At 42.6% G+C, this 71035-nt stretch overlaps 6 protein-coding genes and 1 long non-coding RNA gene across 9 annotated transcripts; all 7 read right to left on the reverse strand.

The window, feature by feature from the left end:
- Positions 1-2242: 2242 nt before the first annotated feature.
- On the reverse strand, positions 2243-4062 carry kctd12b (potassium channel tetramerisation domain containing 12b). The gene has a single exon (XM_080035239.1). The coding sequence runs from the start codon at positions 3364-3366 to the stop codon at positions 2509-2511; it is 858 nt and encodes a 285-aa protein (XP_079891365.1). The 5' UTR covers positions 3367-4062; the 3' UTR covers positions 2243-2508.
- A 5421-nt stretch (positions 4063-9483) lies between these two features.
- On the reverse strand, positions 9484-17665 carry znf711 (zinc finger protein 711). 2 transcript variants are annotated; one of them, XM_080034952.1, is made up of 8 exons: positions 17531-17665; positions 16375-16456; positions 16153-16233; positions 14812-15702; positions 13108-13254; positions 12795-12977; positions 12407-12553; positions 9484-12264 (listed from the first exon to the last, which is right to left on the reverse strand). In XM_080034952.1, the coding sequence occupies exons 3-8, from the start codon at positions 16229-16231 to the stop codon at positions 11084-11086; spliced, it is 2628 nt and encodes an 875-aa protein (XP_079891078.1). In that variant the 5' UTR covers positions 16232-16233; positions 16375-16456; positions 17531-17665; the 3' UTR covers positions 9484-11083. The 2 variants fall into 2 exon arrangements, with proteins under 2 accessions (XP_079891078.1, XP_079891077.1); XM_080034951.1 differs by having other exon boundaries at positions 16153-16253.
- A 492-nt stretch (positions 17666-18157) lies between these two features.
- LOC307256142 (SLAIN motif-containing protein-like) lies at positions 18158-33989 on the reverse strand. Its single transcript, XM_080035027.1, has 9 exons — positions 33726-33989; positions 32532-33187; positions 27395-27531; positions 25477-25599; positions 23064-23204; positions 22195-22524; positions 21387-21530; positions 19928-20222; positions 18158-19133 (listed from the first exon to the last, which is right to left on the reverse strand). Exons 2-9 carry the CDS (start codon positions 33176-33178, stop codon positions 19079-19081), a joined length of 1872 nt encoding a protein of 623 aa, XP_079891153.1. The 5' UTR covers positions 33179-33187; positions 33726-33989; the 3' UTR covers positions 18158-19078.
- Positions 33990-37169: 3180 nt separating this feature from the next.
- LOC307256385 lies at positions 37170-39666 on the reverse strand. The gene is made up of 3 exons (XR_013845063.1): positions 39544-39666; positions 38562-38677; positions 37170-37671 (listed from the first exon to the last, which is right to left on the reverse strand). It is a non-coding gene; the product is annotated as an uncharacterized lncRNA (long non-coding RNA).
- Positions 39667-41997: 2331 nt separating this feature from the next.
- On the reverse strand, positions 41998-42888 carry LOC307256684 (solute carrier family 25 member 53-like; the record flags this gene model as incomplete). The annotated part of the gene is made up of 1 exon (XM_080035740.1): positions 41998-42888. One exon carries the CDS (start codon positions 42886-42888, stop codon positions 41998-42000), a length of 891 nt encoding a protein of 296 aa, XP_079891866.1.
- A 1084-nt stretch (positions 42889-43972) lies between these two features.
- LOC307256281 (ribose-phosphate pyrophosphokinase 1) lies at positions 43973-48355 on the reverse strand. 2 transcript variants are annotated; one of them, XM_080035194.1, is made up of 7 exons: positions 48074-48355; positions 47441-47624; positions 46672-46770; positions 46314-46438; positions 45945-46118; positions 45594-45753; positions 43973-45094 (listed from the first exon to the last, which is right to left on the reverse strand). In XM_080035194.1, exons 1-7 carry the CDS (start codon positions 48193-48195, stop codon positions 45002-45004), a joined length of 957 nt encoding a protein of 318 aa, XP_079891320.1. In that variant the 5' UTR covers positions 48196-48355; the 3' UTR covers positions 43973-45001. The 2 variants fall into 2 exon arrangements, with proteins under 2 accessions (XP_079891320.1, XP_079891319.1); XM_080035193.1 differs by having other exon boundaries at positions 47435-47624.
- A 4023-nt stretch (positions 48356-52378) lies between these two features.
- Positions 52379-69348, reverse strand: frmpd3 (FERM and PDZ domain containing 3; the record flags this gene model as incomplete). Its single annotated transcript, XM_080035879.1, has 15 exons — positions 69293-69348; positions 68543-68697; positions 67962-68064; positions 67276-67321; positions 66371-66475; positions 63106-63213; positions 60886-61017; positions 59845-59964; positions 59347-59483; positions 58710-58836; positions 58275-58364; positions 57873-58052; positions 57483-57618; positions 55921-56808; positions 52379-55200 (listed from the first exon to the last, which is right to left on the reverse strand). Exons 1-15 carry the CDS (start codon positions 69331-69333, stop codon positions 52379-52381), a joined length of 5190 nt encoding a protein of 1729 aa, XP_079892005.1. The 5' UTR covers positions 69334-69348.
- Positions 69349-71035: the final 1687 nt, after the last annotated feature.

The following is a 71035-nucleotide window of genomic DNA, read 5'->3' on the forward strand; positions in this document are numbered from 1 at the left end:
AGGGGGCCATGAAGCACTTTCTTCATGGTTTGTTCTGAATGCCATCAGATGCCGAGCAGTCATAAACAGTTGGTTATGAATGGAAAATACCAGCGGAATAGAAAGAAAACATCTTTTATTTGACAAAATCAATATGCTTTTTTTTTTTTTCTTCTTTTTTAACACCTTTCATTTCAGTGTGCAGGTCTAACATATTGACTCAGATGTCAACAGCACTTCATCACACCTAAAACACAACAATACGTTTTTTTTCTTCTAGACATGTTCAGAATACATGGTGTCTGTCACCTGTCAAAAAGTACACCTTGACACGGCCTAGCTATACTGCTTCGGTGACTGCTTCCCAGCCCAAAATTGGCTTTATATATTCCACCCTCTTCTTTTCATCCGATTGAAATGCCTTCAGTATGTGTTGTAGTCTGAGGTATGTGATGTGCAGACCTGTCCTGAGGCTGGGAAAACGACCCTCTTTCTTAAAAGGTAGAGTCTGGAGAACGCTTGTTATTCAAAATCCCTTTTTGTCGAAATCAGTGTCCGTTCAATTCTCCTCACTATCTGCTACCTGTCTGTACTGTGTGTGTTCGCGCTGAGAAAAATCTGGCCTAGGCTCTGTAAACTGGTATGTAAACAAAGGGGGCCCCATCGCAGCTAAAAAAGCACACACAAGTATAAGGAGATATTCACTGATATTGACAGCAAGCGTTCTCCAGAATTACTGACTACACCTTTAACTCGCTCCTGTATAACTGAAGTTATACCCGCTCACTTTAAATTGCTGTTACAATGCCCTTTGCTGCTGTAGTGAAAAAGCAATGGGCTTTGGCTCTGCTGCCATACAACTTATGAGTACTCACTTGTAGTAATAGGAGTGGGGGCTATCATCAAATATGCAAGAGCTCCAACTAATACTGAACCGAGTATTAAGAATAACATTATGGTTGACAGAACACTCAAAACGTGATCCGCTAAGGTGACTAATACATAATGTTTTTTTTATATATATTTTATTTTAATAGAAACTTGATGTCAGCCATGTACCAAGGAGCGCTCTCTCTCCACTGTCAAAATGCTCTTGAGTGTGTAATTGAGCAAATAAATGTTAAAGAAGCACAATGAGCCAATGGACAGAGCGGTGGGTTGTGAGTGAGTGACGTAACACCTTCCATCTCGCCTGCGTGGGTGATTAAAAATACTGAATAAGCTCCATTGCACGATCAATACACACACACACACACACTTCATCTGGCAACATTATTTTCCTTTATGTCAACCAGATCTCTTGTAATTTGAGCTTTTTCTGAGCATTTTGTGCTGGGTGTGCTTGTTCATTGGAAAAGAAAGCTCCACACTCCTACAACCTACTTTTCAATTTCTATAATGCAATTGTTTTCTTCTTGTCCATGTGCCAGTATTATTATCATAATCCAATCATTCAAACATTCAACATTTCTGAACAGATAAACTATTCTATGGCACGTTCCCCATCACATCATAAAAACTGAAAATGAAAATTTGATTTTTTTTTGTTAAACAGACACACACATCTCTCTTGTGCTTGGGCTGATCGGGTCCCTCAAGGCTGATAAGATGTCCAATTATTTGGTAAATTAAGTTCAGAGGAGCCGGGGAGAGAGAGAGAGAGAGAGGGAGAGAGAGAGAGAGAGTCCGATTCTGCAGGCAAAGTATAGCACTGTATATCATGGGCCACTCTTTGAAGCCCTTTCCCTTGTAAGGTGTTGTCAGTGATTCTAGAGAACGCTTGTTGTCAAAATACATTTTTGTGAAAATCAGTGACTATCACCTCACGATTCCGCTACCTGTCTGTACTGTAAGTGTTCTACAGTGTTACTACACAGCCTGGGCTCTGTTAACTGGTGTGTAAACAAAGGCTATGTAAACAAAAGGGGCCAAACCTAGCTAGCAACATGCCCGTTCACAGAGGCTAGGCGGTGTTAACACTGGATTTTCTTTCAGCTCACAGGTAGCTGACCGAGAGGAGATATTCACTGATTTTGACAAATAGTCATTTTGGCAAGAATCATTATCCAGAATCGCTGACTCAACCGTTCACGAAAATGAGCTCTTGGATAGAGTTTTGTGCTTGATCAAGGCAGATGCAATATATACTGTAGAATACAAAAGGGAAAGAGTACATAGACGGTGTAGGTCTCTGCAGGAGAGGCTGTAGGGGTTTGCCGTGGTCGAGGACTGGGGGGCACTATGATGAAGCAAAGGAGCAAAAGCTGGCCCTGAGGATGATGGGTAATGAAGTTCTGGGGATGAAGAATGGGAAGGGGCTGCAGAAAAGTCAGAGCAGCCGCTTGGGTTCAGTTCTCGGGACAAAAAGCTGGAGGCTGTAGAAAGATATGGAAGGGGCAGAAGAACATCTACGGTACATCTACTGGAGCAGGAGCCTTCAGAGAAGCTGGAGGAGAGGGGTTGGTGGGGGGGCACTTGGAGAGGTTTTTTAGGGGGGGTACCGGGGTGGGGAACAAAGCCGACATAGTCTCACTCACGGTAGAACACATATTCAGTGTAGCTGGTCCAGATCTTGTCGTCGGTCTGCTCGTGGCCAAAGGCGCAGGTCCCCGTGGAGTTGCAGGCCACCATGTGGAAGCCTGAGTCTGCCAGCTTGTCGAAGGCCTGCTCCAGGAAGGTGAACTTCAGATAGTAGCGCGAGGTGTAGCGCTCGGGGGGCCGGTCGGGGTCGCGGCTCTCGTTCAGCGTCTCCCCGAACACCTCCTTGGCCAGCGAGGTCTTCCCACACACCATGATCCGCGCCACACGCCGGAACTTGCTGTCGGTGTGGCTGTCGCGGCCCAGGGTGTAGGACCCCCGGTAGCCTATGGTGATGAACCCGGAGCGTTTACTACCATCCATGGTGGAGCTGGGCACCAGGCTGGCACAGGCAGCGGCCGCCGCCCCCAGGGAGCTGAGGTTACGGCCAGTGTCTATCCCCGGCGAGGAGTCCTCTGGGTCACTAGGACATCCTTCTTCTCCCAGAGAGTTCTGCTTACTGATCCTGGGCGTCAGCATCTTGACCAGCTCCGGCAGGTTGAAGAACTCGGCCTCCCTCTGCAGACGGCCGCGCTCGGGGAAGTGGTCTGGGAGAACCAGCTGCTGGTCCCTCATGTAGTCCAGGATGTAGCGGAACAGGAAGCCGTCGCGGTCCACGAAGAAGCGACCCTTGGTGTCCCGGGCCAGACCTTTGGCAGACTTCCGAGTGAACATCTCCCCCAGCAGGGAGTCTGGCACACTGGTGAGCGTATTGTAGCGTGTGATGTACACCTGGCCCCCAACGTTGAGCTCTACAATCTCTGGAAAGGGGACCTCCTCCGCTAATATGCCACCGTCTGGTAAAGCCATGGTGAACTCCTCACAGATGCACTTATGGGTTTTTAAAACTCTCTTGGGTTTATGGTGAAAGTTAATATAACAGGGGTTTTTTTGTCAGTGAATCTGTTCACAGTGTTTGGTTAGTGAGGCCTGTTGCCTGTCAATGGCTGCAGGTCCAGTGCTGCGTCGGATCAACTGCGGCGCACAATTGGTATGCGCGCAAGAAAGGCTGGCAGCCGCTCTCAAAGAAAGACCGTCAGAAACAAAACCAAAAATATCACAGAAAAGCACTCTAGATCTAACTACAGCATTCCACCATTATTCCTAAAACATAGAGTGGAGTATTTCAGGCAGCGTTGAATGTTATGGCACCGTTTATGTCCACGTCCTTTACGCGCAAATAGATGTAATATCCTGAGATTGAAGAAACGCTGCTTTTGACAGCAGCAGGAAATGGGCGATTTGCACAACAGTCCATAACATAACGGCTTTTTCTCTCTCTCTTACTCTAGTGTCGGTCGCTTGTCCTGGCGCAAACAGGATCAGGTGGCCCAACTTCAATTAGACAATCCATAGTTGGTGAGTTCCGTGGGGACCCCGCGGACGTAAAGCCAGGAGATGAAGAGGCAGAGGAAGGTGTAGTAGGAGGCGAGGAAGGTGTACAAAAAGACCTCGCTCTTTTCCATCACTGGCGCTTCCAACGTGCGCCGGGTGGGTAAGCCGCTCGGTGGCTCCGCTCCTCTCTAGTGTCAGCCTGTATCTGCAGCAACCTAACGGAGGATACAGTAATATTTACCACGGGAAACCACGCCTACCCCATCGGTGACGCGCGCCTCTCTCTGCTGTGATCCGGGTCAAATTCTCCATACCTACGGCAGTTAAAGTGTCCTTACTGTAATCTGTATCTGCTTAGAGGGTGGATGGGTAATAAAGTTTGGCGAATGTTCCTAAAGATTGTTTTTATTTATTAGGAATACACCATGACACAGGATCTATTTAGAAGATGAATAAAGCAATTTATCTTTAGTATTACAATCTTTTCTGAAATGTTTTAAATACATTGCAAATTGTGCAATGCCTTACTAGTCATGTATTGTATCCAGATGTTGAATCAAGTCAGACTTAAATGATTACCTTTTTACAATATATTACTGTAGTGTCCAATGTTTTACAGAACAATTTTTGCAGACAGCACTTTTTGTTAAAAGAAAATATATAAGTATATAATCTTAAAAAAATCATTATCTGCATGTTTTTAAGAACAAAATGTAGCCTGTCATAAATCACACTATTTACAAAATATGAACAAATCCTTCTGAAATATGCATGCAGTGTCTCACCTTAAATCCATATGAAAATAAAAATATTACTATCATAAATGAGAAAGGCAACAGCAACTAAAATTCTGTGGTCCCCAACATGCAATCATGCATTTTGTGTGTGTGCGTGTGTGTGTGTGTGTGTGTGTGTGTGTGTGTGTGTGTGAGTGAGTGAGCGAGCGAGCGAGTGTGTGTGTGTGTGTGCGTGTGTGTGCGTGCGTGTGTGTGTGTGTGTGTGTGTGTGTGCGTTAATGTGCTAATTTCACTAAATAAACAGTGAGCTGAGAAACAAATAAAATCCCCTTCCATTTCTTATTTTTCAGGGGTCTCATTAAAACCCAGCCACCGGCACGGGGCATGGTTATGCATTTAATTCGGATGCATTTATTTGCAGGCACACTCCCAGTGATCAGTGCTGTCAAATCTCTCTGAGAATGATGGGAGAACAGTGACACCTAGTGAATACTCAAGAGGGAGTGTGTTTGGCCCATGGATAGTATAATAAGGTTTGACCATACAGTAACTGTGCTGAGTTTGATGCCAAGAGGCTGTATACACATGCATTGACCACAGTATTTTTAGTGTATGCCAAGTATTTCTTAATGTACAATTGTAACATCTGCCTGATTTCTATGATGACTATCTATTATTACCTGTTAATGCCCTTTTAAAAACCAAATGCTGCCATTTTGAGTGATGCTGACAACATTTCCTTGTGTTCTATGCTATCCAAGTGGAGTCTGTTGGTATGTCTTTACAGGAGAAGTTATACTAGCTGTCTTTTCCAGAGCTTTCAGTGATACCACATAGTCTACACGGGGGAGGAGGGTTTTGGCTCAGTTGTCATTAAAGGGATTACTGGACGTGCAAATTCAAAAGCTTTTATGATTTCAAATAGCTGGACAGAACAATCCCAAGCTCAAGATCTACTTGTAAGCATTTGGGACTAATAGTTAAAAATAGTTAGGATTGAGGTACATGAGATGACTATTAGTCAAAGTGAACACACCATTGAAGAGCAGGGCTGAGTCAGAGAGACCTGCATAGCAAACAGGCTGCCAGGTATTTATGCGCTCTCCCTCTCTCCCTCCCTCCCTCCCTCCCTCCCTCCCTCTCTCTCTGCTGCCATGTGTAGTCTAGCACACAGTACTTTCTGTGACTAATCAGCAGGCCATTTTTCCCCCTGTCTCCAAGCATTCTGGCACTGATTTCCCTGAGGGAGAAGTCTCCAGCTGGCTCGTGACACTACAGCCTCCTCGTCAACAAACTATACGCGGGCCGCCACAGGATCTGGAAGAGGTAGAACGTGGCAGTGCTGCTGTCTGTCTGCCAGTCCATGACACGGTCCCACATCCACTGGCTAAAAATATGCCAGAGCAATATGCTGCGTAATGGTTAGGCCAGGATTCCATGATGCAGTCCCAAACAAAATACCCAAATTGAATATAATATGCTGCTCTGATCCCATCCAAATGATTTGGAAATTAACAGCCTACATAACTGAAATATCTGTGCACCAATCGTCACCTTTTCCCTCACATACTCTAAAATCTTGGCACATTAGCAGCATTCCAAGGAGTCTTTTTTTTCTTATTTTTACTGGCAGTTTCATCAGTCTAATCACATCCCAACCACAGCCCATTGATCCTCAGAAATATGGACAAAATGACTACATCAAATAAATTGGTTTGACCTTGTGCAACAGCTGGATTATCCGTGCATAGCTGTCATTTTTCATCACATTGATGGCCTTGGGAGGCTGTTAGGTGGATAACGTGTGTGTGTGTGTGTGTGTGTGTGTGTGTGAGATGCTCGCCTGATTTAAAATAGACAGAGAGAGGTGAGAGAGGCAGTGGTTGAGCGTATTTATCACTGGAAAAAAGGCATCTTCAAAAATATCTTCAATATGGGGTGTATTTCAATTGTAACACACAAATAATTCTGCCAATGGGACAAGTAGTAAATTCACTATTTTTTTTATTTTAAATAAGATACAATATGTAAGCCTCTCTAGATAGAAGAGTTCCTGAAATGATCTGGGAAAACCAATTTTGAGCAATATTTTACATCAGTAATATTGGAAAGTGTTATATATAAGCCTGCAATGGTCAAAAGCAATGTTCCTGCCCCAACTTTTACATGTCATATCTTCATTTCAAGTGTTTTTTTTTGACATGATTCAAGTAATACATAAGTGGCACTGTTCTAGATTTAAGATCAACACCTCATCAAATAAGATCTTTATGTAATATTTTAGCATTTTAAAATTAGATATTTATTTTTTTTGTGTTTTGTGATGTATTATTGTGTTTTCCTATTTGTTGTTGTGCTTTGTGATTTGTTGGTTGTGTTTTCTATTGGCCGTTATAAGATGTTGAATTGTTGCAGTGCACCGATTCTGCACGTATATATTCCTGGTAAAACCAAAGGGACACGCTGCCCATAGTGAATTCTTGGAATCATGCAGGGAGAAAGAAGGGATGGTTTAGGGGAGGAGGACTTAGTGGATATGTCTGCCTATTGATCTATGCGCTTCTCTGCGGTTTCAGCTGACAGCAGTGATTCATGAGATGTTCTGTGGTGGGATCAACAGAAATGAACAGGCTGGTGCATCTGTTTTCTCAGGTGTTTTGCAGTGGTGTCCCCCGTGAGCCCATCTGCAACGCCTCATTTCACCTCAGCATGAAGCATCGCACACAGACACACACACACTCACACAGAAACACACACACACACACACACACAAACACACATCCATCAAGACAGCAGGTGACATGGAAGGGAAACAAGACACGGCTGCACCACGTCTTGTCGAAGGAGTCGGATCCCCTTGCGAGCGTTTGCGTTGAGGGAAAAAATGGCGTTGTTTATTTAAAGGTCACATATTGTGCTTATTTTCAGGTTCAAAATTGTAATTTGGGTTTCAACAAGAATATTTCTCACGTTTTGCCTGTTTCTTTAAGCCCCGCCTTCCAAAAAGCCCAGTCTGCTCTGATTGGCCCTGAGTCTTACATCATAAGGGGAGATAAATCTGACAGGGGTTTTCTAACACAGGTTTTCAGAAAGGTGGAGGTGGATGAAACGAGAGAGGGTGGTTTTTCTCACTTTGGAAGTCTCTCGTCACACTGGAGACCCATATTATTGTTGAAAAAACATGAAAAAGTGAATTTTGCGGTTAAGGTGACCTTTAATAACAAGACTGAGTCTGGGTCAAGATAGTGGACATCCAGCCAGCATGGCCGGCAGCACCCATATATTATAAATACAAAACCTTTGAGTCAAATCAGTTTTTTTTCCTTTCTTCCAGACTCAGTCAGATCCTTTCCTGTCTTTTTCCATGGTTACACCCACATCAAGCCGTTTGTTTCATTCTTGTCCGCAGGCCGCTCCCAAATCAATTATATTCTCCCTATAAAATAAATAATGCATATGACTTTGGCTAATGTCGTTCCACACACTTGGCCCCATCTATCATATTGATCTTTCCCTTCCTGGCCACTGGCGATTCTTTAGTTTGAGGTCTAAATTTGAAGTGAGAATAGGTGACATTATTGAAATTGATTGTTTGAATCTGGGGAAATTACTATTTGACATTTAGGTTTAAAAAAAATAAGCATTTTGACCCCTGATAAAGGTCTGACTGGGATCTAAGTGTGTTCAGTCCTGTTTTCCGGTATCTCTGACTCTACATGTGTACTATGAGCTTTAATATCTAAGTAGACACTTGTCATTTACCCATCATCAAACATCTAATAGCAGTACATTTCCAAAACTGCCCTTCAGCCAATCAAATTGTTTACAATGGCTAAAGAGCTTCAGATTCATGACCAAAACATGACATCAGCGACCTGACTGATAAACAGAGCTACAATGATTTCCTAATATAGGCCAGAGCTCACTTACAGAATTTGCCTCTAACTTAGCCGGGTAAACCGGATAGATTGTGGCTGTCCTTTCCCCCTGAAGCACTTGAAATCTGAATGTACAATATGTATTGAATCCACTTGCTGAGTTGGAGATGCTCTTACTGCTGCAGGGTTGCGTCATAGCAATTGAAAAAAAGATCAAAAACCATTCCAACAAAACCAGCATGCCCACAAGAAAAGTGACAACCTTATTTAATGTTTCAGCATTTCCCTCTTTTCCAATTTAAATGGAAAACTATAGTGTCTACTGGGATAGACTGGGCAATACAGCTCTATACCTCTCACACTTAACCCTGCCTTTATGCAAAGGTCTGTCAGGGGATCAAGTGAAACTTTGAATACCCTAAATACCCTAAACCATTTGAATATTCACTAATTTATAAATGTATTGCTAACACTTACTGAGGCTTACTGACATGTCATCACTTCTCAATGGCAGACTTAAAAGTGGTTCAGTCGCTGCAAATTATGAAATTGTGCTTAGAGGATCACTGTGTTGGCTGCTACAACTAAAAACAAGATTCTCATTAGTGTATTTGCAACAAAAAAAAACAATCAGACTTGCTGAAATTGTGGATAAAGCACGTTTCAAGTTCCCATACAAAGAGGTTTGAACAGTTCCCCTAATGTAACATGGGAGGAGCATGAAAGGTCGACCTAAACACAAACTGTATGAAATAATGGAGTACAAAATAAAGAACTGGCTATAATCAAACCCCTATCATTTAGTGTGTGCATACCTGAATAAGAAGGTTGCTCATTGGTTCTTTAACATGTCATGTTTAAAAGGTGATTCTTTAGACAGAAGGGACGGAAAGTGTAAAAGATATTTGTTTATTTTGGTTCTTTCCCACCAGTAGTTTATCCACACTCAGACTGAAATAAAATATAGACTAGGGTACACCAAATGTGGGCGATTTTTTAATATACACCACAATTAATTTCATGGAGACAGCATATGTGCATACTTGAATGACTAATGCCAATGTGATGACCATTGACTTCAAGGGGAGAATCCCATGCTTGGGATCGGGTCGGGGTTATTTAGGACTGCAGGACGAGGGTCTGGGAAACTTGTTAGTGAGCACAAACAAAACACAAAACCCAATCACTTATCCATAGAACAAACAATAAATGGTTTCACGCACCACTTTTAAAGACAATTAAGTTTTGATGCAGTAATGTATCGGGCCCACGTGCTAGCGATAACACTTAAAACAATGTTTACCTTTACCAAACCTCACAAAGTTCTGTATTTGTTTATTGTCTGTGTGTTTTCTTAATATATATGTTATGTGTATGCACACATGTAATTAAAATACAACAAAACAAAAAAAAAAGTTAATAAAGTGCTTTCTACTGACTCAAACACACACTCTCTGAGAGAATGGTATTGGTACAGCATGCTTGAGAGTTAAAAATCACTTCTGTTCTGATTAGCTGTGTTCATCAGTGCTCAAGGGATAAAGACCAACAGATGTAAGGCATGATTGCAATCCAATGGTTTGCTGACAGAGCACATCTGTGTCATAGGTAACATCAAACACACGCAACTTACAGTGGCAGTCAAGATATAACAACTTCAAGGGTGATCAAACGTGAAGACAACCCTCGGTCAAGTTCACCGGCTGATTAGCGGCACCATCGTAGGAGATATAATAGAAGATTTGGTCAAAAATGTGTTGTGTACACTAAAGGGATATTCTACTAATATACCAACTGCACCATTTCAATGTGTTGTTGGAAACTGCCAATCAGACCAGAATCTGACTCAACTTTTAAGACTTATTTGAAAGAATATAGCCAATGTTATGCATGATTAAATTAACGGGATTCCAAGTGTTCAAGCTTGGGAGGAAATTCCAAAATGATGGAAGTTCTGAACTGTTAAATTTATTGAAATATCTTTTAAGGCGCGTAATGTATCAACATCACTCAAAACCATTTAAGATCTGGTGAATGGCCTTGTCCCTTAAAGACCAGATGGCATTGAAAACAAATGTCAGGGTAAAAGCTGGTTAATAATGAAAATAGATACTAGTTGGTACTATGGAGGCAAACTTCTCCTGTACTCATTCCACATCAACTGAACAACTGGCATGACGCTCACAAAGCACCGCTTTCTGTTTTAGAGGACCACAGTCATCATCTCGCAGCATTTCAGCTGAGTGGGTATAAAAATATAGACATTTGAGACCCTGAATATATATGTTCATATGTGATTTTCTGCAACAAAAACAAAACACAATATACAGTTGTCCCACTCAGTGTACACATTGTCATTTTTAGACTGAACCCACATCTAAAATGTGTTCTTGCATAACCTCTGGGGGAGGGAGGTTACACCCGTTAAAACACAGAACACAGAACGGCAATTATAATGTTGTCGTCTTCATCAACAGCCTACATCCACCATCTCTTTGTTAATACACTAAAATCACCTCCGGGTGTGTGACACAGATTTACTGGGGGGGAAAAGGGAGAGTGTTATTGTGTGTGCGATTACATCAACATGTCTTTGTGATGCCTGGCTATGTGCTGGCTTTTCTCCGAAGGCCTCCTAAAGCCCTTGGTGCAGTAGTCACAGCGGTGGGGGTAGTCCTTGGTGTGAATAGAGATGACGTGGCGTTTGAAGCCAGAAGCGTCCGTACTGTTATACTCACAATACTGGCACTGATAAACCTTTCTACCACTGTGTGTCTTCATGTGCTTCTTCAGCTCTGCGGGCTGCCGGAAACCTCGCCGGCAGCGCTTGCACTTGAAGGGAAGGTCTTTTGTATGCAAGGAAAGGATATGGCGACTCAAGGTGAAGGTGTCGATAGCGTTGAAGTTACAATGTCGGCACTGGTGTGTTTTGTTACCTTTGTGTGTCTCAGCGTGTTTCTTCAACTCTGAAGGCCTGTGAAAGCCTTTCTCACACACGTCACACTGGTGAGGAAAGTCCTTGGTGTGAACAGAAATAATGTGTCGTTTCAGGTCACTGGAGTTGGTGCTCTTGTGCTCACAGTGTGGACACTGGTGGGTCTTGTGGCCTTGCACCATCTCTATATGACGCTGGAGTTCTCGTGCGTCCGCGTAGGCTTGAGGACAGTGGCTGCACTTGAAGGGCAGATCTGCGCCATGCTTGCTCTTGATGTGAGTCTTTAAGTTGGACTGATCTGCACAGCGGAAATCGCAGTGCGGGCAGTGGTACGGCTTTTCGCCTGTGTGGGTCCGCATGTGTTTCTTAAGCTCCGAAGGGTGGCGGAAGCCTTTAGCGCACTCCACGCACACATGTGCAAAGTTCTTACTGTGCACAGCCAGTAGGTGACGGTTGAGCAGCCCCTGCTCAGCTGTCTCATAGTCACAGTACTTGCAGTGATGTAGTTTGGGCTCCCGGTCCTTGACGATGAGTTTGTCTGAGCCTAGCGGGCTGGTCTCGTGGTAGCGCCGGGCGTACTCAGTGTATTCTGGAGAGCGATCACTGCTGTGGTTCAGCAGCTTATGACTCTCCAAGTGGTTGTGGAAACTGATCTTCTTGTTGGTGGTGAAGTCGCAGTCTGTACACTGGTACTTCTTCTTAAGCAGGTGGTCCGGGTGGTTCTTCATGTGGCATTTGAGGAAGCCTCGTGAGCGAAACTTCTTTCCACATATGTGACAGGGGTAGACGGTCAATGGCAGGCCATCTGGTCCGATGATAACAGCTGGAAAAGATAGAGTACAATTTGAAGAAATCACCTTTCAAGAAGCTTATAATCTAATTATACACATGTTGTTCGGACACAAACAAAGTTCCAAATGCTATTCTCATCATCTTATCATCCAAGAGTTTGATGCTGTTCTTACCAGTCTGACACTGCCCTGTGTTTCCGAGTACTTTCTTCTTTTTCTTTCTGTCTGGTTTGGGTTTGAGGGCGCGGTTTGCACCTAGCCCTTCACGGATTTGTAGAAATGGCGTAGAAGGTCCATTCTTTACCTGATCCACGGTACTACCTGCACACACAGTTTAAAATGTAATTAACATGACAGAATTACACTGTTTATAGCTACACATGGGTTAAATGGTATTTAAAAAAAAAATAAAGCCCACACAGGCTTTTTGTTGAGTAATTAATCTAACAACGGGTCTGTCTCAGACAGTCAAAAACTGAAGGGTGACTAAATCTACTTATTTGAAGCCACACAGTTGGTCTGATAAAATGGACAAAAAGCCGTTAAAACAAAAGGAACGTACTGATGTCATCATCTTCGTCATCTTCACTGTCATCATCATCATCATCCTCTTCTTCTTTCAGATGGTTCTTGACGGCCATGTACACCATCTTGTCCCGGCCAACACCTAGTCTGCCCGACGACGCAGCTTCCAGGTCAGGATGGCCATTCTGGTAATCGTCCTCCGTTATTACCTCGGTTCCGCCTGGAAAGGGAAATTAAATTTACAATTTAATCTCAGCCATGATCTAGATTCAATTTAACAGGGGAAGTTACCGGAGGCAATTTCTTGTATTGTTGGAATGACTGAATTGATGGCTCTTCACATCACTTGCCTAAATCGTCATCTGCTTCAGCTTTGAAGATGTAGACTTTGATGACCTCGGAGCCGTCCTCCTCTTTGCATTCCTTGTCTTCCATCACCTCAGTGCTGATCTCAAGGGGAGTGTCTCCTATGTCCAGCTTCTCTCCCACCTCATCCACTACAGATACACAAACAGCCTTAGTATTAGAAACTGGACAATTAATCATGGGATTGCTTAGCAATTTCCTTATCCATACTATGCTCATTTTCAGGTTCAGAATAGAAATTTGGGTTTCTACTAGAAACTGTTTTCATAGTGTAGTCTCGGAAAAACCTTTTATATTTCTCACAGTGCCATTGGTAAATCGCCTGTCTGAAACGTTCCTTTTTAGAGCCTGTCTCTTTAAGCCCCGCCTTCCAAAAAGCCCAGTCTGATTTGATTGGCCCTGAATCTAACTACGGGTTTGAATCTAACTGCCAGTTAAGGCCAGGACACACCAGTCCGAGTACCCGAAAATGGAGAATGCCGATTCAGGGAGCTCCAGTCTTCCCGTCGCGGCCGAAAAAGTGCAAAGAACACACCAAACCGACTGCTGACTTTCCGTACGCTCTGTGCTTGCGCGGGACGTAATGTCTCCATAACAGCAGGCGGCGCTAATCTGTATTGTGGCCCGAAAAAATACGGAAGCCGGAAATGATGGGACAGCTCTCTAGACCATAAACATAGGTTGCGTTCCGAATCGCATACTTTCTACTATATAGTATGTAGAAAAAAGATTTAGGATGTCCCGATTCTTGTGGCCAGATTTAGGATGGTTAGAAGTACCCGGATGTCCTACTTCATGCGGCCAAGATTGTTAGTGTTGAAAAGTGCATCCTATTTGGGCGATTCTGACCCACAATCCAGTGCGCACGTGAAGTGACGTAACATCGACGAAGCCTCCATATGAAAACAAACGGGGATGCGACGGATATAAATGCAAGAGGCAAGATCAAGGCGCAATGTTATGATGAAATAAGAGAGAAAAGTATGTCCCAATAGTATGCCTACTGCATCCTAACTAGATTCTTTTTATCGTCGGATGTAGTATGTAGAATAGAAAAAAGAAAGAGTATGCGATTCGGAACGCAACCATAGATAGAAATACGTATTTATATTTATGGACCATAAAGAGCACCATTTTTAGCAGAGAGTGTCGAGCATGGTGTCGAGCAGTCAACAAGGGTTGATGCATGTGAGTACTCGCTGAACGAAACAAACAAACACATTAAAACGATGGCTAACTGTTGTTAGCTGTTTGTGCTACCCGCCTCACTTCCGGGCTTCACTGATTCGCTAGCCCTCCACAAATCAAATAGCTCCAACTGAAAGACTGCCCGCCGCCGATTGAACATGTTCAATCGACTGCCCGACGACATCTACGACGACCGATTTCACGGCACACACCAAACAGATTCGTGTCCCCGCTCCCTCCCGACTCTACGACGGCGATTATCGGGCCGGTGTGTCCTGGCCTTTAGACATCATCCTCTTATGATGTCATAATGGGAGATGACTGGGGTTTTTGAACCCAAGCTTTAAGAAAGGTGGAGAAAAAGAGAGTTTTTCTCATACTTTGTGTCTCTTAACACACTGGGGGACCCATTTAATGTTGAAAAAACAACAAGTGTAATTTGAGAGCAATTTGCATAACAGGTGACCTATACGCTGTGTTATCATAAGGTGATGTCTTACAGGAGATCATGAGGTAATCCTCAGAGCTGCTTCTTCCATCATCCTCCTCATCTGTCTGCATAGAAACAGCCTCTTCCGGCAGTTGCTGGTGGATGATGGTTTCACCGTTGGCCTCCGTCACCATCAAGCCTTCTGAGACCAGCTGATGGTCCAGTGTGTTGTCCTGGTGCTCAGACAGAAGCTCTGCCACAAACACCTGGTCTGGCATGTCATCATGGTGGTGGTGGTGGTGATGGCGGTGGTGATGGTGGTGGTTTGAGTTCTGCATGAGGTCTGAGGTCAGGACATGGTGGTGATGATGATGATGATGATGGGAGTCCAGCTCTTCCTCTATTGCAACCTCCGTGCCCAGAATATGTTCAGGCATTATAACACTGTGTTCCGAGGGCTCCATGTCGTCACTGGTGATTTCATGGGCCTCTACTCCTTGAGATTGCATACACTCCACGTCCACCTCCAGACCTTCAACGACCTCAGCTTCTAACCCCTCCACCTCCACCTCCTCCTCGTCCAGGCCTTGGACAACATGAGCTTCAAGATCCTCCACGTCCACCTCGGTCTCCAGGCCTTCCACCACGTGCGCCTCCAGTTCCACCTCACCGTCCAGGCCCTCCACGACCTGGGCCTCCAGCTCTATCACATGTGTCTGGAGCTCCTCCACCTCCAGGCCTTCGACGTCCGAGTGTAAGCTCTCCACCACCTCTGTCTCCAGGCCCTCCACCTCCTCCGACTCCAAGCCGTGAACCACCTGCGTCTCCAGGCCTTCCACCTCCAGCTCGTGCTCCAGGAGGATGCCCTCGTCCGTCATCACGTCAGAAAGCAGCATGCCCTCGGGCACAGACACCACAATGTGCTCTCCGTCAATGTGGGCCAGACCCCCCATGCCTGCCACTGGAGACAGGAGATAAAGAGAAAGGGTACGTTACAAAAGGTCTCCAACTACGTAATAACAGTAAAGCTACGGGAAACTGTCTTTGCACATTCTTGCTATGTTAAAGCCCTCACAGCAACGTATCATGTTGTTAAGGGTGTATCACCTTCTTGTTGCTGGTATGCAACGATAATGATAGACTGACTATGTAATGTTACTGTGTCTTTATTAACATAGGGTTTAGAATCATTATAAATAGTAGATACATAATTTACTAGTTTGCCAGTTGATTCCATAGACTAAAACAAATTATTTTGTATTACAAAAAGAGAAAAATAACCCAAAAATGACCAATGCCCAAAAAAATGTGGCCTGCTGTTTCTATTCCTTAAGTGATTGGTCTACTCTAAGGGATGATACATGCTAAAATAAAGTTCTGTTTAGAATATAAAGGTTACACTACCACCTACCAAAGTCTTGCATGATCATAGCGTGGGGCATCTTCAGCTCCTGAGTGTGTAGCTCCAACACCCCTCCTCCTTGATCCATGTCTTCCCTCAGGAAAAAAAGACTGAAAATTACAGTACACACAGTATTAGCTGTTTACTTTCACTTTGTTAGTGGGCATGAGTAAAAATGAAAGTGAATGAAAAAACGGACAATGTCCCACTGGCTAGTTGTGTACTACATACCTTCACATTTGATGACAACACTCTTAGAATAAAACCAAGAAGATATATGACGTGGCTCCTTCCATCAAGCTAACCAATCCCCCTGGAAAACAAAACAACAATCATTTGTATTAATAAACCTTAAGATAATAATAAATGACAACATAAAAGAGGAAGAGAGTTGGTTGATCATAGTGTAAGTTTTTTTTAAAAACGACACTTCTACATGGGTCCAGGTTTATAATAACAACCTCTGTATGGAGTATAACACACAAGGCAGGAAAACTATGTTGACAGGAGGATGCGGTTGTGTTATTGACCACTGGCTCCATCCTTTGTATATGATGAGTACTACAGGCAGCTTCAACCTACGGGCATATAGCTATACACCTGGACCTGCTCGAGCCTGATGGCTGGAGCCAAGCTCAGACAAAGCGCTGTCCCGCTCAGTATGCAGGATGACAAGCAGCGACTTCGATAACTCCCGTTAGATGTGTCCTGCTTAATTTTGGGAGAGTAGAGCATGCATTTGTCATCACATGACGGTTCGGTATAAGCCAAATGTGTCTGCAATGGGCTGTTGTTGTGACGTTAGGGCGCCCTGATTTCAACGGATATATCACTTTAGGGGGGAACATAACACTGTGCAACCACAGGTATCGTTTTAAAATAAGTATTGGATTATAGACTTTTTTTCACAAAACTACACATGCTCAAGAGTTTATGGCCGCCAATGAAAATACCGCAGACGTTATGCAATGCATATCAGGGTGGCTACCGCCCTCCACCCACTGGAGCTAACTAGCAATCGAGCTAGGGCTGGGGCTGTTCCCCCAATCGCCATTTTGTTGTAGCACAATGGCTAATTCAAGGACTGCGACAACCGGTTTATCTGGCCATTTAAGCATATACTTCACACAGTTACAATGCAAATGAAGGCGCTAGAATAGACAGCAAACCCATATGCCTTATTTAATTAATAGTCTGCAAGCCAAGCTAATATGTGCGACCACGGCGGTCCAACCAGCTAGCTAGCTTGCTAAGCTAAGTGAAGCCGCTCGTGCCGCATTATCTTCCATGTTGTTTTTCCGAGAAGGCTGAAAGAGGCCCGCTACGGCCGACCGGGCCCTTGCGTCTTATTCCGCGTACCTTTCTAACCGATTCAAAATAATTTTACCTGGTAACGTCGTCTTCTGAATCTATCGGTGTTTATTCCCCCTCGCAGTTTTGTCTGTTATTGTTTTGGTTTATTTTAGACGGTAAGCTAAGTGCGGCCTGCAGTTTTGGATCCCCGGGCACCCTTTGCTAGGCCTCGGCCAATCAGCTTGCTTCCTGACAAGCAGAGGGAGGGCGGGGGACAGACAATGCGTGGCCTCGTTTACCGCTGATCCCTTACTATTTGCGTCATGCATAAGAGAGCAGAGTTACATTAACACGGACATTCTTGAATGGGAACATATTTACAAACTGCTCTGAGACACAATGTTCAAACTTTATCACACCGAGAAATTTACAATTTTTAATGTGGGTAGCCTACAGACTGCTTCCAAATTTTGAAAGCGCAGATGAGGCCTGTAGGCCATTTTGTCACAAGGGGTGGGGAGCGTCGAGCACTCATTTTTGAAGCGTTTGCTCACACCCAGGAAATATCCGGGATATTATGATGGCGATGCTGCTAACACTGCTCAATTAGGGTCTGGGATGAAAATGCACTTCAATTTAGCATGCATGGATTGAAATAGACAATTAATAATGCAATTATAGTTTCAGGGTAGACTTTATTTTTCATTTATATTACAGCTCCTAATTTTCAGAGGCACTCTGCATGAGGGTGCATAGCTATGTAAGGCACATGGCCTTCGTGCATAAACATCTTATCTTTAATACAGTGGTATCCAAAAGCAAACACTCATACCCCCTTTAGATATGCAGTAAAAATGCCTGGAAAAAACAGTACCTTCGATGAATCAAGATTACTTCCGGGATTAGAAAGAGTGTTGCAGCTGAAATGCACCTTGGCACAAACCATATTTTTCCTTGTTTTGTTTAAGTAAGGGCAGTGTGGTTTACAGGAGTTGCGTTGCTGTGTAATCAGAGAGCAAAATACACAAATACAACATACATGTAATGATAATTTCACAATGATCCAATCAAACGTACGTCAGTTCACACAGGTCATTGTCAGACACATGGAAGAATTGTCATATTGCAGTTATAATAATGTAAAGGCTGTAGGGATAAGATAACAAAACCAAGCATGCAGTACTCAGCACCTTCATATAGTCACAAAAAAAATAACAAACCAGCATTACCTTCATTTAAATCGTCTTCATATCAATTACATCAACAGTACAGTTATACAACCCTTAATATTCCAGCAGTTTCTCACAATACCCATAGAAAAATAAGTAAAATTGACACAAACAAATCTTCTGGAAGCTCTGAGTTGGTCCATATCACAAGTGGAGTGTGCATGTGTGCCTTCCTGTCCGCCTACACGTCCTCTATGTGTGGGTTGACAATGTTTCATGCGAGGGAAAGAGATGAATCCTGACTATGAATCTAGTGCAGCGGCCCAGAGCTCCAGTCTGAAATGGGGTGACCAAAGGTTGTACGACAGATTAGTGTACACGGTGTGCTGTGTTCTGTGTACTAAAAGAGGTAACCGGGGGAGAGTTCAGGTGAGAGCTGCAGCAGTGAACATCCTTCATCTCCGGCTATAGACTCAGTAGCAGCCATCCTTCCAGGCATCTTCTGGGAATTTAGTCATGCCCATAGACCTGTCAATAAAAACAGGAAGTCTCTATTCACACAAGAGGCCAAGTAATAACACATTGTAATAATCCAAAATGGCATAAGAACAAATAAATAAAAAGGCCACATTCCTCAATATCCTGACAATCATAAATAAATAGCTTTCTATAAGTAGTATAAGGGTCACGGGAGGGAGGGAAAAAATGAGGACCTTTTTTGTCAGTATGCTTTTCGAAGACAAATGTTTAAAATTAAGTGGGAATACATTTTTGTGTATAAAGAAATACAATGTCACAAATAAAGTTGACAGGTAAAGACGTCGGTAAAGTTGGAATTATGATGGATTGGAATTTCCTGTGTCAAGTTAAACGCTATGCAAACACAAACGATGCAACTGTACTCTCATCATAAGGCGGAAAATGGACTACACAACCTAATTTGTACCAAAAGTTGACGTCCCATGAACTAAACTAACCATATACTGCTCTCTATGTGCTGCAGGCTGTAAGCGCAGGGGGCGTCTAATACACTGAAGAGAAAAATATTCAATACCTTCATCACTCTTATACTGTACAGTGCAGTGCAGTTATTAGTCAAGCTTAGAAGACATCTGGTTTCAGTAAAAATGAGGTTGTAGCAAAGATGCATCATTTGTGTTTAAATAAAGTTTTGCTTCCAGCTTTACTGTAGTCTTGAACTGTATAGTTTCATCTCAAAATTGTATTTACTTTACTCTCAAAGTGCATAATAAAAATAAAAGATCCTAATTTTTTTTCTCTCCCGTGGTCCTAACTCTCAATATTTCCATATAAGTGCTCACCTCCTGGTGGGCTGTGAAAGTTTACTTCTAGTGGTAGCCGATGTTGTGGCCTGTCCTCGTCCCATGGCAGGCCGTACTGCCCCGGTGGAGGCTCTCCCTGGTATGTAGGATCCCCCATTGGCAGAGCCCGGAGACTGGACCCTTCTGCCGCCTCCTGCAGCCGGGGCTTGGACAACAGGCAGCCCTCTGTTAGGCTGACGACCAGGAGCCATGGAGCCCCCAGGAGGGACCGCTTTCACCGGAGCCCGCATGGAGAGAGGGGACTGGCCGTTACACAGACGACTATTAGCCATACCTTGAGTGGAAGAAATACACAGAATCTAAACCAGAAACTTTTATTTTTTATAGACGAGATGGGAAATCAAATGCCCCCACTTTTGGCTAGGAGGAGTTGTCTAGGGTGAGCAGAGCTGGATTATCAAGGATTCATATGTAGCAAATGAGTGAACATCATGTAGCAGTAGCAGGTGAGTGAAAGCAGGGGATCCCTGTACAACACCTGAGGTATTATAGGGAACGTGAAGGGTCAGGAAAGCATAGAGCAAAATGTGGGATGATTTATAGAACTCCTACTCCGATTTTTTTCAGCACGTTTTAACAGTTAATCTCCTCCTAAATGTATGGCATTGTATTTTCTAAGGTCTAACGAACACACATTTCCATTTGGTTGCTAGTAACAGTCTTTTTGGCACATTGCTAACATCTGTTGACCAGCTAAATATTGTGAAGCCAATACATTTTTTTAGAGTTGAACAATATATTTATTGAGTACCCATCAACCCAAGGTCACATCCCTTTGCTAATATAATTCTAGTTAGTTAGCTAGCTAGTTACATTTTTTAAACAGTTTTGGTTTGCAATAGTTTTTAAAAAAATGATCATTCCTTATAAGAAAGGTGATACATAAATATATAATTTCTTAAGGGCAAAAGACACCTTCCTGTTACAGTTAAAGGTGTACTGATTATAGGCTTAATGTGCCAAGAGTAAATTGCTGGTTATTTTTTTCATTTTACCTTTATTTTACCAGAAAAAATAGCTTGAGGTCAAATTACCTCTTTTTCGAGCAAGGCCTGGCCAAAATGGTAGCATTTTGGTTCTTAAAATACTTTTTGTTTGTTGTTTTACTCCAGAATATATTGGAATCCCAACCAAGATTAGAAAATAACTGGTTTTGATAAAACTGAAAAAATAACCCACCCTACGCATCCCTCGTGTGATCATGCATTTGTATCCTCCTGTGCAAAGCAGGCATACGCCAAGTGGAGGCCTAGTTATAAATATTCCAATTTTAAAGAAGGATCTCCCCATACATCAATCGTACCGTTCAAACATTACCTGTTGTCATGCATAGAAAGGAAGTAAGAAGGTAGGATAAAAGGGGCTTTAGGCCAGGCAAATACAGCTGACCCTTTGTAAAGGACAGTGGTGTGGAGCAGGTGAAGAGGGGAGGGGTTACCTGTGGAGGGGGAGTGACTCAGGTGGGACATGCGGTTGCCAGAGCTCTGGAGGTTAGCCTCCATGCTGCGGCTGTTTCTGACAGCCTCCAGGGAACGGAGGCTGGTGCGGGGGGCCAGGTTAGGCATGCTGTGCCTCAACTCCTCTGGAACCACACATACACAACACATTTAGTCTATCATCACAGCTTTGGTAGAACAAGAACCTCTGTGATGGTCTCTGTGATAGTCTTGACCTATGGTGTAATGAATTATAACTTGTTATTACACAGCACTGATATATGCTGTGTTCTGGTTGGTCAATCACAGGATTGACCGGTCCTTTATTTTATAAATAATGTCCGCTATTAAGTATATATATATGTATACTTCACTGTTGCTATGGACCTACAGATATCGTTCTGATTGATCACTTCCTGCTATATCAATCCGCTGGCGGATGTCTACAGTTACATACTACTCCTTCAAAAAACAATGGAATACTTTTCCAACATGACTCTGAAGGTATCAGGGATACCTTCAGAGTCATGGTCAATGTCTGAAAAGACTCCAGTCAAGATGACGTGAGTACGTACCGTTGCTATGCTAGTAAGTTCCCACTGTAGCGGACTATTTTTTGAACCAATAAATAACATTACCATTTGCAATAAAAGTGTTTCTAAACCAATAAAAAGTTAAAACAACATTTTGCTTCAATCAATTAATTAATTTGATTAGTAGCCGTTTAATAAGCAGGACAATGTATAGCGACAGGGTCACTCAGTGCAATTTACCCAATCCACTATACATTATCCCTTACTTATAGCATACCTTCACTCTTGGCAAACTTAAGCAGCTCTGCGCTGGGGCCCTGGAGGGAGCGTCTGGGTGTTCTTGTGCGTGGGGCCGCTAGTCGGCTGCCGTACTCCTGGCCGTGGTTGGAGGTGGATGGGGACAGGCACCGGGGTGAGCCTATTGGTGAGGGGGAGAAGCGGTGTCGTCTCGGGGGCACAGAGCAGAAGGCGTCCTCCTCGTCCTCCAGGCTGTAGCTGTCAAACTCCTGGTCGCTGTACGTGCCGCCGCGCCGCAGAGACTGCAGCGAGGCCGTGGAGCTACGCCGAGACGCAGTGGCCGAGCTGGAGGCATAGTCCTGCCTCAGACCTGACGACAAAAAAAAAGAAAGTTACTTATTTATTTCATTCAATTGATCTGAATGTTTTAAATTGTTGTTGTCTGTGTGTGTGTGTGTGTGTGTGTGTGTGTGTGTAAACTTGTTATGTATTCTCATTGTATATTGTGTATCTGTACTCGACGTCATTGTAAAAGAGGGTCACCCCTCAATTGATCTTTCGAGGTTAAATAAAGGTTACAAACAAACAAACAAACTAAGGTTAACTGAATATACAACAAGGCATGTCAAAAGGGACTTTATGGCATGGCCTGAAGACCTGAGACCAGCCTGATCTCACAACAACTTCACATTTGTTTCTCTCCCACAAATACAATCACAGAAAAAACTACTCGGGGCTTGAAACAGACGATCAACATAACTATCTGATGTAATGAGGTGTATAAAAATGCTAGAACTAAGGCTAACTGCTAGTTCAGTCTCTTTCAGAATACACTGTAATCAAACAGTAAAACACACATTGAGTATGTGTCATGTCCAGCACATCATTTTGCAGCACACCCTGACTCACTCTGTTCCTGGAGGCGAGCCATGATCTGGACATCAGTGAGGTCCTGCAGCTTGTAGCCCATGGAGATGGAGTCATCTGATGTGCTGAGCTCGCTGTCTATGGAGGACTGTGAGCTCAGGGCCGACTGCATGCCTGTCACACCTGACAACACAGGGAAGATTCCTACTCGTTACAACATGCTGTATCTCTCACATAAACCATAGCAATCTGAAAGTTTCCAGAAGTTGGAGAGAATAACCTTAAATTCTCAAATAAAAGCTGGTAGTGATGTAATGGCTTTGCAGTCTTGTAAACTTACAAAAGCAATGAGTAAAAAAATATAATTTAAGCTACTTAAACCATTGAACCCGACACTGCATAGCCAGAGGAAAATCCCAACACTGGATGATGACTAGCGTTCAAAGGAGTGCCTAATAGAATAAAGATGTCAGCCCCTCCAAAAATAAGACGTATTTGATTTTTAATATGAGGCCAATAGTACCGTCTAGATAGATGGGCCCCTTCAAGCCTTAAATGAATAGGAAAATGTCATCAACTATGTGATAACTGAATTGCAATAGATTAGATGCCAATGGGTGGGAGCTGTCAAGACTCTGCTCAGTAGATGACAGGGGCTGATTGATCAGGCTCATACAACTCTATCGCTTCAAGGTAATAGAGCTCGAGTAGTGCATGATGGAAAAACTTGAAGTCTAAAGAAATTCCCCCTACACACACAGCGCTGCCTGTATCAGGATACATTTAGATTGAAGTTTCATATTGACTATGTTGATTTGCATTTTTATGCAAATGACCAGAATGACTCAAAAGCCAAAAGTTGAGAATTTCAAATGTGGACGAATGTTTGTTTCATATACACATTCATTGGTATGTTTAAACTCATTAAAAACACATCTCTTCCGCCTGACTTTATTCACTGCAGCCCTTTGCCCCCAGCAGCGTAAGTCTATAAAAGGCTGATGATGCCCAGGAAAGCTGTGTGGGCAATGGGCATAGTGTCCCTGCCAGCCATGTCCGTCTAACGCTGGCCTTATACTGAAGCAAATGGGACAAGACAACATCCTTCAGGGGTATTTGGTTATGTAAAAAAAAGTCTGGGATTAGATTGGGTCATCACCGCCCACAAGCCAAGCATATACAAGTTCATGCAAAGATTGTGTTATTTACAGGGTTGTTTTTTGTTCACAACAGCACCAGCATGGTTGCTCCCTGCACGGTGAGGTGCCAGATAATGTGAGAATAACAACAAGAGTGCAAAGAAACGGGAACAATCACCACAACGTCAAGTTAACCAGCATTACAAGTGTCACACAGGTTAGCATGGTCAAACACCTTCAATATGCTGTGCTTCTATCCACTGGAGTGTAAACCACATATACTTTACATAACTGATGTGTATAGTACACTAGTGTAACAGATGGGGTTTTTCCCATTTGCCAGGCAAACACTGTTTTCCGTTCATTTCAATACAACATGAAAATCAACCTAAGATAAGTCAACATGCTAGAGAGAAAGGTGATTCAACAATATTACGTAGGTTTGTATTATAGAATATTCAATTATTATCATAATGTGTATATTCTGGGTTATTTTATGTGTTATAAAAGATAGTCAAAAGTAAGCCTTAGGCTTCTGCCTATTCCTTTAACAGTCAATGATTGTGTGAATGTAATTGTTTTAAATGGATACAGTGTATGTTGATTTTTGTATTTATTTATTTCATATTCACACACATTGAAAAGTGTGTTCCTTTAATTGTTCCTTATATTGTATGACCGAAATAAAATGAGTAAATCATTTATTCAATGGGATCGTTCTGTAGTGATGTGACTGAACGTTTTGAGGAATGGGAAATGTGTGTAATGTTGGGCTGATGATACTTCAAAATCTGCAACACAAGTGCTGGCTGACAAACAGACATTTGCCCTTTCATGATGTCTCTATTCACTTGTTCCTTTGTGACAAGGCAGTCCAACAGAATGTACTCTGTGATATCAGACCTTTCCACAAAGATGAAACCTTACACAATGTTCAATGCCTTTCTCAGACAAATGATTTGTGGATTGTAATACAGTGAATGGTAAACCATGGCTGCCTGGCAGACATAAAGAATACATCTAGATAACCATAGAACAATGATTAACAGCAATGTATAGTATATGTGACATACTGTTAACCGGGGTAAAACATGCAACAATGCAGGAATAGTCTTTTCAAAATCACCATTCACATCCCCAAGAGGAAACGTTGTGGATGCATTAGTGCGCACACACACACACACACACACACACACACACACACACACACACATGTGAACTGACCTACATCCTTACAGTAAAACTGACGTCAATCCCAATGTTGTGTTGAGCAGAAAAATGAGGAGAGCCCGGTGTGTGTTAATGTCATGCCATACCTGAGCTGCCACAGGTTAGTAGGGATTTGTTAGTTGATTTGTGGTACCCAGGAGAGATCAGGCCGGGGCCAGCCGAGCCTGCCTCTGCTGATGGGCTACTGTACATGTTCCTCCATCGAGACGCTGCAGGGCACAGGAGAGCAGTGGGGTTAGATGGTCACAGAGAGGAAGATGATGCACACATGACATGAAGAGATAAGACATACATCAGAAGATACACACTTTACAGCCTCTAGATAACCTGGTCTTAAATAGTCAAAATCCATATATGATATCAAGGTACGGTGTCTCAAGTTGAATTTTTTTTTAACAGCTTTTTTACTGTCTAGAGTCTGTTTGCATTTGACAGAACTGTGTGGGCATGGCTGTATCAAACATTGTCCATGGTAACAGTCGATTTGGAGAACCTTTGGTCAGAGAACTGCCAGTTTATCAGCCTGACAATATCTTTAATATGGATTGATAAATGAAATATGCTTAACTCTTTTCATATCATTAGAACGATTTTGTGGATTTCTTTAAAGGAACGACATAGAGAGACACACAAAGAATAGCTAAAGATGACTGTGTACAATATAAATATTATGGGCATGGCTTTAATCAGCGGTAAATGCCCAGCTGTTGATCATAGGCACATAGACTTTGTGGGCGTCTCCGTAGTGCACCTGCTGTTTTGGTTTGATGTAGGCGCAGCAGCGCAAAGTGCACATCCTGATGGAGGATATATAAGAAAGGTTTGGCCATTAATGAATAACTGGTCTCATCACTCTTAAACAGCTGAGCCAACCGCAGTGACTCACGGCCAGTTGGCTTCTGTTGTCCAGGAACTCATGTTGCTGTCTGGCTGCAGATATGCGCTGCTGAGTTCACATTGTGCCGCTGTGCACTATCAACAAGCAGATGGTGCTGTGGTTTTTTTGACAGTTAATTAATGATTAAATCATATCTTCCAATTTGTCACAGCAGTGTGTAGTTGTTAATGCATTTCAGGAATAAAACATTCTTTTCCCCCCTCAAAAGTTGGATAGGATGCTTTGACAGCGTTGCTTGCATAAATGGGCAGAACAGAAGTGTGTGTGGGATTATTTTGTAGCAGCCTGGTGTCAAAGTAAAAAGCAGCTGTGCAGGACAGATACAGTACTTTAAGAATATCTCATTTGTTTAAACAAAAAAAGACATTGTCTAGATGCCTCTTTTAAACACATCTATTGGGTAAAGGTGGAGTCAAGATAATAAATAATAATAATAAAATTCTGGTAACGCTTGTTTCAAAATCACCTTTCGTCTACTAAACCCAATAAGGATTCATTTTTCTTTGAATCATTTCTACTCGTTTCATACCCCGTTACTGCTACTGTAACCCCTTAGTCTCTGCAGTTTGGCTAAAACATGCAGCCGTTTTAAAAAGGAGAGCTGACCCACAGGGGAGGGAGGGACGGAGGGACGGGGAGTAATCCAACCCGGCCTGTGTGACTCCATGTAGCGCTGGTGTGAATAGCTGCTGTGTTGTTGAGGTTGTGCAGAGAGCTGTGTGAGCAGGATACATTATGTATGGGCTCCATTTGGCTGGACACTAGCTGCTGTCCACACGTAGGAGACGTACATCAGTAAGGCTTTGTCGTTAGGCTACCACATGCACAGAGGAGCTGAGCAGTAAATAAGATACAGCAGTTTAACAGGGGGAGCTAAAGAATGTGTCATTGTGCTGAATTAGGGGCCTTCATTATACATTTAGGCCAATGTATCTAAAAGCAGTGACATGTGATTCAAGGACCCTCTTACCGGTAGTTTCTCCTTTTTTAAATTAAATGTTGCTAATGTTAAAAGCCCCATTTTGGCATGAATAAATACTTTGGTTCAGGCATTTCAAAGAGTTGAATGCAAAATAATTGTATGACTGTGTGTGTTGAAATCATACTCTGGTCCAAGCGGTTGATTAGGGTCCGACAAGCGATCTCTGTCTCGGGGCTGCGCTGGTCCAGGGCCTGGCGACACCACTTCAGTGGAGACTCCGGGCCTTGATGGGCTACGTGCTTTTTTGGAGACACGTACAACCTGAAGAAGAAATGGCACACAAGAAGAAAAATATATTATTTCCCAGGGAAATGAGAGCAATGCGGTAAAAAGGAATTGAGAGAGTTAATACAGAGCTTGGAAAAAGGCAGTTCAGGGCTGAAAAGTTAAGCCTAAGCCACTTCTTATTTAAAGTGTGGAGGTGGAATATTTGAAAAAAACTAAAAAAACAAGCTAGAGATCAATGTGGATTACTGTGAGGTATGCACTTAATAGTACTGAGAATGCTATGAGAACGTTTTCACAACATACTGTACAACATAGGCATGGCTGAGCACAGGCAGAATACAACGCCCAAACACTGATCGTTAATCAAACAACTAAAAGAGAAAAGATCCCACATCAAACATCAACCAACCAAATCTGTTTGTATAACATGAATTATGTAATCAGACAGTCATAATGCATCAGTAAAGGTCTTAATCACAGCCTTAACCTACTTCTCCAACATGAATCATAAGATAAATACTTCTTTGCCTGGTCTATGTGAAAACAGGACACACAGAAGCCCCTTTTACACAGAGATTGCGGCATATTGACGGAACAACATCACTCCAATATGCCGGCTTTGCTTGCTTCTGTGTTATTTACACAGAACCAAGCAACGCCGGCCTGCTGGCGCATCAGTAGCTCCTTTTACACAGCGCTCCGGAATGAAAGAGGTGCTTGTAAACAGCGTCAGGTGTGACGTAAACATTTAGCACCGCGCCGGTCAGCTGCTTTACAACAACAACACTGGCTGGTGAATTGAGAGCAGAAGTGCTGGAGCTTGCAGTAAGAGGGCCGTATTTTACTGTCCCCACGATGTGCCAGTTGATCTCGCTACGCGCTGAGTCCAACATCACTGGGACTGTTAACCAAACTGACAAAATCAATCCGCTTCACCTCTTCACGTCTTGAGTTGTGTTAGCAAAACAGTAGCTCTGTGGCTAACAGCTGAGCCGGAGCCTTCAATCAGCTGAAGCAGACAGTCTAGCGGGGCGAGCAGACTATTCCCCCGTTACTAGGTCGTATCCTTGGTCGTTCCTATTTACTGGCGTACTACTACTACTACCATCAAGCTGAACAAGAGCCCTCCGCTGCGCGTCGGGCTCCTGCTTCAACTTGTCGGTCTTTATTTCTAGCAAGTGACCCGTTCGCTATACTTTATCCCTTACTTAGCCTAGCCTAGCTTTCCCATTGTACAACTTCTCCTGGGCAGAAATAGACTCATACACTCTGCAAAATGAAGCGCGGGGGTTTGGATTGAGCAACGGACCTCATGATCAGATAGATTATACGCCGTTCCTTTTATTTGGTGATTTTTACGGGACATCAGGCCGCCGTGATTAATGTTAAACACACGTCCTTCAACTGCTAACATGGTCGCATGTTTAGAACGTAGACTATGGAACGTCAAACGCCCCCCTGTTCCGCAACAACAAGCTGGAGCATTTAAACAGAGAGGCGGAACTGATTGTGTCGGGAATCTTACTACCCCCCGAGGTAGTAAAATTCCCGGAACAATCTCTCGCACCTTTCTTCCCTCGTTCCGCAACTGTCGCATTTATACAGCAGGGCGGAGGGCCGAAAGGCCGGCATATTCCCGGCTTTCACTGGCTGTGTAAAAGGGGCTTCAGACTACATCCACAGTCAAGGGGAAATATCTTTATACATTTTACATGTGTAGCAGCAAATATAATGTAATAACTGTCAATAACGTAATAATTTTTCACTTCCTTATGCCAAGACGATAATGTTATAACACCAATGACGTAATAGAATGTCTAAACCGATAACGTATTATAACTTTCTGCTTTAACTTCATTGGCTGGTTGTTACAGAATTGGCCAAGTTTAAAGAAATCATTTAGAATGTAATAACTGGATCCTATAATGTAATAATAATAATACACCTATATAAGTTAAATTTCAGTTCGATTCATAAGCCATCAAGTATCATCCTTCTCTTTCAAAGCTAGAAACCACATATTGCATTCACCAACAACTAGCCCTGGCACTGGTTTTTATTCCACCACACATTGTGACCATCTGATATCCACACTTGACTCTGTGTTTCCGATTGGCTCCCTCTGACATGTGTCAAGTGTTGCCCCACCGAGAGCAAACAGCCGTTAGTCCACCACAAGCTTTGAAGCTGCTGTCACATAGGGGCTGATCCTTTGACTGGGCTGGACAAAAGACCCTGGACAGACAGACACACAGACAGACATACAGGCCGGTTCTGGACCAATCAGCTGCAAATCATCTTCCCATTGGGCAAACACAAAAGGGAGCCATTTCCCACTGGGAATGAGCAACAATACAGAGAGCAAGATTCAGGTCACACACATCCTGCCAGAGAGCACAGTTTCTGTGTGTGTGTGTGTGTGTGTGTGTGTGTGTGTGTGTGTGTGTGTGTGTGTGTGTGTGTGTGTGTGTGTGTGTGTGTGTGTGTGTGTGTGTAGGCGGGGACTACTTCTTTCATACACACACTGTGTTTGATGTGGAATATTGATGTGGTCTGCTTGCGTTTGATCCATTCACATCCATGTCTTTTTGTCACAGATTGACGCCAGGTTTTTGCCATTCATGCAAGACACAGTTCTGCAAGTCTTATCATAGACATAACTCCTAATCACATCACTATCATCACAATTCCACAGCCTGTGTGTGCTCTGAAAAAGGAATCTAGTGTTTATACACAGACTAGGCTCTGTAAACTGGTAAAAAAAAAATAAAACAGTGTACACAATAGTACGTACAGGTAGTGGATAGTGAGGAAATATTCACGGATTTTGATTAAAAAAAAAGTGCTTTTGACAACCAGCATTCTCCAGGCTAGCCGACTCCATCTTTAACAGTAAAGAAGGAAAGAATGGTGCATCCTTTTACTAGAATAACTTTCATGTATGTCTGAGATAAAGTGTATAGTAGTATTTCAATCTTTACTTATACACCAATTATATAACAATTGTAAATCAACCCAATAGTTATGATAAAGAATACAGTTGTTCTTCCTTTCAGTATTGTGTTTGACCACAGTCATTGAGTGATATCACAGAGGCAGCGGTTGGATAACTTTCATTGAGGCAGCGCAACTGCAAATTAAGGTTAATCCTGCCCGACAGTGGCAATGTGAGGAGGGTAATTTAGGAGGTTATATTAAATGTTTTACGCCCGTGTGTGAAATCTAAAAGGTCGGAGGCAGCATTTGGCTAAACTTAAGGGTTTATGAAGTAATCTGCCACTGGTAAACAAAAACATCAAAGAGAAAAACTGGTCACAAGGTGTACAATCACAAGGCAATTCTGACTTCAATAGGGAGGGCTGGAACTTTGCCTGTCTGGTCTGAAAATCATAATCACATGTTCTCGCTTGTACATATGAACTCTCTTATCCTATGAATAAAAAACGAAAACAACAATAGTGTTTTTAAGGTATCCACAGTTCCAGTGTTTCTCCGTGCTTGTTGCAGTACGGCCTCAGTCACAGTGGGGCCCCTCGGGTCACATGCTGTGCAATCCCACCCAAAGCAGTTTAGCCATGTGGCGGCCTCCAGTTAAGAGCAGATTAGATTACGATGCTGGTAGGATTACTGGATGTTTTTGGCTATGATAACCCTACAGAGCACATATGGTATGGCTAATGATGTGAAACTAGGAGGGGAGAGGGGGGGTCATGAATGGTCTGGCAGTTAATAACCATGGCTCAGCTGCTAAAGTAGCCATTAGGAACAATATGCTACTTGTTTATGGCGATGCAAAGTGCACAGTATACACACACATGTCTAGACTGATTGCTGGCATTAAATTAGCGTGGCTTATTAGTATTTAGCCCTCTATTACTGTTCCTATTGGGTTATTAGGAGGAAATGAGCAAAGTTCATCATGTTTGGAAAAAAAAGAAAGAATTTTGAAAGGCTTCCCCCTGACCTGCATTCAGAAATAAACTAATACAAATACACCTAACTTTAACTCACTGTTTAACAGGGATGAGGGAATTGAGATTTACACCGGACATGTCAACAAAAATAATACAAATAATCATTATTTTTAATAATTTTCTGAAACAGTGATGTATCCCACATGAAACAGCCTGAGGAGAACAATGCTGGTGCCTGCCTGTAGCCTTTTTATTGTTTGTTTGGTTTCGGCTGGCGAATAAGAAAGAGCTTTGTGTTCATTGCAACCTGCCAAACAGGAAGCAGATAGGTCATGCCTGATGTTTACCATAGGCAAGAGAGAGACGGCTAACACACCAGAGACGAGTTAAGAGAAAGTGAGAGACAACCTCTTAAAAGCCTCAGACCTTCATATTCAGATGGTACACCGCTTCTAAAATTGTTCACTGTGACTGTGTGCTACTAGCTGCTGGTCACGTATACTAAATAATTTCCTCCTAATTAGTAAATACTCTTGAGTTAGCAATTATAAAGCTTTGAAAAGTACTAGAAAAGACTCAGGAGAAAATAAGTAAGCGTGATTTTAAATCCATACAACCTAATGCTACATCACAGCACAGAGTCACTGCCCTGGGGGGAGCGACACACTTCAAAATCAGAGGTTAAACTAAAACAGTTTAATTGACTCATCTGGCTTAAAGGGCTCTTCTACCTTCTGACAGGCAAACAAGACAAGATGACGTCAGTGATTATGGAGAACGCTTGCTGTCAGACAGTGAAGAGTGACAGTGAATATCTCCTCCCTGTCCTTTACTGTGTGCGTGCTGGGAAAAAATTAGCAATTATAAAGCTTTGACCATACCATCTTATACCATCTGGTGTGAATACACAGTACAGGCTCTGTGAACTTGTATAAACAAAGGGGCCCACTGTAGCTAGCAACATACCCTTACAAGAGCCTAGGCTGTGTAATAACACTGGGTTTGTTTTTTCAGCGCACACACAGTAAAGACAGGTCGCAGATCCTGAGTAGATATTTATATAATGATTATTACTATAAATACATATATAAAAAGAGAAGCTGTGTGATGAAAACCTACCAGCTGTCCTCGCAGTCCACGTCTGCACCGTCATCCTCCAGATCTAGGACATCCACCTCATCCAGAGCGGACTGGTCCACCCCGGAGTCGCTGCCCGCCAGTGTCTCTGACTCGTCATAACTTTCCTGAGAGGGGCTCTCTGGGGTCTGCCCCTGGGAGTCTCCCCCTCCGTTAGTGCAGGTCAGGGTGAGAAACCCCGCACACGGACCCCTCTCCACCTCATCACCCTCCCCGTCCTCCAGCCGGTTGGCTATGGGCAGAGGGGACATGTCTTCACCGCTGCTGCTGTAGCTGCAGTCCTGAGGCGGCGGCGACAACAGCTCAAAGTCTGTGCTGCTTAGCTCCTCCAGCTGTTGGGAGTCGGTGGTCAGCCCTTCACAAGCCTGGTTGATGTTGTTGGCTGCGGCTGTGTGGTTGTTGTGTATGATGGTCTTGCCCCCTCTGTTGCGCAGGGTCTCGTTCTGGACCTCCAGCCTGCGGACCAGCTCCTGCAGCTTCCGGACCTCCTCCAGCTCCTCCCCTGCCAGCTCCTCTTGATCCCCCTCCTCCTCTCCCTCCTCACACCCGGGCTTGGTGCTCTCCATGAGGCCAGCTGGACAGCCATGGTCAGGCTGTGGGACCACACTACCACTGTCCGGGACCACCATGCTCCTATGCTATGGGGGGAACAAATTAACGTTTATTTACATGATGATAATATCAGCACAGCAGGTTTATATTACACGCACGAGCCCACGCTTTATACAGGATACATGCACGCTCACGTTATGTTGCTGAATTCACCAATAAGCAGTGAAATGAATGGACTGTTCGCCGACAATACAACAGAACCTCCACACATTGTAACTAAAAACAAATACAAATGTTGACAGTAAAACATGTCCCCAATCAATTACAACACATATAGAAAGCGTTTCGTCGTAGTCACGTGCAGTAGTAACACTTGTATTAACGCCACTGGTGCATTAACAAACGTTAGCCGATTTTCAGCTCACAATGTGGTGTGTTTACATGACGCCAAGCACTCATTTGTCGTCGTAACCTAACGTATCTCGGCAACCTGCAAATAACGCCGTTTCAATGGCGCTGTGAACCTGCAGCAGCTCCATTCATACATGTACATTTGAACACTCTTATGTTGTTAAGGTTAGCTCAATAGCTCGGCTAGCGTGCTATCCTCAAAAACAAGCGTACCGGTGAGTGAGCCGTGTTGTCCCAGTTGTCCCCGCGAGCTGATGACTGAGGTCGCCCGCCACTCAAGAGCTCAAACTCCTCTGGGAACCAGCGACTGCATGAATGAAGCGACTAATTACCACCCCTCGAAACGGTCCTAAGCTTGATAAATGATTGTCAATGCACCGGGAAACTTCTCAGCCTGCTAGTCCATGTCCTCTTGTTGTCGCCAGGGCATCGCCGATATAGCGTTCATCACATTGCTCACTGCTAACTAGCTTGTTGATGGACTTTAGTTAGCCCTGCTGTGAACACAAACGTATCCCCGAGTAGACCTGCAGCAGCGCTCGCACCGCCCACTACGGGGTTTCCCTGTTATTTGGCGCCACCTATCGTATAGATATGACACTGCAGTACGTGTATAATTTTGTAATCTATATTATGGACATTGGAGGTCGCTGTTAACATTTTGTAGTAGTCACTATTGCACTATTTGAAGTCCAATAGTGCATGTTTGCAATGATTGATGCCAGTGGTTTGCCAATTTTAAGATGATAGACTGCCATAGAGAAGTAGACTATTAATAGAAAGAAAGAAAGAAAGAAAGAAAGAAAGAAAGAAAGAAAGAAAGAAAGAAAGAAAGAAAGAAAGAAAGAAAGAAAGAAAGAAAGAAAGAAAGAAAGAAAGAAAGAAAGAAAGAAAGAAAGAAAGAAAGAGTCCTTGATTTACTTTTTCAGATTTAGGCCTAATGTTTCAATGCTCTTTCTTAATTTGCACCATTGTACACAAATAGAAAAGGAATTATCTGAAAAATGTTGGCAAAAACAGAAAAAGGGAAAGTAAATTACAAAATATTTTGTGTCAAAATGTCAACAATTAATGTCCTCAGTTCCCAAAGGCTTACTCAGTGTTGGTAAAAGAAAGGGTTGCAATTTTCCAATTGTATATTTGTGTATATTTACAAAAACAATAAAGTTTATGATTTTAAATAAATAGATATGATGTATTTGTACCGTTATTTTTTAAATACATGCACAAAAGGATTTGAAATGTTCACATTCTGTTTTATTCACATTTTACACATGTCCAAACTTTTTCAAAATTGGGGTTGTTTTCTCAATTTCATCATTTTCTAATCCCATTTTAAATATCTCTTTGTACATTTACACTCACACATGCACTCCACACAACTGGTTGGATCCACAAGCATTGCACACTCCTTGCTTCCAGACGTCACGTAATAAAACCAAATAACACACACACACACACACACACACACACACACACACACACACACACACACACACACACACACACACACACACACACACACACACACACAGTGCCTTTCAACACCCTCAACACATAATATGACAATGTACTAGGATTTCCTGCTCGTTTCAGTCTTGTCTGTTTTATGTCCTGTTTTTTGCCGTATGAAATGTGAACACACGTACTGTTATGTCCCTCACACAATATCATGTCTTTCACTTGTTTTGTCCTGTGCCGCATCACTTAAATATAGATAGAAGTAGAAAATGCAGGATAGTGAGACTGCAAAAGAAAAACTGTTAAAGTTATTTTCAATGTATGTTTAGTAGTAGTACATTATAGTTTTAGCAGTGAGCATTTCCCAAAAGGTAGTTTGGTCAAATGTGTCCTCATTGTAATGTGAAGTGTTTATTTATTTTTTGCCGGGGAACATGCTCTTAAGGAAGTAGCGATGGCACTAAAAGTTCCTGTATAACTTGTTTTGGGAGAGACAATGATCACGTTCACTTTTCACAATGTTGACCCAGGGGGTTGCAACATGCATACAAGAAAGCAGGCAAAACAGGACATGGTAATGGGTTGGTTGGTCAGTATGGGGCTCCTGGATGACTTTAAGGACATGCCTTTGTAAAGACCTTTCATATTGTTTAGCAATGTCTTATTGTTCTGTCTCATCTTGCACCACAATCTCTTCCTGCCATCTAGTCTGTTGTCAGTGTGCCCAGTCAAGCCTGATCCTGAAAGCTCCTCGTGAAAGACCCCCAACATGCATAACAATTCTTACTGCAGATTGATGAAAACAATCCTCCAATTATCTTGACAACTAATTTGTTTTGTCATGATCTCTGAGTGACATGCTTCCTTTACTGCAAAGGACTACCTCTCCATAACTCCATCATTTGAGTAACTGAATGTGAAGCCAAGCAAATGGGATGGCATTGAGTACTTCTTTGCCCTCAAGTACTTGCATGCTGCTGCAGGTGCATGTTTCAACAGGCCCGTAGTGGAAAAACCCAGCCTACTCTATCTTAAGCGAATGTGGGGAAGAAAAAAATACTTGGCTCCACTGATCCATGTGATGCAGCCGTCCTCCCTCAATATGGGCTTTCCAAAGTGCATTCATACTGCAGAGACAATACTCCTGTCAACATGTTGCTATACGTTTAATAAGATGCATTACACAGAACGTGTAAATGTGACACCCCTTGCTTTGGGAAACCTAAGTTTTCTGACAAATATAAAAAATGTCATTTTGGCATTGTGGAATGTGCACCAGCTGCAGCCGATCCAGCACTCCCCTTGTCTTCGGTAGGATTGGGCAAGTTGTAACGCGACTCGAAGGAGGTGTGTACTGGGTGAGTAAGAGATTCACTCAACACTTTGTAAATGAAGTCATATATATCTTGCTCATGAGCCAAATTGAGCATGCATGGACACAAACAGGGATCAATGTTGGCCTACTATTACTAATATCACTCAAGATAAGAAACTTGGATGTCAAAATAGACTTGAATTTAAGGCTTTGTTTTACTCAGCCGAACATTATCAAGTATCAGGAAAGGGAGTGTCAACAAACTAAACACACTTTGGTGCCATTATTAACGATAAGCTTACCTTTGCTTATCACAAAAAGGGTCTGCAACTTAAACCTACATTATAATACTGCACCTCTATATCTGTTCATATTGTTCATAATATATCCTGCATATGTTTACAATGCTAAAACAAATTTAATTGCTAACAGCTGGCGTTCTTATAATTGGTGAGCATATAACTTCACTGTTATTACTTAGCCATTTACTTTGTTGTTGTTTTCCAGCTGTTTAGTCATATCGTGCACACTGGAGCACATTTGTGTCCCCTTGAGCACTATAGGGGGCTGCTAAAAAGCTTGTGAAGGTGTTTTTCTAGTTTTATAGGTAGGCTAGCCGAGGTATATGGTTTCATATTTCAGGCATAGTACGGAAAATGTGATTGGAGAGCTGCACTAAACATTCTGTTAGCGCTTGAAGCTCTGACAATCAGCTGTTCTAATAACTGCCCTGAGGTATGGTGGGGAGGAAAAATACACTGTCCTACTGTTTAATTTTTGTTTGCCACTCATGGTTGACACTTACTTTGACCATGTTCAAATGACATTATACACAATCTTCAAATTTGAATACAATCTACAAATGAAACCCAAGCAAAACATCTTTTTAACACGTCCATTTTTTTATTAAAGCAAAAATATCCTCTTTTGTGTTATTTGGTAGAACATGTGCAGAATAACATTTACAGGCATTCTCGTGGTATAATTAACAAAGCAACACGTTTGATCGATATTCCATTAATACAATTATATACTATAAGCTTTTTTTTGTAAACCGAGACCCTGTCAAATCATTATCTTGCCCCCCCCCCCTCCCTCTTTTTTTAAAAACAACATTGGAAAAGCACAATAAAGCACATCCATTGCATGAATTTACTTGGGATTACAGATAGATCTTTCCACATATCTTTTTACACCCAACCACCATTTTCTAATGAAAGACAGCGGCGAGGGGGAAACAGAGGCAGAGGTCCAGGTGATGAGTAGGAGGATGATTGATTGGATGAAGAGCAGGGTCACAGGGCAAGGCCGAAGGAAGGGAATCCCGACAGGCGCATTTCAGTTATTTATTCTCCTTCGCTTGTTTCTTCTCCTCGTCGATTTCTGTGTGGGGATCAAGAATTAGGAATTGTGTTAAGGCATTATTTGTAAACATAACACTCCTATATTCATCCATTTTAAAACCCAAGCTTTGATGTAAACAGCACAGAACAAGTATAGGCAAGTAAGATTTAAATAGTTGACTAGACAGTAGCCGAGGTGTCAAGATGGTTCTGAGTCTCGCCAAAATGACCATGTGTGTTCTTTTGACTGGAGTTGGAATATTTTAAGAAGCACTCATAGCAACTTCAGCACTGCACTTCCTCAAATTGGGGAATCTTGCAAAAGACACAAAATTAATGGCCAAAAAACCAAGGCGTTAGAAGACATACAATAGAGATATCTCAAATGTTAGTGTCTAGTAATGGGTCCAGTTCCCAAAAAAATAACACCACTGGATCCTCAAGGTCCCATAATGCAATTTAATAGCGTCATTTATTAGACAGACGGCAGCCAGACCTTCACACTCCACGCACCCAGTTTGTGTCACAGGCATTTGTTATCCGATAGTAGTCCGACCCGATAACCCCCTGATAACTTCACTTTGAAAGGCTTCAGGATTTAGACAGCTCCTTTCTGATAACAATCATTGTCACAGGCTGTCACTGTGATCCCAATGAAAAGTTTGACTTAACTTCTTAAAATCTATCACTCCTGTGCTGCAATGCACAAAGTGTAACCGAAATGTCTAACGGCTTCTCAGGTAGCTGGGTGTGTACGTGCTGTTAATCAGTAATGCCATGTTTGCAGTTGCCTTTCATAGTGAAAGACAGGGAGGAGTCCCAACTAGTGCAGAAGGTGGAGCAGGAGGAAAAAAAAATGGTGCAACCTGGACCAAGGTGAATTTATTTTGTTCAGAGCTTATCTCTCTTTTTCTCTTTGAAAAAACCTACCGGCCTGAGTTGGTATATGGTTCTTTTCATTTGTGTTGGTCTTCTTCAGCTTATGCTTGTCAAACGTCTTCACCTCTTCCTTGACTGGATTCTTGTCACCCATGTTGGAGGATTTTCTAATGAGAGACAGAGAGAGAGAGAAAGAGAGAGAGCGAGAGAGAGAGAGCAAACAAACATGTTGATACAAATCAAAGCATAACAATTATCACTGTCAACAGGGCATGACTAAATGATAAAATAAGGCATGAGAAGGCATTGAAGATAGAAGATTAAGCTATTGTCATTTTATCTTTTTATTTTATGATGTTATCTGCAGCACATGCCCGCACAGGTAGGCTACACACATCAAGCCCCACCTCAGTTGAAAATAAAAGTGCGTGGGAAAAAAGAACGACTGTTAGGGCGTGACATATTCCCATGAGATATTTTAGAAAAGACGATCAAGTTTTTTTTCTGCACAGCTTCTGCTTGTAACACCACATTATAAGAGTAATTCAATGCTGCGCTTGATTTTAGAGGGAGGCAGTGACTGGTACATGAAGATATCATTCCACCCACAGCTACCTGCGTTATCAGAGGGCTGCAGAGCTTTCAGGTGGGTGCGTCATGTAGTCAACCAAATAAGGATGTGACAGGTGAACATTGCGAGTCGCAGGTCCGTTTAGGAAAAATCAAGTCATGATGGAAAGTCAGACATGTAGTGAAGCATAAAGCGTGTAGAGGAACGCAGCGCTGCCAGGCAGGATAGCCTACCTATACACACATCCCGCAGTACAACAGAGTGATCAGCATAACAGTATCCCGTCAATACTGGATTGGCCTATCATAAGCGTTGCATAACACCTAGGCCTATAAGCCCTTGATACATACACATCGTTTCTTAAAATGAATTATGATATTTGCATTACATAATATTGCAAAAAATGATTGATTAAATTCGAATAGCTGAAGAGCAGAGACCACTATCAGAAACACATTTTACCTGGTGCAGGAGCGCGTAGTAAGAATGTCCTTTACAGGTGAGATGCGTGTGTGTGAGTGTATAATCTGTGCAAAGCCAACTGTTTAAATAGTGGCCACACGCCCTTGTGAGCGCCAACATGAACACATACACGCTGGCTCTCATTGGCTCCAAAAGCTCGGGGAAGAATTTTAATTGGACACGCTCGATTCCGGTCCTCCCTGAAATATAACAGGCTGCCCCTTGCACATAGCTGCCCGTGCATGTTTTGCAATGTTGTAATCTCAGGAATCATTCGTGTACCTGTTGTAGGCGCGCGGAAGAGAAGCTCTTGTGCCACTGCAGGCGTTGATCAGCGCACTGAGTCTGTTCGACAGTTGATGTGGAGGATTTGTAACCAAACATTGCCATCTAGTGGACGGGTTATGACACGACACGGTTTGAGATAGATCCAGCAGGAAAGTCAGAAAACAGCAAGTGAATACAAACTGAAACACATGACTGATAAGATGTATTTATTAATACAATGTTCTGGAATGTGCAATAACTATTATAATGTTATTCTGTGTTAATTTCTCTGGTATATGTTGAGTTCACAGACAGGCAGTTATTTTGAATTGGCTACATTGTGGATAACAAACATATTGATTGCAGACTTTGGTTTATTCTGTTTGCAACACAGTGTTGGATGGGTTGCCAGCATAGTTCAGTGCTTTATAGCTATAGTTTCCAAATGACGTACAACTGAATGGCAACAGAACATGGCAACTCATTAGATTCTTGCCCAGGACCCTCTGGCCACTGATTCCCACCCTGCTTTCCAATACCCATACTTCCATGCTAATTAGTACGCCAGAAAAAGATTTAGGATGTCCCCATACATGCATGTCAAATGCAGTTTGCCAAATATACCAGGATGCTCTCATTCATTCAATTGCATTTTGCAAGTTGCAAACCATCATGCTTTAGTATGTAGAATAGTAAAACCTAAAAGGTCTGTGATTTGGAATGCAGGGAGGGTGTCCTATCTTATTTATTCCAGTCCTTTAATAATTTGCAATATATTATGATACAGAGTAATATGTAATATCTGGAATACACACCTTGGACGTACAATTATAGTATTGAATTTACGGGAAGTTGTGGGGGAATCCCTAAATGGTCAAAGTCAATGCAGCTGAGGTCTACTCAGAACTTTAGTTGGTGGATTCCACTTTTCCCATAACCAATTTTGTTTAGAAGCTCCCAGCCTGGTACATTATATTACATAACATGTCAATTAAAACACACTTTAATCTGAGGCGATTTACAACTGGAAGTAAACACAAATTTGTACAAAATCCATGCCACCTCCCGCAATTTCTAACGCAGGCTTTCGTAGGATCTAAGTTGCTGATCCTTACAACAACTTCCCTGCTTTAAGTTCGCTTGGTAACCGTTGTCAGATTTCTTCTTCTTTCTAAGTCAATAGAAAATGCCCAAACCTTGCAAACCAACAAAAACATCAGTAGTACTCTCGCCAGATGACTTGAAATGTAAAATTGGTTACCTTTTATGACGATAAAAATGAAAAGGCACCTGTGATTTACCAGAACCGTAGTCTCGCAAAGCCAGACCAAACTACAGCAAGTAGTATGCCAGAACTGTATTCATCTTTTTTGACGCACAAACAAAGCCTTCAACTTGCTTGTGCATCCTGACACACAATATTGGCAGCGTTTATTTGGTCCATGAACCAGGCTGTGGCTTGTGTGGTTGCATAAGTGACTCTCTTTACAAGTCTTTTTCACTGAAGTTACAGGCTCCTGATATTGTGTCACATTGAGCCACTACTATCATGGCTTACTGGGACACACAACAGCTACTGTTAACGTCATTAAAAACACCTGAGCTTTTTCTACTGTCTATGACAATTAATTCCATTGATGTGAAAAAGGCATAATGGTTATGACACCTATAAAGGGGCTCCCTATGAGGTGCTGTTTTAGACCATATATAAAGATAGATTTGTATAGTGTACCACCTGCAAGAAAATGTGGTCTATGGGCATGCTTTTCTAAGGTGTATGTTAGAGGAAATGTGGTGTGTATAAAGGCTTTTTATATACGAGAAAATGTGGTGTGTGTGTGTGGTGTGTGTGTGTGTGTGTGTGTGTGTGTCTGTCTGTGTGTGTGTGTGCATACTTTCATTTGTATGTGTGAGAAAATGTGGTAGGTGTGCATGCATTCTTGATATACGGCCTAAAAGGCACCTCGTAGCCCCTAGCTTACTTATGAATGTGTATTAAAAAAGCAACCTGACTGTTTACTCCTCATGAAAACGGTAAGAATGACACCTGATAGAGTAAAACCCAATGGGCAATAAAAGTGTCAACATGTAAAAAGAAATCTGCGTAAAACAGTCGCACCATTATAAACAAATACAAACAATGAAAAAACCCCAACAATTTCCACCGATTAGTGTCTCTCTCTAAGCTTAAGAGCGTTTCTGCTGTCTGTCGTAGATAGCGGTGGCCATTCCCCACGTGATGCAGGACCTCAGAATGACCAGAGAGCCTCCTCGGTAGAGCAGAACCACGCTGCGCTGCCTGTTGTCCCACAGCAGCCTCCAACAGGCCGCGACCCCTTTCACCTCCCCTCCCACCTGGGCCTGCATGTTGGCTATGAGCACAGACAGCGGGTATAAAGACAGGCTGATGGCCATGGAGGTCAGGGCGCCTGAGATGAAGGAGGAGACCGTGGGAGAGAGCCCCTGTCCGGCCACCACAGCACGTAGTGGCTCCTTAAGGCCAAAGTAGAGGGAGCTGCCCACAGCGTTGCGGGCCGCGATGGGCAGGAAGCCTTTGTAGTAACCAGAGGCCGGTCCCTGCGATTTTAGACTGACAAGAACACTCTTTAAACTGGGCAGACTACTGTCATTTTTCCCGTTCTGCAGCACATTCTGCACCCGCTCAAAGGGTGTGAAAACCAAAGCTTCTACCACGCCCGCGCCAAAGCCAGCCAGAGCGGGCAGGGCAGAGGAGGTGGAAAGGTGGACGTTATGGGATGACTTTATGGAGAGCAGCTGATGGAGCAAGGTGTCCTGCAGGCCAAAGAGCAAGGTTCCATTCAGGGTCCTCATCAGTAACGGCGGGGCCACGCCTCTGTACAGCTTGGCGGGTCCCTCTTTGTAGAGCTGTCCAAGGGCCTGGTGGATTGAGGAGTTATGGAGCTGTTGACGGAAAACGGTTTTGTAGACGGGGAAGATGATGAGGGTGGGCAGGGTGGAGAGCAGGCTGGACGTCCCTCCATGCAAGAAGCTCTGGAAGCGAACCGCAGGGTCTCTAGGGCTCCCTTCCTCTAACGTGTGGTTAGGACTTCCTGCCATACTGGAGCTAAAATCGAAAATGAAACAGAAATGATTTCATTGTCACTCTGATAGAGGACAAGACATACTGTTATTTCTAAATAATAAGTTACAGGATGGAAAAGCACAGCAAAATAAATGACTCTCAAATTACTTATTATTATAATATGTTATGAGTAATATTTAAGACAAATTCAATTACGAAATTTACTTACCAAGTCAGCTGGCAACAGACAGAATAAAGGCAAAATGTAAAGCGTGGTGTCTGCTACTTTAATCCTGCTCCGTTCATTGTTGGAGGTTGAAGACAGTACATGCGTCAGTTGGTTGTCCAAAGCAGCGCGTGGAGGCTCATTTCCGATTCTTCGTGCAGTAGCGATGATAGCCGACACGTTTTTTTTAACCCCATTTCAATCCTACTACCGACAAATATACAATATGAAAATCTCGTCAGAAGATGAGCGTCAATCTGCCGGCGTCTGCGATAGGCCTGCCTCTTCGAGAATAACTATTGGTGAAGACGGTTTACGTCACGTGGCCAGAGATTGGTCCATTTGCCTATCAATCATTTTATTCCCCCTGCGGTGCAGGGTGTGTTCGATGACAAAATAAACCCTTTATTTTAGGTTCTTTATACTATCTATGGTTCAACCATTATCCGAATGACAATGCCATCATTTCGTCACTTTATTATTTATTTTAGAAAACAAACATAAATATTTGGATATAGGTTTTGTAGATGTAACCGTTTTCCCCCTCCTTAAATCAAATTGCATTCTTCACACTGACAGGAATTAAATTCCAGTGGGGAACTAGGAAATCATTTTGTCCACGGTTCACATTATTTAAGTCTAACATTGAAGATCATTTAAGTGAAAAATGTAAACTCCCTTGTCCTTATTCTCAGAAAAGAAAATTAAGGAGGCCCTTACCCAGGGACTACAGATGAAGAGTTCTTAGCTATAACCAGTGGAATAAATGTATTGTGCTTTATCCCTGTTTAACAACACAATATCCAGAGCTTATAGGTATTTATAAACAGTCAGTGTATAAGCCTGTGTATGGTACATTAATACTAGAAATAAACAGTGGCCAGTTGTAAGATTTAGCACATATTTTATTAAGAACCCATCCTCAGGTAAGTGGCACTTTCACCCTACTGAAAACACATTAAATATGCACATTTATGACAAATCCTTCCTCCAGACATACGGAAACAAAAAGACATCAAAGAACAAGAACATTGCAGGTGAACATTTCTTAAGGACGCTCCAGCCTGCAGAGAACCCCAAACTCAAAAACATGGCTTCTCTATAGAAAGACCTTCAACATAGGACCCCCAAAGGGAGAACCCTGAACACTGCAGGCAAACCACACTCAATGAAAGGCACCTCAACAGCTGAAAGAAACTTCATAGTCTGACAAGACACAGGAAGGGTTCTTCATCCAGCAATAAAATAAAAACAAAGCTAAAAAGGAGGAGGGGAAAATAAAAGAGGAAAAATTCACTTCATTTCAGACAGTCGAGGTACTCTTGGTTGAGTGGAGCGCCAGTGGCACTGTAAACTAGTTTGACGCACATTCATTTTTCCTTAATTATAATCTTCAGAACAGCAGAGTTAACACAAGAACAACATGACAAACTACACTCATTGATTTGTAACAGAAAAAGCACTGTAACAGCATTATGTGTCAGATTCTTCTCCTGCCCATAGTATGGGCCAGGGATATTTATGTGAAGAGACTTGAAATGAACTCCAGGATGGGCTGAAATGGTCAGGAGAAACTCTGTCTCTAAAAGGTCATGAAAAGGGGGGAGAACACCGTTCACAGCGGGATAAACATTATTTTTCCAAGTACAATAAATACGCCGGCCTACACGGGTGGCTCGGGACCGCTTCCATGTTCCCAGGCGTGAAGGGGGACACTGCTGGAGGGAGGGACTCCAATGAGTGTGGGGGGAGGGGGGTTCAGCATTAGTAACAGACATGACAGTTAATTCCTTTCTCTTCTCCATGGTTAGTTAGCAGAGCATCTTTGTTGTGTTTGGGTTGGGGTGGGGTGGGGGGGGGGGGTATTCCCTTTATCTCTTATTTGGTGTAACAGCACACGGTGGGGTGGTGGATATCATGTGTTACAAGGGGACGTGGCTGAACAGGTACGACACAGACTCGCCGTTGTGAGTTCTACGGATGGCCTCTGCAAGGATCATAGAGATGTCAATAACCTGAAGGGAGAGGAGAGGGGATAGTGTGAGTAGAACTAAAAAAAATACCCAACTAAAGAGCATACTAGCTTCTAAAACTGAAGATGTGCGTCTTTGTTTCACAACAGTCGGAATACAGCTACTCTTCATGGTAGGTATGGGACCATATAAGATTATATATTGCAAATTGCGACAACATTGATATATTGAACGTATTGAATTTTCATTCTTGGGACAATCGTGAGGGGTAATAATTCTGAATTGAAAAAGCTGTCAAGCTACAGCCCTGTCAATAAATTGATGTTTACGTGGATAATATTATGAATTGCAATAATTTGGGCCTGGATAATCATGACCATGATCATGATCATGGGCCCATGCATGCTCATTATAAACAATATATTTTGGGCAATTACAACTTTGGGCTCTGGGAAATCCATTTACATTGCAAACAAAATATTAATCAATCAAAATGATAAGTTTCAACCTTAAAAAATCAAAGTATATGCTGCACCCTGACCTGGATTTTGGGACAATGCTTGATCTTCTCCTCCTGAGGGATTGTGTTGGTGACTACCACGGCTTCAAAGCAGGCGTTGTTGATGCGGGAGATGGCTGGGCCAGAGAAGATGCCATGGGTTAAGATGGCATACACCTTGGTGGCACCGGCAGAAATGAGTCTTGAGGGAGAGAAACAGTAGAATGCATTACAATACTGGATACATCCTGAAACAGAGATCGTCAAATGGAATTCAGTCAGGATGTTAAGTCAGGACAATTGTAACCACAGAAGCTCAGTTGCCTGGTGTTCATTTGTTATGTTGTAAAGTTCAAAATTTAACATAAAAAAAAGGTACACAAAGGGGCTTACTTGTCAGCAGCATGACAGATTGTACCACAGGTATCAGCCATGTCGTCTACCAGTATGGCAACTCGATCTGTGACGTCTCCCACCAGAACCATGCGGTCCACCTCGTTGGCCTTTTTACGTTCTTTGTGAATGAGAGCAAAGTCTACATTCAAGCGGTCGGCTATTGAGGTGACCCTGCAAGGGGAAAGTGTGATGTCCATGAGTTACAGCCAGTGTGCACACCAAAGTGTATAAAGCACATATCAGATTTGAGTCAGAGATAAGTAAAGCAAACAAAAAGTCTTAATCAAATGTCAATTCCAAATGAGATATGGTGAGGGCAAAGCTATGCTCAAGGGTACAACACCTATGGCAAATGGCAAGGCATACCTCTTGGCTCCTCCTGCGTCGGGGGAGACGATGGTGCAGTTTTTCCACTCGGGGATGTTCTCTTTGATCCATTTCAGCACCGCTGGCTCTGCATATAAGTTATCCACAGGTATGTCAAAGAATCCCTGGAAAAATATATTAAGAGTGATATGGAATGGGATCAGAGGAGCTAAACATGGACAGACCAACAGAAGGCTTTGTCCTTTGTTGACATCAATATAAACCTAGGGCTAGGGAAGTCAGGTTGGTTATGTAGGTACATCATATATCAGGTATGAATGGGTTAATACTATTAAATAAAAACCTTCATAAGGACATTCAGTAAGGATAATGACTAAGGTGCTTTCATGTTGCTCACCTGTATCTGTGAGGCGTGCAAGTCCATAGTAATGATATGGTCAGCGCCTGACACCGACAACATGTTGGCCACCAGCTTGGCAGAGATAGGAGCGCGGCTCTGCAATCCAAAATAGATCTCTTCAGTCACATGGAATAAGTGAACTGGCAAGCATGGTTTGCTTTCTAAAAATAACACTTAACCGAGAGCCTAACCATTCAAGTCCAAATACACCAGTCAAATAGTACACAAGTTTTAGACACAAGACTTCAATGTTTGGTAAAAAAAAACATATTTTCATTTGGACATTTGACACCGTCAATCCCTGGCATATACCAAGATGGGTTTATGCAAAATTTACAAGTATGTAAATATGATGGCTAAGCACGTAGAAGCATAAAGCTTTCAATTTGGCATAGCTAGACAAGTTAAATCGGTTCCAAAAATATCCTGTAAAAATCTAGATTTACAATAATAATACATTGTTGGTAAAGTGAAAGGTGCAAAACATTTCATTTGTGCAAAATGATCAAAATGTGGGAATGAGAGGGACTAACAGGCAAATGTTTAATCAAATAAGAATGAGAGGGGGAGGTGCAGTTGTTGACTCAGCAAAGGACACATAGTGAGGGAAAGGGAAACAATCAAGCAAACTTAAAAAGAACAAATATGCCTTGTTGCGGTGGTGGAGTGGTTGTTGACGGACATGGCTGCATGCTCCTTGTCGTCATGATGCGGGATGGCAAAATGGCATGACAGAAGTAATTAGACAGATATCCCTCACCCCCACCTTGTCCTTCTTATCCTGCCGGGCGTACGGGAAGCAGGGGATGACAGCCGAGACCCGGGAGGCCGAGGCGATCTTGCAGGCGTTGATCATGATCAGCAGCTCCATCAAATTGTCGTTGATCTCCCCGCAACCGCTCTGCACGATGTAGACATCTTCCCCGCGTACGCTCTCCCCTATCTCCACGCTGCCAGAGGGGAGAGGTGAAGAAAACAAACAAACAGCGCTTAGTGCCATTGAGTCAATTAGCTCACCAAGATGATGACAGGCAGGAGATCGATGAGAAAGAGTAAACAATGGCTTGTGTCTACGTGTGATGTGCTCTGAACAGGGGTGACATTAAGGGAACCAGTAGCATGATGAGTCAGACAATTAGTTTCAATGTGTTGTGACATTATATGCTGTCAGTTTATTGAGGCATAAGGCCTGGCTTAACTACCATGTTGTTAGTTAGCATGAATTCCCAGCCATTCGTGGACTACAAGTTCCAAACAACACTGCGCGGCAAATTTCCCAGTGACAATACGTTTCTGATATAAAATAATGTACGCCAGGCTAAAACATTTGCATACTGGGTATTGTTACGTCTCTGTAATAAGATTCGTTAAAACAACCAAAAAAAAGCATAACACTCACCACGTTTCCTGGTTACTGAATTTCTTTGTAACAACCTTTCCCAGCTCAAGACCCAGGCGGTCTGCTATCTTTTGAGACAGGTCCGGATGCGAGCTACCACTGAATATTTTGATATTAGGCATGTTGTTGTGGTCCAGGTCGTCGTGCAGTCCTAGCTAGCGGCGGCAGCAGCGAGCAGCTGTCGAGTGGAATAGAAGAGGCCAAGGCAACGACAGGAAAATGGAGTCAACAGTTGACGAGCTACTCTTGGCGAGTTTAATGCGTTTCCCTACCTATCCACCATTATGTCCCACACATCACGCGTGCGTGCGGCTCTTCGTCTCTACCGTAGCGGCGCGCACGCTGTCGTTTACGTTACGCCGCCATGACGTCATTCAGGGCAGACCGAGTAAGGGCACGCGAGCAAGGTGTCCAACTCAAACTCCTACTATTTTATAGTCTATAATTAGCCTAAATGCATTAATGCAATTTAAAAGCGCAGTGTAAGTAAATGTAGAATTGTACACATAAATGTCGGTTTAACTGCCTCTTATCCCGCAGTTATTTTACTGCCTCAAATTGTTTAGCTGTTAAAAATCAAAAACAAAAAACATGAATGCTAGCGCTTTGTCAACGTTATTGTTTGGACACAACTATATTAAACCTCAATATTGATTGTGGGTTCTCTGGAATTGTTTGCTCCAAGGATATTTACCACCTTTCCTAGCATATGGAGGTAGCTATAGCTAGTCACTAGTGCAAAGGTAGGTTAAGAACAGACCATACAGTATGTTTAGACACTTAACAATTGCCAAGCTTCTTAGTGCTATCTATAATTGTCTCTATTTTGGCAGAGATTCCATGCATGTGCCTGGCACGCCTGGCACTCCTCTGAGGGCCTCTGAGACAACATGGCAAACATCTGATAACATAACAAATGTTCTTCACTGAAATGCAGTATGTGAAAGAGGTAAGAAAGGACAGTGCAGTACAGGTGAAAGCATTTCAGAGTAAGAAAAACACAGGTGTAGGTTAGTAGCATAACATTATCGATGACTGTTCTAAAATTGAAGTCATCATAATGTATTCATTTTAATATTTACACCTGTGCTTTTCCCTTCTGTGAAAATGTCATTTGACTGTGTGTTTAGGTTTGGCTGTTTTAAAAAAAAATGTATGAGTGTTCTCTATCATCCCACAAAAGTTATATTTTCACTGCACATAATGTTATTGCAATGTTTTTGGCAAAGATGCTCCCTCGGCTGGCTCAATCTGCTTCTCAAATGCTTAGCAAAAATACGAATAACACAGAAAAGGCAATTTTTTAAGTACGCCAGAATTCTTCAACAATCAATCATGTAGGCTAACTAAACGGTTTTCGGTGAGGTTTGCACTGTCGAGTCAACATTAGTTTTTGCCAGAGGACAAATGAATGAGGCAAACACAACAGTACGAACTTGCTGGCGGCATCAAGGGAGACAATTGCAGATAATTTATCGTTCACATGACGCCATTTGTCTGAAGTCATTCTAATGGATGTCCTGTGAATACTCCCAAGTTTACTGCATGCAATGTAATTTCCAAATTATCTGAAAGAGTTTATATAATATACTTTATTGCTGTTAAAACATGGGTTACTTTGTACACAGACAGAAAACCACAGTGAAGACAAGGTCATTGACAGTAAATAAAGACAGGAATGAATTGGTGCACACAAAGAAACAATGGATTAAGCCATGGTGGGCTCATTGTGTGAATGAAACACAGACATATCCACACAGTCTAGCAAAGCAACGGAACAATGACAACCACAGAAAATGTTTGTAATCGTAATGTTAAAATGTTGGCAAGTGCTGATGAAAGAAAATTAGCTGATATTCTTGTTTATAAAAATAATCACGTCCCATGCTTTATACTTGATATACTCATTAAAATATATGTTTTGCTATTAGTCTCTATGTTACATTACTACTATAAATATCTACCTTACAGACATGTTTTATTTTTTACTGTTTACAAAATAGTGAATCATTTGGTAGAAGTAGACGTGTTTTTCTAATCCTCTGAAATATTTCATTTTTACTATTTACATTTACAGTGTAGAATAATACATTTCCATATTGAATATTATTTGCAAAACATTAACATATTACCACAACTCCCCTTTAATTTTTCCCGTTTTTCCCCCCCTCCCACTTGAAACGTGGAAAATGATCTGTACAAACAGTTTCATCGCCTTCAATGGTCAACTTATCTGCCCTTGAAGTTCTAATACGTAAGGGAAAACATGCAGTACAGTGAAATATAAAACACTGCATATGGTTATGGAAAATGCCACATCAACAGTGAAGGAGAAACCGTTAAAAAGAGAGTGCTTGTTAACACTTTCAATGTTTTCTGAAACCAAGGGAACAAGTGCAAGAAAAGCTCATATCCCGATTTCCCTTTACTGGCTAAAACTTTCAGTGCCAAGTTTAAAAGTCTTACATTTGGGCTATATTGCTAAAGTAATGAATAGTGGCACTGTCCCCAAAAAGACATATTAATAACAAATAATCAAAGCTTAACAAAAACAGATCAAGTTCACAAAAATGCAATTCGCTCAAAATAAGAGCAGTTTAAAGACAGTATTTGGCTACAAAGTATGCGTTGCATTTAAATGAACCAATATTTGTCAAAAGTAATCATTTGCAAGTTTGTTTTTAAACATTAAACAGTACACTGTATGGCATTCGGTGTCCTAAAATTGGTTTATGTTAAATATGTTGACTTACTGTACCTATGGAAAACATTTTATCATACAGTATTTTAAATACCTTAATGATTTAATCCATAGGACTGAGCTACATAAAGGGAAAGAAAGTATTACATTTATTGTCTCTGGTTTCGTAGAACCCCAATTGTCACTGTTAATTTGGTTTCTCAGCACTTTTTTTAACAGTATGTCCAGTATACATGTTAGGCCAGCGCAACTGTAAAGCCTCTGGGATTCATTTCCAAAAAATAACAAGATGATGAGACACAAAGAAGATTTCAGACAGGAAACGGATGTGTTAGTTTTATTAAAATACATAGAAAACTACTTTGTGGGTTTCTTATATATTTTCTAGATTGCACAATGTATAACAGCACATAGAAAGCTAATTGTCTTATACTGTATCGGAAAACCTGGATAAAAAAAAAGGATCATTTGAAACAGGTAAGCTTTAGCTTTGAGGAGATGAATTATGTTATACTAGTGGTGTTGACTCAAGTGAGTTTTTCAGCAGCAGAGTGAATTAAAAAAACACTTTATCGACCATTATAATATACATTTCAACTTCAGAGCTAATTTCGGAGGTTGTGCAAAATTCTAGTGATAAGCTTACTCACTTGCAGGTGAATGGCTATATTTAAAACTATGATTAACGACAAGTGAGATGCAAGTGAGCCATGGATCAGTGATGGTGTGAAATACACTCTGTGCGTTAGTAAGTACTGTGTTGGTATTCTCCACAGCTGAGTGAGGTAACAACACTCGTTACTGTATAGTGGATAAGACTATAACTTGGGTCTCTGCTACATTGTCTGCCCTATGCAGGTGTGTTTCATGCCTGCACTGTTATATTGAGAGAATGGGCTTCTGTCAGTCATTGTAGTTCAGAACGTCATACTCGTCTTACAGTGGTTTTCATTTTTCCAACACGGTCACTGTCACATTTTCACTCGTCTCAGTGCGCCAGACATGGTCAACATAGCTAACCGTGATCTCCACTTGCATTACAACAATTCAACAAACAAAACACATCACCATCTAATCAACCAACGCTTTGGACTTTGAAATGAACAGAAGTCGCTACTTGACCAGATCTCTGAAATGTTTTTTTTCAAGAGCATACATGTATTTATGATGATTTATTATAATCTTTATAGTTCTCTTAACTCAATACAATTCAAATATATTATTCATGTTTTTCTTCACAAAACGTTATATTGTTTGCTAAGAAGACACAACTCAAATATACATTACATATAAAATATTATACTATAATGACTTATGTATATTGTTAATATTGATATGAGGTGTGAGTAGCCCTGTATCACCCAGTCTGTCATAGGGTTCTTACTCCATTGTGCATTAGTTTGGTGTATCTTGATATCTCAAAACAAGATCCACAAGGCTACCTCAGGGCCTGTAAACATGGGATGGAACAGCTGCATTGCAAATTTTACTGTGGATGATTCATTGCATTATAAAAAATGTAAACAATAAACAAATAATGAACTTGGATAGAGTAGCCACCCACATTCTGGACTGTTTTGATTACATCCCTTCCAGATTTATTCTTACTGGGCAGGTAAATGTTTGATGGGTCGCGTGAGTGAGCTCATGTTATTGGTGTTGGAGGGAACTTGAGGACTCAGTGTCTTTGTTGGCAAGCTGCTTGAGTGTCCCATTGATTCTTCTGCTGCACGCAGTAGCAAAGTGTAGTTGATAGCTACTTCCTCAACTTTTCTCAACAGCTGCAGCCTTTGGTTCTCTGTACGAACCCCTCTGACCAGTTTGATGAAGGTCTGTGTTAGTTCACACAACACTTGAAAGCTGGCTGTGACAACAGCAAGCATACGTGTGGGGCTTTTTTCAACACTTGCCACTCGCCGACAAGATGCTCTAAATTCTTTGAAGCGCACCGCCAGCTCCTGTTTGTACTCTGTAATCTGTGAGGGCTGAAGCCGAGCCTCGCCCTCAGCTTGTGGGCTGTTAGCACACTGACGCAGGATAGCTAGCAACTCATTAGCATCCAACTGGGCATTTAGGAAACCATCAGGCAAGCTGAAACTTTTCCCCTGTAAAGCCTGTACCCGTGCCAGACTCCCCTCCAGTGTACTACAGGCTCTCAGGTCAATTTCCTGTGTGTGTGGCTCCTCCTCCTCCTCCTCTTCCTCCACCTCCTCCTCCTCCTCGACACTGCAGCTCTCTGCATTAAGAACCTGGAGTGTTTTACTTACTACAGGAAAAGTATGCGAATCCAGCTCCATGCCTGGAAGGACTTGAAGGGGTATGGAATATGAGAGCTCATCCTTCTCACTGCTTTCATCTGCGGCTTCACACTTCCTGTAGCAGAAACAGAATGAGCAGCATTTATCTTTGTCCTCGCTGTCTTCACTGGGCATGGTCAGCAGCACCTCACAAGGCCCATCTTTGCTTTCACGCAGGAGCTCTTCTCCCTGAATGAAAAATACACCCTTTTTCCCCTTTCCCTCTGTCTGGTGAGACTGAGTGTGGACTGGCTCTATTGGGGTGGGGAGCCTCAGTCCTGTGGCCCTCACTCTCTCCATCTCTTTCTCTAGACTTTTGGCTTTGGGCTTTACCTCAGCATACACAGGTGTGCTAGTGCTGTTATCCAGCTCTCCTATGCTGTATCGCCTCTGTAGTTTCGTATATTGTGCACCTCCAGTGCAATCTGTTTGAGAAGTACAGGCGGGCAAACAGGAACCCTGCTCTCCCCTTGGCTCTCTTGACTCAAGGCTGGTAGAGCGTATTCGTGTCGTCTTGATCTCTAAGGTCTGAGGTCTCCTTGTAGCACCTTGGATTTGAGGGGCTTCGGAGATGGCTGGAGGGGTCTTTGAGATAGTTCTCTCTCTGCCTCTGTTTTGCGTCTCTGTTGTGGAGCCTACTGGTGTGTCAGGTAGTCGCATGCCCCTACACACCCGCTTACAGTCACAGCTGCGACGCTGCTCCCTGGAAATGCCTGGTGCCTTTAGGACAGGGCTGGTGCGGAGCTGGCAGGCACAAGGAGTGCCTGAGGGCACAGGTGAGGAACCCTGGGGCAAGAATTCTCCCTGGGATGACTTGGGTTTCAGCAGCTCCTCCAAGAACTCAAGCTCATACTGGCGGACTTTCTGCAACTGAGCCCTTCGTTCATCTGTTTCCCTTCGCATTCTAGCGGGGAACGTAGCTGATAAAAGGTTTCTGAAGCTCAAGAAAGGTCGTTGGGACTTCCCCTTTCCACTGCCTTGCTTTTTCGAGTCTCTGGCTGGGAGAGTGGAGACCTTATCTACTAAGTGGCTAGGGGTTGATGGATCATCTAAAATAGGTAAGGATTTTATGGAGCATTTCTGAGTCTCAGGGTGGGATTTGATCTGGACACCCTCTGTTTTGCTTTCAGGTGCTTCTTTCCTCTCTGCTTTTACAGGCAAATGTGGGGAATACTTGGTTTGTATTTGAGGGCTGGGTTTTGCTAAACTAGGATCTGCCCCTACTCTCACCGCATTTTCTTTACTGTTGGGCAGCTGGAGACCTTTGGCCCGAAGACGCTCATCATCTGTGGGGGAGGAAGATTGAAACATCACCACCTTCTGAACTTGTGGGTCTTTTACTCTTAGTTGAGGCCCAAGCTCGTGTTGCACTGGGCATGTGCAGAAAAGGTCATCAACTGTTAGAAGTTCTGTAGAGTTTGAAGGCTTCATGGTCTCACTAGAGGCAGTCTTGGCATCTTGGCACATAATAGTGGGAGAAATCTTAGCGGAGGCAGTTCTGTCCACAGGCAGGAGGATAGGTAAGGCTTGGTTGCTAGGGTCTGAATTAAGAGGTGCTGTTGTCTTCCCTTTTATACCTTCAGAAAGATTGTGGCTAAGTGTATCCCCAGAAGAATTTGATAGCTTCTGATCTTTACTGGCTGTAGCTTTCAGTGATGCATCCAAACCTTTAGGTTCCTCAGGTGACTTAGAAGGGGGATCAGGAGTTTTTACTTTGGTGGACTCAGAGGTTGCTTTTATTTCTGCTTTCTGTTCAGTCTGAGTAGTGTCTCGATTGCCCCTCTGTTCTGTTACAACACTGAGCACTGCAGAATCTTGACTCTGACTGACTTTAAAGGGAACAGTCTTGCTGAGAATGACTTGCTTGGGTGGACAGCCAGTACGGATCTGACCCATAGAGAAGGCCCCAGTCCCGATGGTCTTTGCAGTGCATCCAGGGATTGCCAAGGGAAAGTCACGGCGGCAGAGGATACGGTCCTTGTTGATATGGTGAGCCAGCAAGTAGGCCTGGTTCTGGTTCTGCTTCATAGCCGAAACCATTTCAGAAACGTCTGTCAGTTCAGAGGAGTTGGTCTCGTGGCCTGAGTCCAATGATGACTCGGGTGTAATGGCAGCTAAGACAATCAGGCCTGAAGAGGAAGGCAACACAGGACACTGTTAATAAACAACAAATATTAAAACAGATTATCAGAACACAATATGCAGCCGAGTCTTTCATTCATCTTAATGACTTAACAGAAAAAAATTATTCGTAATAGTTTTAATTTGTTCTGATTATCACTCCTTTACAATTAGATTGAAACCCCTACCCAGACTGTACTGTGCATTAGTGGGCTTGCCTGACCCAAGATGAGAGAACTGATGCCTTGCATGCATGTGTGTGCTTTATACATTTTCAAAGACAAGCAATATTCTATCTTTATGTTCATTTAAACTGAAAAACTATTTACAAAAAGGTTAATTTTAAATACGGCATGTTTATAAAATAAATAAAAATAAAGTTGTTAAGACATTCAACCTTGTTGTATACAATCCAGCTTTTTAGTTGCTTGGTCATGTAAATGTAGGTTTTTTTGCACCCTATTGTTAGCTATAAATTAATCTCGAACCTTCTACCTTGATTATATGCTTGTTTGAAGTTATCATACACACATTTCCCCATACAATTAAGATATTACAGGATATTCCTGCATTTCACAAGGAGATTCACTTCAGTAATAATAAAGAGGTGATTTTCTGTGAATATACTGTGTAATATAGATTAATTAAAAGGTAGCATTTTATTGGATCGCTATTATTGTTAATTATGTGTGTGAGATGTGAGCTGTGGCAGGACTGGGGCTGTTGACCTGCAGTCTGTGTTGGTTGTTGTGGGTGATGGGGGTAGTCCTCAGACGCTGCCAAAGCCTCTAGCGCCTGTAAAGTCGACACCAGGGCATCATCAAGCTCTTGGGCATGATCTCGGACTGTTCTCGTGGCCACATTGTCAATCAGTGTCACAGGCACATCTTCCTTGGCCTTGGCCAGCTTCTCAGAGGCAACCCCTGGGCTGGCATTGATCCGAGCCCTCCTCCCTCTCTTTGCATCATCCTCATCTGAACTGTTGTCCCTGAAGCCAGGTGGTGGGGCAGCGATAGCAGATTGTGGTGGTTGGAGCTTCTCACCTCCAACATTTGCTTCCTCCTCCTCCTCTTCATTCCCTGGGGGCGGTAAGGCCATGAGGTCAACAGCGCCTACATCTCGGGAGGCACAAGCACTGGAACAGTGTTTCCCTGAGCTCCCACTACTGTTTGCTGCTTTTGACCCACCCTCTGCCTTGTGCCTTGCTTTGCAGGAGTCACAGAAGTATCGTGAGGTTTTCTGGGATTGACTCATTGTCTGGGATCGGATTCTGAAACCTGCATTATCGACGACTGGGCTCTCTAACACCCCAGCTATTTCTTCTGTACTCTGCTGGGTGGGGTCTGATTTGGTACGGGGCCGCCCAGGTGGCTCTTGGGAAACAAAGTTTTCATTGATGTCAAGTTCAGCTTCAGTGCGTGCTTGGAACTCTTGAAATTGTTGTTGTTCTCGAAGATGGACATGACACAGGCCAAGATGCTGGGGCTCTGCTGGAACTAGGGCCCTTGCAGACCCCGTCTCCCTGTGTGAGCTTTCCCTCTCGTCTCCTCGCCGCCCTCCACTTGGCAAGCCGGTTGCCCCCGAACGTGGGTGGGCATGGTGGGAGCTTCTGTAATCTGAGGATAGAATTGTCAAAGCAGTGGAGAGTTTGAAGTGTTAAGAACTAGTGGGGATAGAGAAGATCCAGATTGGAAAGCAGAGGCGACAGCTGGTGGTCACATGGGGATTATTTGTTATTTCAAAGATGGTTGTTGAAAGTTGAAGTTTGTTTGAGATTTGGGGGTTAGATTCTGGTGGAATGGAATGGTATGATGATCTCCTCTGTATGTGGACTACAGGCAGAGACAGCAGATGGCAGAGCATCTGTTTGGACAGCAAATGTTTATGATTACAGCATTAACTTCACTGTAAAATTCCATAATGTTATCCCATTCCAATGAGTCAAGATTGAGATGAGAGGAGAGACAGCAGAGGACGCCATGGGATGGTAGATCCAGGATAACCTGGTTACTAAACGTAATGGTTTTCAGCCAATGAAGAAGCAGACCAATGCTTATGTAGATTGAACATAAAATGAAGATAGCCAAGTATTTCCTGAAATGCAGCTTCAAACATGATGCTGAAAGACACCTTCACCTATACAATTCTAAATGTGTGATTTGAATGGTTTGTCTTAGGTCTTTAAGTAAACAATGTTGTTTTCAGTAAATGTTTTTACATTTGATGTAGGTATAGCATATGTAAAAAAATTAATAAAAATAAACCTATGTAGAGTAGACTTCTAACATACCTGCCTTGGTCAGCTGTGACTGACCAGCGGTCCGGAAGTAGATGGTCCGTTTAGGGTCTACAAACAGCTTGTAGTAGCCAGAGATGAGGCATGCAAAGTTACTGGCTTCAGGCCACTCCATAAGTAAGACCAGGGGCTGCAGAGGGTAGTAGGGAGGGGAATTAGGAGACTATTTAGGGGACAGGCAATCAGCATTGCCTGCTCATTTTGTAATGACCTGATGATGTAAAATGTATAAAAATGTTTTGCAATTAATTCGATCATTTATAAAGTTAAAATGGAAAGTGCATTCCTAAAGAGATGGCATGAGCAATGAATATTGTGTCTGCTGCAAAATGTTTTATAATCAGTTATAATTGGACTGTTTATCTTTAGAATCTCTAGTAATACCTTGGCCTCATGGATTGTCACCTCCACACGGGCCACTCCTTGACTCTCTCGGTAGAGCTGGATCTTTGCAACCCTACTGAACTCGGTCAGAACTGTTGTCAGGTTGTTCTTCAGGTCAATCACATGACTAATGCCATGTCGAGGACCCACCAGTAGTGATGTTGCGGATTCTTTCTCATCCTGTAGCAGAACAATGGAGGTTTACAACTGTTTGACCCCATCACTATATTGGAACATAGCATCAAAAACCACTGATTAGGCAATCCCTCTTAAATGTTAAATCAGTCCACTAAAAAAAGCATGCTCCTTGTGTGACTCCATGCACAGCTTCAAAGATGAATGAGTACAATTATTGAATCAGGAATTAAAACAGATGCACATGTATTCCTGTACATATATTACCAGTCCAACCGTCTGGAACAGTATTCCACCAAAAGGTGGGAGATCGTTGAGAACACGCATGTACTGTAGCTTTCCTTGGATCGGAGGAACCTGTGAACAGAGTGATAAACAAAAAATGCTCATCTGTGGAACAGGGATCCTCCTCCAGCGCTTCCCATGTCCACCTGGGGGCACTGTTGAGCCACATATGTTGGTCCTAATATGTTACGCAACAGTTACATCTACAGAGATAAACGGCTTGTCCTATACATTGTAAGGCAGACATAATACAATACAATAAATTAACTGTATCTATGTATTTGCAGTGCTTATACATGTGTTACAATAGCAGTATAACCTCAAACAGTAATTATCCACAAATAATTATCTACATATTCCACTCGTGGAGATTGTTACAATTAATAACTGGTCTCATAATTTTTTATATGGAGAAACCTTGTTGCCAGATGGTGGCGGATGCTGGTAAGTCTTCAGCAACTGAGACAGGGTCTTGCACACATTCTTCTCCTTGACTGTTGGAAGTAAAGTCAGGGGAAGGAAAGGCTCTAATCCCCACTCTTTTCTGTGATGAAGACCAAAGGCAAAAAAGATGGCAAAGTTAGAGAAAAACAACTATTGTTAATCACAATCCATGGAAGATGTCACAAGTAAAAAAGAGTCAGACAAAAGAGTTTTTTATCCTCCTGCTTTGGTATGGCCACTCTGAGTTTATCACAAGCACAGTGGATCTATTCTGCTTCTATGGTTGTGATGGTGCAAGCTTTGTACTTGCTGCTAGGCGGAGGGTTTTGAAGAATAAATGAACAAAATGAGGTAGAGATGTGATTTCACGTAGTAGTGGATTGCTTTTTCTCATAACGACCTAGGAGAAATTATCCTTGAGCAATTTGAGTTTTTAATACAATTGAGATGAATAATTAATCATTTAGACATTTTTGAATGAACAGACTTCGATGTGGGACTTGCGGCTTTGTACACAAAATTGGCAATGGTATACAAAATGTAATACATCATTTTTTGTCTGTAATTTATCACAAGTTCATTTGAAAATTAATTTAGTTTGTGGACTCACTCGACATGCTTCAGGGAGATCTTCTGATTGGGCCGAGCGGAGGACACAGTGATGTAGATATGGAGCGCTGCCAATCGTAACGTGATGTCAGATTTCCAGTCCATGCTAAAGCGCTCCTTGATGACGTCATTGCGACTCTGTTGGGACATAGTTGGATGTTGTTTGTTACACAGCTGACAGCAAACAACACTGTTAAAAACTGGAATCCCTCTGTAAGTCATATATTCATTTAACTGCCAGAGACCACTTCCAAATTCATAAGACAATTTAAAACCATTTTTGGAGAGCTTCAAACAGGGCCATTGTTTCTTACTTTAAAATCTGTCAAAAAAATGATCTAATACTGTAAACAGTAGCATACAACTAGCTATCTTCCTTTACGAACATCTTAACATTGACTCCTTGTTGGCACCCCCTGCTCTTCAAGGAGACAACCCTCCAACAGGGCAATCAATCGAATGACACCCTTTTAAATCCTGATGTAATCGAGCACTTTACCTGTATATAGAGGTACTCAAATGCAGCAGGGTCCCTTCTGAGCAGGTCTGCAGGGTCCTTGGGGAAGAAGCAGACGCGGAACAGACACTTCATCCCTTGGAAATAGGTTCTATGCACCACCTGAGGAAATACGACAATATCAGCTAGATGGCCAGTTACATCATAGGCATTAGTCACTCATATCACAGTCTCATTTTCCATTAGTGAACACAGTGTTCTGCATCCTGGATACACTTGAAGCGCAGTGTATGTTCGCAAAGTGTAAGTGTATATATTTTTTTCTAATTGAAGTAATGCACACTAATCCATAATCCATAGAACTGTTGAACCAGAAACCAACTAGTACTACAGCCTGGCGGGTATCTGCCTCTGCAAGGCATACAATTGCAGAAAAGGTAAAGCTTTTGTTTTGGTGTCATGCACAAGTAGAAAAAGCATCTGAGGGGGCGCTCTGGTGGCGTAGTGGATAGAGCGCTTACCATATTGGCTTCGGCCTTTGTTGCAGTGGTCACGGGTTCGAATCCGACCCGTGGACCTTTACTGCAGGTCATCCCCCCCTCTCTCTCTGTCTCTCCATTTCAACTCTGTACTATCTAATAAAGCTTGAAAATGCCAAGAAATAATCTTAAAAAAAAAAAAAAAAAAAGCATCTGAGGCACTGTAAAAGTGGCAATAGCTTATTTCAAGAGGGTCGATCCGCGTTTCCCAAAAACTGTAACGTGATTGAGCCACACGCTACGTTAGCAACATGTATGTCTCCCACGATCGATTGCTGATTGAAAACAAAAGACAGACAGAGACAGGAGGAGGCTCTACTGTACACAGTTACAGCTTGAAACCTTAAAGTTGCACGTTGACAGTAACAAGAAGCACAGAACCTGCCGGGAGCGATGCATGAAGCGCACACTGAGCATTTCCAGTGTGCGACCAAATCATTTGCTGGTGTGACTGCAGGTTGCAACGGTCCTACTGGTGAAAAAGTAAGTCTAGAGCCAATTGAAGCATTTTTTCGCACATTTCTTATACATTGAGTTGTCTTACATGTGTCAGAGGCTGGTTGTCCTGCAGGAGATGCAACCTCTGATTCTGATCCAGACCACCTGCCTCCAGCACCAGGGCAAAGTGCTCAATGTAGCGCAGTGAGAGGCGGTCCTGCAGGGACGAGATCACATCCTAGAAAAATAGATGGAAAAAGATTAGAGACTGAAATGTATTTCCACAGTGAGAATACATTCTATTGCAACATTTATTTCCACCCTGAATTCACTACCTGTTTGTAAAGTGCAAGTTGATATCCTTTAGATTTGACTTTGATACCATATTTGTCATATTGCGCTATGGAAAGCTCACATCTTGCATCCTATTTAATGGATACATTCCTGAATGCCGGGTTGTGCAGGGCAAACTTTTGGTCTTGTGCAGATCAGTATCTGTAAATGGAGGTTTTCTCAAATCTTATGTCTTAAATATGCAGAGCCTATCTGAGCGGAAATTCAAAGCTCATCACATTGTAATGTAGGCTATGCCTAAGGGTAAGGATTCATTATTTCTTTGCCCTCATACAGTATATCAGAGACATTGACATTTAAAAGGATTACATTGTAGTGATACACTATAGTTTGTATGCACGTCTTCACTGTGGAGGCTCATTAACAGCTGTAAAGTATGAACACTAATGCTTTGCTTTGCATGAACACATTAATTGACATTTGCTGATGTAACCTTAGCAACAGCTGTCTCTGGAAAAAAAGGCCCAAGCACTTTTAACAGTACCTGGGCTGTTTGCATTAAATAACGCCCGGGGATGCCATACAAGCAACCCACAGAATGCTATAAATTGTAGCCTTAAGGGTGAAGTAAGCGGTTTATTTATGTTAATATAAGTGATCACTTACATAATGTGCGCGTTTCATAAAGCCGATCTCTCAGTCAGCTGCTTTGCATGTAATCGTCAAATAAAATTATTGGAGTATCCCGAAATTTTTATCCAATCAGAAGAGAGAACGCTACAAACCGACACTCGTTTCACTCATATATAGTATATACACTCCATGGTCTCACTGCCGGTGCACGCCAGAGCAACAGATGGGTGAATGTGTATGCGCCTACAATGGCGGAGCAGGTAAAAATCCTTCCCATTGTCTGTTTTGATGGTTTTTATCACAGTTTTGGATCTGAGATGATGCTAGATAACTTGCTGCTTGAAGACCGCAGTGCATTAATGTGGTGACGTAGGGACGAGCGAGGGGACTGCTAACTGCAGTAACTGACAGGAAGTTAGCTAAAAGAACCATTCCGCTTACAGCACCTTTAAATACTTCAGGGAAGCTTCTGTTTGACAGACATTCTAATGGAAATACATCCGGGCATCCTATTGTTTCATTGATTTAATCAATGAAACAATGGCATTGTCAGTGGCATTGTTTTATTGATCTGGGCCAGCTTATTATGCTGAATTCCATTTAATTAGGCTGACATCGGAAAGCTTCCACCATGTCTCCTTTAAACTGCCGCCATGTTTCCTCCTTTGCTCTCTCACTCTTACAGTATGAGCGGTGGAGAGATCTGTGAGATCTAATAGAGTCTGTTTAATGAGTCTGCTCGGGAATGTCAGACTCATCTTAGAGACGGACATAGAGACAGAAATGACCTCTGTCTGCCTGAATTCATTTGTTGCCTTATGGCCTTAATCACATTACTGAGAGCCTAAGTTTCCAAACTGATTACTTATGTAAATTTCAATGTTAGACAGGAGCGAGTTTTGGTTTAAGTGTTAATTTATGTGACAGCTCCTGCCCCAGTGCGACACCAGATTGTAAACGCTGCTATACTGAGAAATACAGAGAGCTTTGTGGAGATGATAGGCTTAATCAACTTTGTGTCAACTTGTTTGTTGATGGCTTGAATGTAATTGAAATAAATGTATATGAAAAAGTTACGCACTATTTTGAGATAAGCATACAGCAGAAATGGAGCAAGAGAGTCTAATACTCACTGTCCTTCTACCTCACCAGCTACTTGCTTACCTTGCTCATCTGATAGCCATTTGGTGCTGGGCAGGTATGTGTAGTTAGTCTTAATAGCTTTTTTTGTTGGAAAATATCCTGATGGGACCAGTAATGCTAAACAAGATGACACTAAAACGCTCCAAAGACCAGGCAGCTGCAGAGTTGGCAGATATTATCTGGCCATTACCTGCATAGGTATTAGCTGCGTCAAGTAAAAATCACCATTAGGTGTCATCCTGTAGTGAATACATACCCTCACAGTGGTACGGCTATCAAATGTAAAGGACTTAATCTGTCCATTCTCCAAGAACACCTTCAGCACATTTGGTATGAGAAGCAAGGAGTCGTCCTTGAGCATTGTCTGAAAAGATGGCCGGAGAAAACACCATTATTGCAGTGAAAAAACAATGGCATGTGTAAATGTGATAGAATTTTTTGTACAATACAAACACAATCAGCTGTAGTGATAGGTCTGTGCTTTGCTGTTGAAGCAAAAAAAACGTAGAGAAGAAAAAGGTAGTCCTTTTAGGAGTAGTGTTCAGAAACAAAGATGCCCTATGTGAACAATGGAAACATACCTTAACTGAAGTATGGACAGTCTGAGAAGGAGTGAAACTTAGGAGGCCAACCCCATGCTTTGTATCAAGATTAAAGGAGGGCTTACTCAATTGATCTATTCAAGATGTAAGCCATGCAAGGTTACTGCTTTTACTCAAAGGACTCATTAGAAGAAAAACGATGACATGCAGTTCACTTCATTCTTGCTCCGATGTGAAGTGACGGGCACTCTCCCTTTACCCATCACTCCCCTCCCCAATCCTGTTTTTATTTAATCTAACTGAAGGCTTTTTAAGAAAATGACTGTTCTCATTATGTATAGTTTCAAAGAACCCCAGTTGTGTGACCAGAAGGCAAGCAGGTATCTTAATGTAATAAGATAAGATAGGGGGATTTAATGTGACATGTGGCAAGGATGCAGAGGGAAACGGCAATACAGCTCAAGTAAAATCCTCCATAAAGCACCCAAAATCAATACTTTTATCTTTTTCCCTGTATTTTTTTCGATTTTTTTCTTTCTAATGATGACATTTGTAAGAACAGTAGGCAGACATTACCCGTTTCAGTAAAGGGATGTGGATTTATTGCAACAATAGATCTCAGAAAACACATTTAGTTTAAATGGAGATCTGTGTCCATAGCAGATGCCAGACAGTCTGTTTTTTAGAGAACTTAAGTGTTCAGAAGGCCCAGCAAGCTGTTATTCTCAACAGATTGGAAGCCTTAGTTATGGGTGAATAACAGATATTTCTTCATACTGATGCATAAAAGTAAGGGTGGACCGTTGGAGAGCCGCCACTCACGGGTTCTCACTTCAAATAGCAGGCCAATACCTTTGTTCTTTTCATGGCACTTTTCGACTATATGGTACCGGCTCTACTCTACTCGCCTTATTTGGGGTTCCACTCTGAAAAGGTACCTGGGTACCTACTTTTTTGGTCCCTAATCCTTTGAGGTTCCAGTGACCAGGAACACTGCTGACCACTGATTAGTCAGTTTCATCTGGGTCTAATTTCTTTCAAAACTGTCATCACGGACAACCACACTGAGGTCGCTCGACAAAGTTCAGCTTTTCCTCACGTTAGTGGCTGACGAGATGGTGCCACCCACAAATACAGAAGCAAACCAGTAGCAACACATAGATGCCTATGTTAGCCGCTAATGTCGTTATGATTACCATACAGAGAGGAGGTGCTATCATGGGTATTCTTGTAATGGAAAACCAGATGGAAAACCACCTCAAGAAAAGGACCCGGTACTAAAAGTGAATTGAGAAAACTAGAGCCGGTACTATGTAATGGAAAAGTGGGAGACTGAGCTGGAGCCGATTTGTCACAGTACAGGGAAAGTTTTAGACGAGCCAGCGCCAATCGCCACATCCCTTTCTCCCCCTCTAACTAAACATATGCCAATGTGCCTTGTAACCTTCTGATGATCAATAGTAACCTGTGGCCTCTGATCACTGCAAACAGAGAATTATTAAGAAATGTGTTTCCATGTTGTGGGAAGTTGGTGGCTGAAACATCTGATCGTTACAATTCAAAGTGTCCCCATTTATCTCTGCACCTCAGTACCCTGAGCTCTGATGAATTGGATACTGCCAGGTATTGCACTTGCACTGCCTAAGTGGATGGTAAAATCAGCTGTAATGAAAAGCAAGCTTGAGCTGCCTGCCCCAACACTCTGCATTGACTTTACCCAGAGGTTATCAGATACCTGGTGGTCCATGTGATGAGCAATCCTTTTCTGTACATCCTTTCATTAAGTGCAGGTAAATAGAAAAATACAATGATGTAATACTCGTTCCTCTGACTACTTCGTTATCGATTGTCCATTACTGGCATCTTTGTGCTCCCACTTTACATACACTTTTACCTCCTCCCCACACCCCACTTCAATTCAAATTCAAATTCAAAGAACTTTATTTTTCCCGTGAGGGAACTTCATTTGTGGTCAGGCACATACAAACAAGACATACTTCAACAATAAATTGTCAGTATCATGTACGAGAATAAATACATTCTTAAAAGCTAAAAACCCTGTGGGTAGGGAGAAGGCTTCAATAGGTTGAAGCCTGGAGTAATGGGTTGGGTTTGGCGGGCTGGGGGGCCTACTGTTTATTCAACAGCCTGATGGATGCTGGAACAAAGGTGGACATGGCTCATTTGGTTCTTAGGGGCAGGGAACAAAGTCTCCTTCCTGAAGGTAGCAGGTGGTACTGGTTGTTGAGGTTATGGGTGGGGTCCGATATGATCCGTCTACTTTTCCTGATGGCCTGTTTTTCAAATATGGCTGTGAGGGTGATCCTTGATCTTTGAGATGCTTGCATTAGAGGCTGTATGAATATTGTACTATAACCGAACAGGGGTTGGGCTAGAGGTATTTGTGCTTTCCTTGACAAGACAGAACAAGTTGCAAAGTTAATTTGAGAGGACGGGGCATGTAAATAACTTCCTTAACTGATAAGGCATATTTTTAATGGATATTTTCTATACATTCCTGTTTTAATATTTGTAGAATTAAAAACATATATTTTTATTTATTTATTTTTTATTAATGGCAAGTTTGGGGGCATGATGGCAGGGGCTCAAGCCCCCTTGGGTACTATATGTGCACGTGCCTGGAACCAGAAACAGGAACCTTACACACTAGTATTAATTCATGTAAAGTCTCTTATCTGTTAATTGCACAGTGGTCTAACCCAACCCACATAGCTGTTATGTGTAGCTTTCAGATGATTGATTAATGAGCTAAGAAAATTGCTGAACCTGATGGCGCTGTCATGTGCAACCAACCGGTTCAGATTGGACACAACCAGCCATAAACATTTCAACATTACTAAGTGATATTATGGCAGCTTTCAAAATGTTTGAATGATTTCCAAGTTGCTCCTTTGAGAATTTAAAAATAGGAAAGCATTTTATTCAAGGCCAAAGCGAAACATGATGAGTTGAACTTACTGTATCCGGGTCGCTGATGGACACTTGCTCTGAAAAGCGCACTTTAGGCGGGTTGGTTCGCAGGCGGGCCTTTTTGGCTGCACTAATGAAGGCAGACTTAGGTGACTGAGGATAAGATGAAAGAGAGGAACTTGTGAAACTACTGTACATGGAAGAAGAGACACAAATGAGAGAAAAGAACCCCTGTGAGTGCCAATGCTAGAGAGACATGAGTTTGTAGAGCTCGCTGACGCTGCTGCACTGCGACAACTGCAAACGTGGCTTCAACATGAAACCCACCAGCTTGAAGTTTACAATTTTTTAATGCTGTGTTTTAAGCACCAATTATGATATTACTCATTAAGAGCCAACATGTAGGCCCTTCGCTGCGCAACTGCTTCACAAGCCATTTGAATATAGGACTCAAGGTTACAAACGATGCAATATGATTTAAATCTTTGAATTTTTGTAATACCAAAATTGTAATACAAATAAATATCGTTTTAATGTACGTAATCAACTGGCAAAGTTTCATAATGAAATCTGTAGGGGATTTTTTTTTGGTTAACTCTAATCACCTGCAGTATCTCGCCTTAAAATATCCAGGTCAGTAAGATGGCTAAATAACACCTTGTATTGCTTCCATATGGATGGATACACAAACAATCTTTACTATATAAGGTTTCATGTATGTGCGTTTATGGATTTGTTCCGTGAAGAAAAAGAAGAAAAAATACTCTAATGTGTTAGGCATGGCCATGAATACTAATAGGTGTCTGCAGTGCATTAGTGTGCACTGGTGGAAGATAATACTGTACGCCGTTTCTGTATGATTCAGAGTGACAGGAATAGTTAAGACTGATGAAGGGTGAGAGACATCCTGAAGGATAGGAAGATGAAAGAGAGCGAGTGTCCCATTGTACTACCTGATGGGGCTGCAGCACAGTGAGAACTATAGAGTCTTTGCAGCGTCTATGGAAACACAACAGAGAGTGGAGTGGGTTAGATAACGCTGTGGACAGCAGCATGCTATTTAGATAGCTTCTCCGGGTTTTGGATCAGCCATTTCCTCGCTGTCCTTCAGCTGCAAAAGGGGACTGACTCATCCGCAGGTTTGTGTTGATGTAACGCAACACTGATATAAGATGCATCCTCATTATACCCACGTCCTCTTAAAGGTGGAGTCAGCGATGATGGAGAACGCTTGTTGTCAAATTTAATTTCTGTCAAAATCAGTGAATATCTTCTCAGAATCTGCTAGCTGACTCGTTTACAGAGCCTAGGCTGTGTTTTAACACCAGATTGCTTCTCAGCACACACACACACACGCACGCACGCACGCACGCACGCACGCACGCACGCACGCACGCACGCACGCACGCACGCACGCACGCACGCACACACACACACACACACACACACACACACACACACACACACACACACACACAGTACAGGAGATATTCATCAGGGTCTAACATCAGGGACAACAAGCATTCTCCAGAATCGCTGAGTCCACCATTCGTTTTCAATTTCCCGTGTTACTAGTCCCCTGGCCCGCCCTCCCCCTCCCCTCCCTCTCCCTCCCTCCTGGGATAGTAAAGGATGTTACCTTACAAGGTCTATGACTCTCTCTCGGGGCGCGTCGCTCACCGTCTCCTTGTTAATGGCCAAGATCTGGTCTCCAGGAAGAAGTTTGCCAAAGGAGGGGCCGTCTGCAGATAAGATGGCACCATAGCAAACCAGCAATGTCATATTACATGCCGGAAAAAAACAATGTTTAATTTGATTCATCTTAGGATCTTCTTAAAGGTGGAGTCAGCAATTCTCGAGAAAGCTTGTTGTCAAAATCAGTGAATATGATCTGCATAGTATACTGGCCTTATTTCCCATGGGGGAAGAAGAGGCGTAAGTAAGTAAGTAAGTATACTGTGTGTGCCCTGAAAGAAATCTGGTGTTAATACACAGCGTAGGCTCTGTAAACTAGTATGTTAACAAAGACGGCCCAGCGTAGCTAGCAACTTGCCCGTTTACTAAGCCTAGGCCGTGTATTTTTCTTTTACAGCCCACACACACACTGCAAGGACAAGTAGTGGATCGTGAGGAGATATTGACTGATTTTGACAACAAGCGTTCTCCAGAATTGCTGACTCCTCCTTTAGCTCTAATTTTCCAAAAGACACACACACTAACCAGCAGAGACGGAGCGTACAATAACAGGCCTCTGGCTGCCCGCGATGAAGCCAAAGCCTTGAGTCGGGTGGCGCTGGATAGTGACTTGTCGAGCTGAGGCAGGACTTAGGGTATCACTGTCCATACCATCCTGGCTCTCCTCTAACATTGCAGGGCTGCAGCGTATACAAACAAACACATACAGACACATGTATGATTAAAAAGATAAAAAACAAGCATTTTTTAAATCAGGCCTATATAATAATATATATATATATATATATATATATGCACTCAAAGCGCTTTACAGGGTTCCATTCGTTCACACACAGTCATACCGGTGGTGGTAAACTACAAGAGTAGCCACAGCTGCCCTGGGGCAGACTGACGGAAGCGAGGCTGCCATTCCGCGCCATCGGCCCCTCCGACCACCACCTCAAACACACAGCAATCATACACATTCACAGTGAAGGTGGGTGAAGTGCCTTGCCCAAGGACACAACAACCATGACACAGGTGGCCGGGCGGGGATCGAACCGCCAACCCTTGGATCATTGGCCAACCCGCTTAACCACCTGAGCCACAGTCACCCCAATATATATATATATATATATATATATATATATATATATATACACACACACACACACACACACACACACACACACACACACACACACACACACACACACACACACACACACACACACACACACACACACACACACACACACACACACAGTATACTGTAGGTGTCAGGGTCATGTGTACCTGTCACATGCGTTCGTGTGTCCATCCTGGACCTTGGCCATCCCCTGAGAGGAGGGAGCTGCATGGGACACGGTCGCACTGCAAAAGGCTCTCTCTGTTTCACAATCATTCACCTGCACATGAGAAAAGGGGAGAGAATATTGCAAACAAAGCAATAAGATACTCTGCTTTCTCCAAAGTACAAATACTCTTCTGTAGCATTTGGTTTAAAACCAGAGCTCGTCGAAGCGCAATGCTAAAAATGCAAAATATCTTAACAATCAAGCTTACAATCACATATTTCTTCCGCTGTCAACAAGTTGCATTTGGCTGCTCATGAGGCTGTGCGTTGTGTTGGAAAATTGAAGTAAAAATGTAGACATTTTCTCCCCCGTTGAAATATGTTTGCTAAAAGCATCTGACATTTGAAGACTGCCTTAAGAAAAGGAAAATAAGCAATTATGAAGGACCTTTATCATAATGCACATCCATTAGAAGGAGTAACACATTAGCGTCTCTGAATCTGGCAGGCTCTCCCTGTGTGTACTGTTCTAATGCTGTGAACCGCACATTCTCTTTTACAGCTGCCTGTGTGGGAGGCAGCGAAAAGCAAGATTACTGAAAGACCGTTCGTGAGCGTGCGTGTGCGTGTGTGTGTACCGGGCGTGTGGGTTTTCTGCGTTTCTGTTGGTAAAAAAATGACTGAAAGAATAATGGATGGAAAAATGATTGCGTGCGGGAAAGAGACACCCATTGTGATGTTAATGGTACAGATGGGCTGAAACAGAGTGAGAGAGAGAGAGAGGGAGAGCTAAAGAGCACATCGGTAATATTCAGGATAGCTATGCAGGGATGCACCGTCGAGAGCAAATACCTCTTCCTGAGTGCCACAGGCAGAGAACAAACTGTCAGTAACAGGAGCATGAGTCACATTAGTCGATAGTTCAGATTTATATTCCTGTCACTTGTTGTTTCTGATAACAGTGGCTTATGGGGGACCACGGCTCATTTACAATTCCGCCGATGCATTACTGATCTCTACCTTGTGTCGTGGGTATCAGATGAGGCTTGATGTATCCTAGATAGGCTTCTTATTGAGCTCAGTCCATGACCAAGAATCCATTACGCCACCTTGGAATTTCAATTATACTAATAATTTAAAGGGATTAGAATTCCGAATTCCATATTCAGCTGACTTTCAGAAGCTCATCTGTCTGTATGAAAGGTGATGCATGGCGGCGGTGACAAATGATGTCGCAGCAGCTGGTTCTGCCTCTAAAAAGAATTACATGTGTTTGATTGAGAGTGATTATTTTCTCCTTTGATTCTCCCCGTGGATTCTGACAGTGCGCTTCTCTAGCCATTTATTCTCTTTCTTTCTTTCCCCTCTTATCCGTCCTCTTCCCACCATCTATCATGCCTATCACCTATTCTGTGGGACCCTTAAGGAGCTGCCAGCAACTATAGCCGTCCATCAGGTGTGTGTGAATGGTGTGGGTCGCTGTGAAAGTCAGTAACTCCTACTTGGCACCTTTTTGCAAACATTTGTGTCTTCAGCAAGTAGACAATGTGAACAACTAAAGTATGAATAGCCTCCACTTACACTTTGTTCATTATGCACAGAGTCTTTGTTGAAGTCTGATAGTCCCTGGGTACTTTGTGCAAATCAAGATCAAATACACAATCCAAAATATTGCTGAAATTGTGGCATGCCTCCAGCTTCATTGCCACAGGCAGATTTATCAGCAGGCAAAGGTAGGCAGG

The sequence above is a fragment of the Ammodytes marinus genome (genome assembly GCF_949987685.1).
Source record: "Ammodytes marinus genome assembly, chromosome: 10".
NCBI classification, from domain to species: domain Eukaryota; kingdom Metazoa; phylum Chordata; class Actinopteri; order Uranoscopiformes; family Ammodytidae; genus Ammodytes; species Ammodytes marinus.

What these genes read in the sequence shown, in the direction of transcription:
- kctd12b (XM_080035239.1), bottom strand. Translation starts at nt 3,366, where the DNA reads ATGGCTTTACCAGACGGTGGCATATTAGCGGAGGAGGTCCCCTTTCCA.
- LOC307256281 (XM_080035193.1), bottom strand. Translation starts at nt 48,195, where the DNA reads ATGCCTAATATCAAAATATTCAGTGGTAGCTCGCATCCGGACCTGTCT. An exon ending in ATCTGTCATGCTGCTGACAA is followed by an intron (nt 45,754 to 45,944) that starts GTAAGCCCCTTT and finishes CTCTCCCTCAAG; the next exon opens with ACTCATTTCTGCCGGTGCCA. An exon ending in AGCATTGTCCCAAAATCCAG is followed by an intron (nt 45,095 to 45,593) that starts GTCAGGGTGCAG and finishes CTCTCCCTTCAG; the next exon opens with GTTATTGACATCTCTATGAT.
- znf711 (XM_080034952.1), bottom strand. Translation starts at nt 16,231, where the DNA reads ATGGATCAAGGAGGAGGGGTGTTGGAGCTACACACTCAGGAGCTGAAG. An exon ending in TATGATCATGCAAGACTTTG is followed by an intron (nt 15,703 to 16,152) that starts GTAGGTGGTAGT and finishes TCCTGTCTCCAG; the next exon opens with TGGCAGGCATGGGGGGTCTG. An exon ending in TGACGAAGATGATGACATCA is followed by an intron (nt 12,554 to 12,794) that starts GTACGTTCCTTT and finishes CTGTGTGTGCAG; the next exon opens with GTAGTACCGTGGATCAGGTA.
- LOC307256142 (XM_080035027.1), bottom strand. Translation starts at nt 33,178, where the DNA reads ATGGTGGTCCCGGACAGTGGTAGTGTGGTCCCACAGCCTGACCATGGC. An exon ending in ACTAACCTGTGGCAGCTCAG is followed by an intron (nt 23,205 to 25,476) that starts GTATGGCATGAC and finishes CTGTGTTGTCAG; the next exon opens with GTGTGACAGGCATGCAGTCG. An exon ending in TAAGTTTGCCAAGAGTGAAG is followed by an intron (nt 21,531 to 22,194) that starts GTATGCTATAAG and finishes GTGTGGTTCCAG; the next exon opens with AGGAGTTGAGGCACAGCATG.